Below are 72,089 nucleotides of genomic sequence, written 5' to 3'. Positions count from 1 at the left end.
TCAGTATGTCAAATCTGAGGGCCTGTTGTTCAACCTCTGGCAGTCTATGGGGGTGCCACAGGGTTCAATTCTCGGGCAAACTCTTTTCTCTGTATATATCAATGATGTTGCTCTTGCTGCTGTCAATTCTCTGATCCACCTCTACACAGACGACACCATTCTGTATACATCTGGCCCTTCTTTGGACACTGTGTAAACAAACCTCCAAAACGATCTTCAATACCATACAACACTCCTTCCCTGGCCTCCAACTGCTCTTAACCTTTTCACATGTGAGTTCCAAATATCTCTAATGGTCGCCCCAGCGTGAATTGTTTATGCACGTGATGTCAGAATGCACTCATTGTTCCAAAATGTGATTATTACGCAACAGGACAGTTAACACGCGCTGCCTGCTAATTATGTATAGGTGTCATGGCTGTTCAAAGGATCGGACCAAAATGCAGCTTGTTCGTAGTTCCACATATTTTATTTACCGTGAAACTAAATGCAATACACTAAATATTTGAATACACAAAAACAACAAACCGTGACGCAGAGAGAAAACACACTACTCAAAAGATAATCACCCACAAAAACAGGTGGGACAAACATCAACTTAAATATGACCTCCAATTAGAGACAACGACAACCGGCTGCCTCTAATTGGAGATCATGCCAAACAAAACCAACATAGAAATACAAAAACTAGAAACTGAACATAGAAATACAAAACATAGACAAACACCACCTGTCACGCCCTGACCTACACTACCATAGAAAATAACAACTTACTATGGTCAGGACGTGACAGTACCCCCCCAAAGTCCGCACCTACAAAAACAACAACCCCCCCAAAACAACAACCCCCCCAACAACAAAACCCAAAGGGAGGGTAGGGTGGGTGACAAAAGTTTATGGCGGCTCTAGTGTTACACCCAGAACCTTCCTCTCCCTCCGATCCTCCAGCAACGGAGGTGGCTCCGGCTCAGGACGTAACCCCCGTTCCGCCCGCAGATCCCTCCGCTTCTGTAACACCGGCCTGTGGATCATTATCAGAGGAATCGGACTGTAAATCATTACTGGAAGCTCTGTGCTGCAGACCACCACTGGAGGTTCTGGCCTACAGACCGCCGCCGAAGGATCCGGGCTGCAGACCACCGCCGAAGGGGGGCATCGCCGGAGGCTCCGGACTGAGGAGCATCACCGGAGGCTCCAAACTAGGGAGCGTCGCCGGAGGCTCCGGACTGGGGAGCGTCGCCGGAGGCTCCGGACTGAGGAGCGTCGCCGGAGGCTCCGGACTGGAGAGCGTTGCCAGAGGTTCCGGGCTGAGATCCGTCTCAATAGGTTCCGGACTGTAGGCCGTCTCAGTAGGTCCCGGACTGTAAGCCGTCTCAGTAGGTTCCGGACTGTAGGCCGTCTCAGTAGGTTCCGGACTGAAAAACGTCGCCGGAAGCTCTGGACGGGGAACTGTCGCCGGAAGCTCTGGACGGGGAATTGTCGCCGGAAGCTCTGGACGGGGAACTGTCGCCGGAAGCTCTGGACGGTGAACTGTCGCCGGAAGCTCTGGATGGGGAACTGTCGCCGGAAGCTCTGGACTGGGAATGTGCACTGGAATCCTGATGCGTGGTACTGGCATGGGTGGCGCCAGACTGGTAACCCCCACCTCAGGACGAGTGCAGGGAGCAGGAACAGGACACTCCAGACTGGGCATGCGCACTGGAGGTCTGATGCGTGGGACTGGCCTAGGTGGCGCCAGACTGGTAACCCCCACCTCAGGACGAGTGCAGGGAGCAGGAACAGGACACTCCAGACTGGGAATGCGCACTGGAGGTCTGATGCGTGGAACTGGCCTAGGTGGCGCCAGACTGGTAACACACACATCAGGGCGAGTGCGGGAAGAAGGCACAGGACGTACCGGACTATGGAGGCGAACTGGAGACCAGGCATGCTGAGCAGGCCAACTCCTTCCTGGCTGAATGACCATCTTCGCCCGACACCGGTGAGGAGCTTGCACCGACCGCACCGGGCTGTGAGTGCGTATGGGCGATATAGTGCGCATCACACCATAACCCATTGCTCGTTCCTCAGCACGCCCGCTCCGCAGTGCTCTCAATGCCAGTACCTCTCCGGAATCTTGCGTTGAGCTCCGCGCTTGACTCCTTGACTGGCTCCGGTTCACTCCACGGCTCTCTCCGATAAGCACGGGAAGTTAGATCAGCTTTTAGAAAAAGCTGTTGCGCAGCAACTCACTGCCTTCCTGAAGACAAACAATTTATACAAAACGCTTCAGTCTAGTTTTAGACCCCATCATAGCACTGAGACTGCACTTGTGAAGGTGGTAAATGACCTTTTAATGACGTCAGACCGAGGTTCTGCGTCTGTCCTCGTGCTCCTAGATCTTAGTGCTGCTTTTGATACCATCAATGACCACATTCTTTTGGAGAGATTGGAAACCCAAATTGGTCTACATGGACAAGTTCTGGCCTGGTTTAGGTCTTATCTGTCGGACAGATATCGGTTTGTCTCTGTGAATGGTTTGTCCTCTGACAAATCAACTGTAAATTTCGGTGTTCATCAAGGTTCCGTTTTAGGACCACTATTGTTTTCACTATATATTTTACCTCTTGGGGATGTCATTCGAAAACATAATGTTAAATTTCACTGCTATGCGGATGACACACAGCTGTACATTTCATTGAAACATGGTGAAGCCCCAAAATTGCCCTCGCTATAAGCCTGTGTCTCAGACATAAGGAAGTGGATGGCTGCAAACTTTCTACTCTTAAACTCGGACAAAACAGAGATGCTTGTTCTAGGTCCCAAGAAACAAAGAGATCTTCTGTTGAATCTGACAATTAATCTGGATGGTTGTACAGTCGTCTCAAATAAAACTGTGAAGGACCTCGACGTTACTCTGGACCCTGATCTCTCTTTTGAAGAACATATCAAGACTGTTTCAAGGACAGCTTTTTTCCATCTACGTAACATTGCAAAAATCAGAAACTTTCTGTCCAAAAATGACGCAGAAAAATTAATCCATGCCTTTGTTACTTCTAGGTTGGACTACTGCAATGCTCTACTTTCCGGCTACCCGGATAAAGCACTAAATAAACTTCAGTTAGTGTTAAATACGGCTGCTAGAATCCTGACTAGAACCAAAAAATTTGATCATATTACTCCAGTGCTAGCCTCCCTACACTGGCTTCCTGTTAAGGCAAGGGCTGATTTCAAGGTTTTACTGCTAACCTACAAAGCATTACATGGGCTTGCTCCTACCTATCTTTCCGATTTGGTCTTGCCGTACATACCTACACGTACGCTACGATCACAAGACGCGGGCCTCCTAATTGTTCCTAGAATTTCTAAGCAAACAGCTGGAGGCAGGGCTTTCTCCTATAGAGCTCCATTTTTATGGAATAGTCTGCCTACCCATGTGAGAGACGCAGACTCAGTCTCAACCTCTAAGTCTTTATTGAAGACATATCTCTTCAGTAGGTCCTATGATTAAGTGTAGTCTGGCCCAGGGGTGTGAAGGTGAATGGAAAGGCTGGAGCAACGAACCGCCCTTGCTGTCTCTGCCTGGCCGGTTTCCCCTCTTTCCACTGGGATTCTCTGCCTCTACCCCTATTACGGGGGCTGAGTCACTGGCTTACTGGTGTTCTTCCATGCCGTCCCTGGGAGGGGTGCGTCACTTGAGACGGGTTGAGTCACTGACGTGGTCTTCCTGTCTGGGTTGGCGCCCCCCCTTGGGCTGTGCCGTGGCAGAGATCTTTGTGGGCTATACTCAGCCTTGTCCCGGGATGGTATGTTGGTGGTTGGAGATATCCCTCCAGTGGTGTGGAGGCTGTGCTTTGGCAAAGTGGGTGGGGTTATATCCTACCTGTTTGGCCCTGTCCGGGGGTTTCATCGGATGGGGCCACAGTGTCTCCTGACCCCTCCTGTCTCAGCCTCCAGTATTTATGCTGCAGTAGTTTATGTGTCGCGGGGCTAGGGTCAGTCTGTCACATCTGGAGTATTTCTCTTGTCTTTTCCGGTGTCCTGTGTGAATTTAAATATGCTCTCTCTAATTCTCTCTTTCTTTCTCTTTCTTTCTTTCTCTCTCTCGGAGGACCTGAGCCTTAGGACCATGCCTCAGGACTACCTGGCTTGATGACTCCTTGCTGTCCCCAGTTCACCTGGCCGTGCTGCTGCTCCAGTTCCAACTGTTCTGCCTGCAGCTATGGAACCCTGACCTGTTCACCGGACGTGCTACCTGTCCCTGACCTGTTGTCCCAGACCTGCTGGAACCCTGACCTATTCACCGGACGTCCTACCTGTCCCAGACCTGCTGTTTTCAACTCTCTAGAGACAGCAGGAGCGGTAGAGATGCTCTCAAAGATCGGCTATGAAAAAGCCAACTGACACTTACTCTTGTGTTACTGACTTGTTGCACCCTCGACAACTACTATGATTATTATTATTTGACAATGCTGGTCATTTATGAACATTTGAACATCTAGGCCATGTGCTGTTATAATCTCCACCCGGCACAGCCAGAAGAGGACTGGCCACCCCTCATAGCCTGGTTCCTCTCTAGGTTTCTTCCTAGGTTTTGGCCTTTCTAGGGAGTTTTTCCTTGCCACTGTGCTTCTACACCTGCATTGCTTGCTGTTTGGGGTTTTAGGCTGGGTTTCTGTACAGCACTTTGAGATATCAGCTGATGTAAGAAGGGCTATATAAATACATTTGATTTGATGTTTGGAGGAAAAAGGGGGAGGCTTGCTAGCCGAAGAACACCATCCCAACTGTGAAGCATGGGGGTGGGTGGCAGCATCATGTTTTGAGGGTGGTTTGCTGCAGGAGGGACTGGTGCACTTCACAAAATAGATGGCATCATGAGGCAGGAAAATTATGTGGATATATTGAAGCAACATTTCAAGACATCAGTAAGGAAGTTAAGCTTGGTCGCAAATGGGTCTTCCAAATGGACAATGACCCCAAGCATACTTCCAAAGTTGTGGCAAAATGGCTTAAGGACAACAAAGTCAAGGTATTGGAGTGGCCATCACAAAGCCCTGACCTCAATCCTATAGAAAATGTGTGGGCAGAACTGAAAATGCGAGCAAGGAGGCCTACAAACCTGACTCAGTTAAACCAGCTCTGTCAGGAGGAATGGGCCAAAATTCACCCAACTTATTGTGGGAAGCTTGTGGAAGGCTACCCAAAACATTTGACTCAAGTTAAACAATTTAAAGGCAATGCTACCAAATACCAATTGAGTGTATGTAAACTTCTGACCCACTGGGAATATGATGAAAGAAATAAAAGCCTAAATAAATAATTTGCTCTACTATTATTCTGACATTTCCCATTCTTAAAATAAAGTGGTGATCCTAACTGACCTAAGACAGGGAATTCTTAAGGTGAAAAAAACTGAGTTTAAATGTGTTTGGCTACGATGTATGTAAACTTCAGACTTCAACTGTATGTACAGCATGTATGGAGCATAATGTATTTACAGTTTTGTTCATGTTTTCAATTACTGGTGACAAACAATGCATTCTGATTATTGCATATATTGCAATGGACAGCAATGATGTGTGTAAAATACTTGTTTTAAGGTTGTACTGATTACAATGAGCTAGCTATTTGCCAGCTATGGGTGGCGCCATGTTTGTTGACATTATACAATGCATTCTGGGTGTCACGTAAATGTCTGTCAGACCAAATATGTTATAATGAGGTGAAGGAATGGTTCACTCATCTTTCAGATAAACTTCCGGAAGTGGATGATCGTAGACAACACACCCCCTCCAACATGCATACTATAAACAGACCAATCTAATCTTGTCTCCTCTCATTATCTTTGGTTGACGCGAAAAAAAACAAGCATGGCGGCGCGCAGAAACTACCCATCCTCAGATTTCTTTCAATTTCTAGAAAGTGTTTTACTCAGTTATTTCGATGAATGGTGAGCTCACCCGTGATGTGATTAATTGTAAATAGTAATTCATTCATATTGTAGTTTCTGTCAGCCGAGAGTTATAAAAATATGACCTCTTGTGTTATGCCAATCTTTCCTTTTTCCGGTTTGGATGATTGTGTTATGCTGTAGCTACTTCTGTGAATGTCTGAACATTGCATCCAAAAATAAACTGCTCACATTCTGGACATAACTTTTTAAGTACTGTGTTTGTTCAAAATGTTTCTGAAAAAACAGTGTGGCCAACTCAAATGCTGATTGTTGCTTCATACCGATACTGGACATTCTAAGTAGGTGTTCTAATCACACCGGTTTGATCGTATGCTACAGGGACCACTGTAGAATGACCACACATGTGTTGGTACGTGTGAAAAGGTTAAATGCTAGTAAAACTAAATGCATGCTCTTCAACCGATCGCTGCCCGCACCTGCCTGCCCGACTAGCATCACTACTCTGGACGGTTCTGACTTCACAGAATATGTGGACAACTACAAATACCTAGGTGTCTGGTTAGACTGTAAACTCTTCTTCCAGACTCACATTAAGCATCTCCAATCCAAAATTAAATCTAGAATCGGCTTCCTATTTCGCAACAAAGCCTCCTTCACTCATGCTGCCAAACATACCCTCGTAAAATTGACTATCCTACCGATCCTTGACTTCGGTGATGTAATTTACAAAATAGCCTCTAACACTCTACTCAGCAAATTGGATGTAGTCTATCACAGTGCCATCCGTTTTGTCACTAAAGATCCATATACTACCCACCACTGCGACCTGTATGCTCTCGTTGCCTGGCCCTCACTACAGTGCCTTGCGAAAGTATTCGGCCCCCTTGAACTTTTCGACCTTTTGCCACATTTCAGGCTTCAAACATAAAGATATAAAACTGTAATTTTTTGTGAAGAATCAACAACAAGTGGGACACAATTATGAAGTGGAACGAAATTTATTGGATATTTCAAACTTTTTTAACAAATAAAAAACTGAAAAATTGGCCGTGCAAAATTATTCAGCCCCTTTACTTTCAGTGCAGCAAACTCTCTCCAGAAGTTCAGTGAGGATCTCTGAATGATCCAATGTTGACCTAAATGACTAATGATGATAAATAGAATCCACCTGTGTGTAATCAAGTCTCCTTATAAATGCACCTGTTCTGTGATAGTCTCAGAGGTCCGTTTAAAGCGCAGAGAGCATCATGAAGAACAAGGAACACACCAGGCAGGTCCGAGATACTGTTGTGGAGAAGTTTAACGCCGGATTTGGATACAAAAAGATTTCCCAAGCTTTAAACATCCCAAGGAGCACTGTGCAAGCGATAATATTGAAATGGAAGGCGTATCAGACCACTGCAAATCTACGAAGACCCGGCCGTCCCTCTAAACTTTCAGCTCATACAAGGGGAAGACTGATCAGAGATGCAACCAAGAGGCCCATGATCACTCTGGATGAACTGCAGAGATCTACAGCTGAGGTGGGAGACTCTGTCCATAGGACAACAATCAGTCGTATACTGCACAAATCTGGCCTTTATGGAAGAGTGGCAAGAAGAAAGCCATTTCTTAAAGATATCCATAAAAAGTGTTGTTTAAAGTTTGCCACTTGCCACCTGGGAGACACACCAAACATGTGGAAGAAGGTGCTCTGGTCAGATGAAACCAAAATCGAACTTTTTGGCAACAATGCAAAACGTTATGTTTGGCGTAAAAGCAACACAGCTCATCACCCTGAACACACCATCCCCACTGTCAAACATGGTGGTGGCAGCATCATGGTTTGGGCCTGCTTTTCTTCAGCAGGGGCAGGGAAGATGGTTAAAATTGATGGGAAGATGGATGGAACCAAATACAGGACCATTCTGGAAGAAAACCTGATGGAGTCTGCAAAAGACCTGAGACTGGGACGGAGTTTTGTCTTCCAACAAGACAATGATCCAAAACATAAAGCAAAATCTACAATGGAATGGTTCAAAAATAAACATATCCAGGTGTTAGAATGGCCAAGTCAAAGTCCAGACCTGAATCCAATCGAGAATCTGTGGAAAGAACTGAAAACTGCTGTTCACAAACGCTCTCCATCCAACCTCACTGAGCTCGAGCTGTTTTGCAAGGAGGAATGGGCAAAAATTTCAGTCTCTCGATGTGCAAAACTGATAGACATACCCCAAGCGACTTACAGCTGTAATCGCAGCAAAAGGTGGCGCTACAAAGTATTAACTTAAGGGGGCTGAATAATTTTGCACGCCCAATTTTTCAGTTTTTTATTTGTTAAAAAAGTTTGAAATATCCAATAAATTTCGTTCCACTTCATGATTGTGTCCCACTTGTTGTTGATTCTTCACAAAAAATTACAGTTTTATATCTTTATGTTTGAAGCCTGAAATGTGGCAAAAGGTCGAAAAGTTCAAGGGGGCCGAATACTTTCGCAAGGCACTGTACATATCCTTCGCCAAACCCACTGGCTCCAGGTCATCTATAAGTCTTTGCTAGATAAAGCCCCGCCTTATCTCAGCTCACTGGTCACCATAGCAACACCCACCCGTAGCACACGCTCCAGCAGGTATATTTCACTGGTCATCCCCAAAGCCAACACCTCCTTTGGCCGCCTTTCCTTCTAGTTCTCTGCTGCCAATGACTGGAATGAATTGCAAAAGTCACTGAAGCTGGAGACATATCTCACCCTACTATAAGCATCAGCTTTTAGAGCAGCTTACTGATCACTGTACCTGTACACAGCCAATCTGTAAATAGCACACCCAACTACCTCATCCCCATATTGTTATTTATCTATTTCTCAACTGGCCTACCTGGTTAAATAAAGGTGAAATAAATAAAAAAAATGTCCATATTGTTATATTTTTTTGCTCTTTTGCACCCCAGTATCTCTACTTGCACATAATCATCTGTACATCTATCACTCCAGTGTTAATGTTAAATTGTAATTATTTCGCCACTATGGCCTATTTATTGCCTTACCTCCCAAATCTTACAACATTTGCACACACTATATAGAGTTTTTTATTGTGTTATTGACTGTACGTTTGTTTATCCCATGTGTAACTCTGTGTTGTTGTTTTTGTCGCACTCCTTTACTTTATCTTGATCAGGTCGCAGTTGTAAATGAGAACTTGTTCTTAACTGGCCTACCTGGTTAAATAAAGGTGAAATAAATAAAAATAAATAACAAACACATTTAGCATCTCCTGTCTTCCACACATACTGTAGCCTACGAGCCACTGATGCTGACCTTTGGAACATTTTAAAAAGTCTAATATATGTAATATAGCCTACACCACAATAAATCCATGATTTATTTTAGACAGGTCTAAAGAAGCATGATATGAAGAAAATGTATTCTATTTCAGAAGAACAGAATGGCATACTCTGATTTGTCCATATGTTAGGTCCTGATCTGGTTATGCCATATGGCTGTGGGTTACACTAGTTCATTTAGCAGACAAGATTTGCTTAGAATTCCGTGGCATTATTTTATAATATGAAGAATACAAATGAACAAAACTGAATAAAATAGAAAGGATATTTTCTCCAAACAATTTGAGGCAGTGCACACAAGCTGCTATTCTGTGTTGAGTGGTTAACAATGTAATAGGTATTCCTATATGCTTAATTTAGAGTTATTAATGTAACTTTAGTTGTTCTACAAACGTTGGGCTATATGTTTAGACTTTTAATACATTGTAAGGCTGCATGATGAGAGACTAATGATGATTTGATAAAAGTAGCTTGAAGGGCATGAGCTCTGCTTTGTTTTTGCGCAGGCTGTACACACTACATCAGTCACTCATTCACAATTTGAGAAGCACTTGATAGTGCCTAGAATTTCATGCCGGCATCCCCTTTGTGTGGCCGTAATGAACCCTAAAGAAATCCAGGCCTTTTGCAGCCAGTGGCCGGTGTGCCCTTCTCCCTGAGTGCTGCGCGCTCCATCATGTGATTGGGTCTTTCTCACAGGCTACAAGTGAAAACAGACACATCGTGGACACAACTGCATGCATCCTTATACAATTCCGAGGTGCATATCGAAGATATCATCAGCCAACAAAATGAGTAGGCCGAACAAACAGCAAAAGCACTCGCCTATGTCAATCTACTATCCCCCACAGTACAAAGGTAGACATATTCTATTCTGTGCGAGTAATAAATATTCCAAACATAGTCTGGGACAGTTGTGGGATGCGATAGATCCCAAATTAATACAACCACTAGCATCGAAAAAACAGATAAGAACCTTTAGCTTAACATGTTGATAAACTATTAGGCTATTTCTTCACATTATAAGTGTAACCGATGTGAAATGGCTAGTTAGTTAGCGGTGGTGTGCGCTAATAGCATTTCAGTCAATGACGTCACTCACTCTGAGACTTGAAGTAGGGTTTCCCCTTGCGTTGCAAGGGCCGCGGCTTTTGTGGCGCGATGGGTAACAATGCTTCGTGGGTGTCAGTTGTTAATGTGTGCAAGGGTCCCTGGTTCGAGCCCAGGTTGGGGCGAAGAGAGGGACGGAACCTACACTGTTACATTGATGCTGTTGTACTATTTTCTACATTGTAGAATAATAGTGAACACATCAAAACTATGAAATAACACATATGGAATCATGTAGTAACCAAAAAAGTATTAAACAAATCAAAATAAATTCTATATTTGAGATTCTTCAAAGTAAGAAGTTTGCCTTGATTACAGCTTTGCACACTCTTGGCATTCTCTCAACCAGCTTCATCTGGAATGCTTTTTCAAGTCTTGAAGGAGTTCCCACATATGCTGAGCACTTGTTGGCTGAGCGGTTTACTTTTTACTGATGCTGTATGTGTGACATTTGTTTTGATTTAGAATGGACCATTATCATGGACCTGTATCAAAACAGGGGCAGTGGAAAAAATATGTAATCTATGCAAATAGCGAATGGAGGACGCTTTTCCCTGTGGTTTATTTTTCATGCCAGCCAGGTAGGCTATACTCATGTTGTGAATATAAGCAATGTGCTTAATATTAGGAAAGTTGAGAAAGAAATATTGTAGGCCTAGCCTATAGAAAGCTGACTCTCCTCTTTTTAGTAGAGGAGTATAAGAGGCCTCCCTCTGTTTTCTTGCACAATTCAATAGCCTACGCAAGCATCTCACGCAAGCATTTCGCTACACCAGCAATAACATCTGCTTAACGTGTATGTGACCAATAACATTTGACTTGAAATGTTGTGCAACATGAACTCACAGGCTCTCATGAAGTGTTTGATTCGATTTTTGAATACATTTGCATTGATGTCTGAGTGATTAGAAGTACAATAGAGTGCTGAGTAGCAGGCAGTTAGCAAAGTTTTGTAGGCTACTAATGACCATCAGCAACATCAGAGCTTAGAGAAGCCTAATTACCGTGACGCGAACAACCAATTAATATATTATAATTAGAGCCTGACCGATATTATTGGCTGCTATTACCATTTTACCGATATATCGATATCGTTCGATTTATTTCACTGTTATTCATGCTTATCTGAACACTTGAAGCAGATCTCGTGTCATTATTGTCACAATGTAAGAACAAACATTTTGAAGCATTGACAATTGCTCTTTTGGATATTGATTTATGAGAACTCAGTTTTGAAAAATGTTGTATATCGGCAGATGTATAGGTATTGGCAAGTTTTCTCCCCCCAAAATTGGAACCGGACCACACAACAAAAAACGATTGGTCAGCCTCTAGTAAACAGAGCACTCCAATTATAGGAAAAGATCACTGAACAATAGCTAAATCATTATTATGCTGTCTCATAACATTGACACAATTTATGATTATTACAGTTGGAGTCTGACAGAAAGGTTGATTAAAACTAAAAACACAGGGGTCTTGGCTGATTCATTTCCACAGAAAGAGCTATAAACATCTCTAAAACATTAGGGCTCCTCGGTAGATGGGTTTATAATGCTCACTGGAGACCAGGCAATGGTGTCAGTGTGGAGTTTTATTAGAAGTCGTGTTGACACATTAGCCGCTCTGCTGAATACAGAAATAAAATAAGTACAGAACTCATGAGTACAGAAATAGCTGTGTCTGTTCCAATGAACAGTTGTGACAGCTCATTGAAAGTTTTTGAAAGCTTAGCTCAACCTTTGTTTGTTATTGAGCAGGTGATGTGTTCTATGGTTGCTGAGGCAGCTGAACCCCATAGGGTTCTAGATGGGGAATAGAGTGCCATTTGGGACAGAACCACAGCCTTTGCTGGACAGTATAGAAGCATTCAAGTTGACACTGGTCTGTAATGATTGTATGGATACACAGTAGTGTCTGTGGTTTATGTGACTATGTCCATGCACATGTATATTTCACAGTGTGTACTGTTTGTCTAAGTTTGTACAATACCAACGTGACAGTCCATGCATTAATACAAGCCAGCCGTGGTGGTCTGCCTCATTATAAAAAGAGACAATTGTCATCTATGTAAACACATTTAAAGTGTACAATTACTTCACACATCCCACCTATCCTCGCCATATCTCTCCATATATCCCAGAGCAAGAAAGAGTGAGATGAATTGTTCAAATATAACAAATATATGCATCTATGGTAAAAGGTGACAGAGCTAGAGTGGAGTTTGTCAGACCATGACACATTCCGAAAATCGGTCTTCTCACAAAATCATCTGTAGCGTCCGAATGGTTTGGTCTACAAACTATTATAACCCCAGATGAAACTCACGAACACAATGGCGTTCTCTGTTTTGCTCTACGACCCCCACAAGCGTCTTGGGACTTGTCTGAAGTCGGTACAGCCGATCTGCCAACTTCTGTCTGTAGCATCCAAACAGTTTGCACTACACACACACACACACACACACACCCCCCTCTGTGTAACATGTCTGTTGTTCCATGTAATGAATCTGTCATTCAATGCATTTAAATGGGGTAACAGCAGTAAGGCCAAATAAAACTGTCAAATAATGTTCTTATATAGATTTTTTTATATTTCTTAATCAAATAGCAAAATTATCCTTGGTATGACCATCTTAAAACAATTCCATATAGCTTAGTAGACCCTCCCCCAGCTTGGACAGGGCTTAAGACTGTTTAGTGCTAAACATAAGGGGTTAAATATATGTTTAATGAAATTATGTTTCCTGATCTTTCTTATATCTCTCAGATATAGGACATCCACTTCAGAACAAACTTTATTTTTTTGGGGGGACTATCTGTTCCATGTAGTGAATCTGTTATTCAATGTGTTTGTATGAGCTAATAGCAGTCAGGCCAAAAATTCATTCATATAATTTTTTCAGTACTTCAAGGGGTCTTAAAATTCCAAATCAAATAGCAAAATGATCCTTGGTATGACAAAACTCCATACAGCTTAGTAGTACCCCCTCCAGTTTAGACTCTAATGGTTGAATGATTTTCAATTTGAGCGTCATTATTTCTATATAGCCTACACAAGTGGCTAGGTGTCGGCTATCACCAGTTAATGCGTGATCTGACTTAATCTATGCGTACATTAGAAGATTGGACTAATCTTAGTGAAACATTTGTCACAGAACATGTTTCATTTCCAGTATGTCTGATTCAGTGAAACAAAAATCTGACTGTTCATTTTTAGAGCAGATGAGAATTATAATTCCATATAAGTATAATTATACGGGTAGGTAATTGTTTTACATGGCCTGGCCAAAAGCCATGACCACTCAGCAGAAAGTGAAGTGCTACCCTCGAACCGTCTGTGGCCTACTTCCCTCAGCCAGGTTGCGACGTGATTGACAGGTGTGCCGTCAGACTACAGGAGGCTATTTTGTGAATTGACAGAACGTAGAGGGGGAGGAATTAGTGGTCTTTGACAGGTGTTAGGTAAAGTAGCCAATGTCCAAGGACAGGGTCGTTCAAGGGATTGTAGGTACAGCTCAGGTGTTGCGCCATTCACCCAACTTTAGAGATCATTTGACCCAGACTGACTGGGTCCCTCTATCCTTCCCTCCCTCTGCAGGCAAACTACGTTTAGTGTAATTCTTCAAATTACACCCCAATGGGAACAGAGAAAGGATTTAGGATTCTATTCAATCCGTAGCTTAATAGCGCAAATGACAATGTTCCCACGGTCTCGGACAGTGCATTCACGCGAAACATGTCAGCTCAATCGGAAATTGCCTTCATTTTTATGCGGCTCTTCCGCAATACGGATTGAATCCAGCCATTAGTGAGGTAGGTAATCTGGTCTCAGTGGAAACTAACTGGTAGAGGAGCTATGGCTGCGTTTACACAGGCAGCCCAATTGATATTTTTTCTCAAATTGGTCTATTGACCAATCAGATCAGATATTTTGCCAATTAGGCAAAGGATCAGAATTTGGTTGCCTGTGTAAAACGTAGCCGTGGATGGCTGCATAGACCATGCTGCCATACATTTATGCTCGTGTAGAGAAGCAAGGGAGAGAAATGCTATATTTGGGGACAGTAATTGTGTCCTGGTGGAAAAAAATAGTGACTTGCAACATCCAATTGGTGGAAGGTTTATAGAATGTGTATAAGTCAGGTTATTTCATTAGAACCCCAGGGTGGAAATTTCCCAATGCTACCTCAAAGACAGCGAAAGTCACTCCACTTTAACCAGTCAAACCTGATTATTAGTTCAATACAGTACTAGAACTGGAAAACTAAAAAAAAGAGGTTGAAATGGTTTATTAGTTAAGAAATATCAGCTTGTTACAAATGTGATGCAGCACTTTCCAATTGAATCATTCTAAACTCACAAAAGAAAATCGAAGCCAAATGTCTGAACCCCTTTTAAAACGCTCAACACAACCACATCTCCATAATAGTAAATTAGTCAAAACACAGCAACAAAAGAGTTGGTTAGCGTGTGTGTGCGAGTGTGTTACGCGTTACTAAACTGGCACTGGTTTCGTTTGATGACTCAATAGACATGTGCGTCCACTACTTCCTCTATTGGTAAATCAGCAGTGTATAAAAATATAAAAAAGGCATTAAAGATTTGTCAAGCAATCCAGCTTCAGTTTAAACTACACAAAAATGACATGGGAGTAACCCTCTTTCTTTGAATAAGGCTTCAAAATTGCAGATATTTAAATATGTGTGAGCTAAAATGACAGTTCAAAATGAAAAAAGATATTCAGAATCACTTTCCTAAAACAAGCCAACTCAAAGTTTTCCAGTACCGTCACCTATTCTGAACACACCAGTAAGTCCAAGGTAGTCTTGGTGACCAAAACAGGTGTTTCTCTGTAAACCCTCAGAAAACAATACAAAACTTTCGAAGAAAAACTCAATTGCACAAAAAATATTAAAATGTTGGCATTCTTAACACAAAAAAGAAAAAAAAGCAATCTAAATATATACAGCACGGAAAATAAAAGGCTTGATGTTGCTTTAGGCAACCCCCCAAAAATGATTCCCCTGTCCCTCCCGCTCACATACAGAAAATCACAAAACACAACTAAAAGCACTAAGCATGTTAGTTTGGGACGCCCCCCCCATAACAGCCCCTTAACCCCTGACCCTCAGGCGGAAGAGAGGAGAGGGCCTCGGCGCAGTCGCTCCACTCGTCCGTCTCAGGGTCGTACACCTCGAGCGTGTTCAGGAAGTCGTTTCCGTCGAAGCCGCCCACGGCGCAGATGACGTCACCCAGCGCGGCTACACCCGCATTGCTCCGTGCCACGGTCATGCTACCCAGCATTCTCCATGCGTTACGGACTGGGTCATACACCTCTACGCAGCGCAGTGCATGGGAGCCATCAAACCCACCAACCACTAAGAGCTTCCCTAGAGAGGGGAAGAAAAGGAGATGAGAGAGAGCAGAGAAAGGAGAGCAAAGGGTCAGCACAAATCAGAGTTTATCTGAGGAGTAATGATTTGGACATTTCTGCCGAATTCCAAGGTTGCAACCTGCATTCCCACCCTGTGAACTGATTACCCTATACATAGTAATCCTCTCGAGCGCGCCCCCGTTTAGAGCAGACCATAGAATTTGAATAGTTCATTTCTATGGAGTAGTCTCTTACCATCGTAGACGGCCACCCCAGCCCCCCTGCGAGCTACGTTCATGGGGGCGATAAGGGTCCAGGTGTTATTCTCAGGGTTGTAGCGCTCCACTGTGTTCAGGCAGTTCCACGACTCAGCACCTCCAATCACGTACATGAAGCCATCCAGCTCACATACCGCAGCCTGGTGCCTCTCTAGGAGAACACAGACAGACAGAGTTAACACTGCACATTACCCACTTTTCACATTCACAGAACTCAAAGCTGTTCTAGTTCTTCACGAATACAGTATATGCGATACAACGAAATCGGAAAGTACTCAAACCCCTTGACTTTATCCACATTTTGTTCATCAAGGCAAAGGGTGGTTACTTTGAAGAATCTAAAATAGTTTGATTTAACACTTTTGGTTACTACATGATAGTTTTGATGTCTTCACTATTATTCTACAATGCAGAAAATAGTACAAATGAAGAAAAACCCTTGAATGAGTAGGTCTCAACTTTTGACTGGTACTGAAAGCATTCGCCCCCCTTCCCTTTTTCCACATTTTGTTACATTACATCCTTATTCTAAAATTGATGAAATACATTATTTCCCTCAGCAATCTACACACAATACCCCATAATGACAAAGCAAAAACAGTTTTTTTTACAAATGTATTAAAAATAAAAAAAACATACTTTATTTACATAAGTATTCAAACTATTTGCTATGAGACTCGAAATTGTGCTCAGGTGCATACGGTTTCCATTGATCATCCTTAAGACGTTTCTACAACTTGATTGTAGTCCACATGTGGTTGATTGGACATGATTTGGAAACGAACACACCTGTCTATATAAGATCCCACAGTTGACAGTGCATGTCAGAGCAAAAACCAAGCCATGAGGTCGAAGGATTTGTCCGTAGAGCGCCGAGACAGGATTGTGTCGAGGCATAGATCTGGAGAAGGGTATCAAAACATTTCTGCAACATTGAAGGTCCCCAAGAACAGTGGCCTCCATCATTCTGAAATGGAAGAAGTTTGGAACTGGCAAGACTCTTCCTAGAGCTGGCCGCCCAGCCAAACCAAGCAAACAGGGGAGAAGGGCTTTGGTCAGGGAGGTGACCAAGAACCCGATGGTCACTGACAGAGTTCCTCTGTGGAGATGGGAGAACCTTCCAGAAGGACAACCATCTCTGCTGCACTTCACCATCAGGCTTTTATGGTTGAGTGGCCAAACGGAAGCCACTCCTCAGTAGAAGGAACATGGCTGTCCACTTGGAGTTTGCCAAAAGGCACCTATAAGAGAAACAAGATTCTCTGGTCTGATGAAACCAAGATTGAACTCTCTGGCCTGAATACCAAGCGTCACGTCTGAAGGAAACCTGGCACCATCCCTAAGGTTAAGCAAGGTGGTGGCAACATTATGCTGTGGGGATGTTTTTCAGGGGCAAGGACTGGGAGACTAGTCAGGATTAAGCGAAAGATGAACGGAGCAAAGGATAGAGATCCTTGATGAAAACCTTCTCCAGAGCGCTCAGGACCTCAGACTGGGGCCAAGGTTAACCTTCCAACAGGACCACGACCCTAAGCACACAGCCAAGACAACGTAGGTGTAACTTCTGGACAAGTCTCAATGTCCTTGAGTGGCCCAGCCAGAGCACAGACTTGAACCCGATCGAACATCTCTGGAGAGACCTGAAAATAGTTCTGCAGCGACGCTACCCATCCAACCTGACAGAGCTTGAGAGGATCTACAGAGAAGAATAGGTGAAACTCCCCAAATATAGGTATGTCAAGCATCATACCCAAGAAGACTTGAGGCTGTAATCGCTGCCAACGGTGCATCAACAAAGTACTGAGTAAAGGATCTGAATTCTTGTGATATTTCAGTTTCATTTTTTATAAATTAGCAAAAATGTCTAAACCTGTTTTTGTTTTGTCATTATGGGGTATTGTGTGTAGATAGATGGGGGGGGGGGGTGGTGAAACTATTTCATCCATTTCAGAATAAGGCTGTAACATAACAATGTGGAAAGATTCAAGTGGTCTGAACACCTGAATGCACTGTACATAAGCACCATTACTAAAGCATTCAGTCCTGTGACAGATCAAAGAACCCCTTTTTGGTATAATCTGGAACCCTTTTTGCTCAGTGTGTGTGTGATATTGGTACAGCATGTGTATAGTACAATCATATTTCAACAATGAAGCTAAAACTTTTAATTTTGCTTTATACTCCAGCATTTGGGATTTGATATCAAATGTTTTATACGAGGCGACAGTAAAGAATTTAGCCTTTTACTTGAGGGTATTTTCATACATATCTGTTTTACCGTTTAGAAATGAATACACTTTATGCATCTAGTCCGCCCATTTAAGGTGTCAAGTACTTTGACAAATGTACTTTGTGTATTCAACTTAGTATTTGGTCCCATTTACCTAGCATGCAATGACTAAGATTGTGACTCTTCAAACTTGTTAGGTTTATTTTGAGTTTGTTTTGGTTGTTTCAGATTATGTTGTGCCCAATGAATGGTAAATCATTTGTCATTTTTGAGTCACTTTTACTGTAAATAAGAACAGAATGTTTCTGAACACTTCTACATTAATGTGGAAAAACCCTCAAATAATCGTGTCATTCTGTACTGTCGCCTCATAAAACATTTGATCTCAAATCAAATGCTGGAGTATAAAGCCAAATTAAAATAACTACGTAGGGAAGTGTATGTGTGGTATTGGTACGTACTGATGTTGAGGGGGGCACAGTTGTTCCAGGTCTTGGTCACCGGGTCAAAAGCATCACAGTTCTTCAGTCCTTTCTGCCCACAGGGGTCTGACCCTCCCACCACAAACAGCTTATTGTTCAACGAGCAGACACCTGCGTTGCAGCGATTGGTCCGGAGCTCTGCCACCTGAGCCCACGTGTCAGTGTGCGGATCGTAGGTCTCCCCACAGCTCAGCTCATCTGAGTGACCGTTGGAGCCACCCATCACATACAGCTGACCCTAAGAAATCAGAGGAGACAGAGGCAGGTTTAAGTCAGAAAACTCTTGATCAGTCCGGGTCAGACAGGCACCTGTCATTCATATGAAATGCGGGTTCAAAGGACAGGGGTGTGTTGTACCATGAGCACGGCCATCTGGAAGCGAGCCCTGGCAGTCCGCATGGGAGCAGTGAAGGTCCAGCGGTCCTCTTTGGGGTCGTAACACTCCACAGTCCTCAGGCACTCCTCCCGGTTATACCCTCCTGGAGGGAACATAGAGGATACCAGGTCAGTAACAGGACAGGGTTGATTTGGACGATCTGAGGCTTGAGACCTGTCAGTGCCAGTCTCCAGATAGAGGCCCATTGGCTGGTTAACCCTACATACCTGCAGCGATGAGCCTGCCGTGCAGGGTGGCAGTGCCCAGGCCAGAGCGGGCGTAGTGCATGGAGGTCAGCGGGTGTTCCTCCAGCTCCTCAGACTGAGCCTCAAAGCTCAGGCTCTTCATCAGACATGGTGTGTCAGAGGGAGAACTCTGGGGAGAGTTGCGGCCATGCAGGAAGATCACGCACAACACCCCGTCCAGTACGGCCAGACACAGGTAGGTGTTGTCTGGGCGAGAGAGGGGAGGAGGAGGGCGGGAGGTGATGGTAATAACTACATTAAAAAAACTTAAAATGTTATTATCTTAAACATTAGGATATTCATACACATACTCCTTGACACCGAAGGCTTCAAACGTTCTTCGACACATTCACTTACTGGTGGACTTCTCGGAGGCGATGTACTTCCACTCTCTCCTGCAGGGTTTGGGTGTGTTGAAGGCCAAGCCGGAGGGTGAGGAGCTGCCGGAGGTGGAGGAGCTCGGCTGTCTCTGGGTGTTGCTGTTCTCACGAGGGGGCTTCTTCTGCAAGAGCAGAAAGCAGCTACAGAAGCCCAGCCAGAGGCAACAGCCACATCATCTCACCTCTGGCTAATACACCAGCTGGCTGCAGAGCGCACACACCACAATCTGGCCTGAAAATTGACTAAACCTGGGTTTAAACCTGCCTAGAAATACATCCAAGCACATTATTTTAGCAGTGCCAGTCCCCCTGAAATGTTTCAAACCAGCCTACAACCCATTTTAAACCATCTGAACAAGCTGATAGACAGCACAGACAATGGGAAGACTTTTACAAATGCAGAAGCAGCTACATACTGAGACAAAACACACAAAAAAGGTAGTAATCATTACCCAATCTCCAAAAGACTATGATCTGAGAACCAGTCTAATATGCAACATGAGCTATGCAAGCAGGTCTGTAGTATCCCAGGTTCCACAAACAAATTGTTTGCCTTGTTGCCAGGCTACATAAGGTGGGATAAAAGCCAGGTTGGGCCAAGCGACACTCGGGTAGGCCCAGGAAAGGTCCAGGTAGGGGTGGGTTGTGTACCTGAACAAACTGCATGTGGTCCTCCTCCGCACCAACCCCAAACATCCCATGTTCCTCAATGATGAGTGCGCCATCGAGCAGCTTGTGGTCGGCTGAGTAGTACAACGTTTGCACCTGCAAGACACACAGCGACATCACCCATGTGGCAGCCTGTCTCCATGGCAACACGAAAGGGAGGGAGGAAGGAGGACAGTGGGGGAGGAAGGCTGATCTGTTGTCACTGGTAGGAGCCAATGCTTCTTTATCAACATAAACACACAGAACGAACAGAGGTGGTTACAGGACATGTAGGAGTCCGCACAAAATCAGCAGTTTCTGCTTCTGTGCTGCCCTCTCTCCATAAGATCTAAAAAAGGAGGAGTCTGGGTTTGGTAAATATGCAACATTTGGAAACGTCTTCTGTCCTCATGACCTCACACCGGCTGCTTGGAAACCAGAAACCACGCTCCTGGCTGGCTGATGAAGTCGGTCATTATAATTGCATAGGAAAACATAACAAAAAAGGCACTGAGGTATGCTTTCATACAGCAGGTGAAGGCAAAGCTTTGACATACATTGACATTTCATACAAGTAGTCATAAAATAAACAAAAAAATAAAATGGATGTTTTCAAGCAAAGTTACAGTAAAAAAAACAATCTGTTCAAATAAGTGATTGGATTATGCTGTGGGCATGGAAATGTGTAGAATATGCTTGAGCAGAGAAGCACTTCAAAAGTTGTTTTAAATGGCCGTCATTCTGCTCTTTCCCACGTTAAAGGACAAAAGCTCTTAAAATGTACTGTGCAATCACTGATTTGGATTAAATATGGTTCCTATTAAATGGGGTTCCAAAATAAGGGGTTAGATTACTGAATTATGAGGGGTGTATCGAGTCTACAGTAGTGAATGCATACATTTCATCCAATTTCTTTTCTGTGCTGGCCCCCTGTGGGAATTGAACCCACAACCCTGGCGTTGCAAACACCATGCTCTACCAACTGAGCTGGCAGATGTACTGTTCAGTGGATATGGGTTTCTGTGAGTACTCTACTGCATGTCATTTTGTATATCCGGATGATCAATCCGGCTGTAGAGAGAGGGAGGTGCTTCTCTCCTCCCTCTTTTTCTCGTTCTCTGACTCATTACCCTGGTGGCTCAGTCTTGGCTCTTCAGTCGTCTCCTGCTGCTGTTAATAAACCTGGAGGACAGAGAAATCAACGGGGAGGAAGAGTCATTAGAACTGGAGCGCTCGCTGACACACGCACGCAAACGCACACTTAATGCGCACACACACCCCTGCTCAGAAAGAGAAGGGCATCAGTGAGACAGAACAGAGTCAAAGACCTGCTCACTCACTTTGGTGTTTTGCATTAAAACCAAAAGTCATAACACTGTGGGTGGAACCAACTGATCACTAAAACATAAATATCAAAGAGCGAACAGCCACATGGCTGTGTCTCTGCTCACCTCTAGTTTGCAGTATGGCCAGGTACACTGTACTGCATAACTTAACACTTAAAAAAAGAACGAAAAAACAAACAAACAGTCCTAACACAGTGTGTGAAATGACATCATGCCACGTTGAGTTGTGAACAGTGCCTTAAAATGTTAGAGGAAAGCGCAGAAAGGAGGGGAGGGAGGGATATGGGGCGGATGGGTGCAAGCTAGACTCCAACTATGGTACTGACCTCCCCCATCAGTCTATCCAGTTGGTCTCCATTCTCCCACAGTCTGCGCTGGACCCAGTTAAGCACCTTGGAGTAGAGCTTGCCATTGCTGGGCAGGCTCAAGCTGTCTTCCAGCATTACTTCTAACTGTAGAGACATAAGAGGAGACCAGTCAGAAGAGATGCTAGGCTCAACCGTGGCTAGGGTCAAATCATAAATCACAAGACACTGATTCCTTATTGAACCATCATAGCCTAGCTAGGGTTATGATGCGTTCTACCTTAACTGGAGACAAAGAAGACTATTCAATCAAAACCAGTAACTGGTGAATTCTGCAGCACAAAAGTAATAATGCAACTAACTGTATTTGAAGGCCATAAGTAACCAGTTGGGTCACACCCACATTTGCAGATGGTCATTTTCAGGCAGGATCAAATATGGAAGCCATCGATTTAGATATGAACATCAACCGAGAAATGTAACTGTTCAATGATTAGTACATATTGGGTGAGATCCAGAGCAGGAACAGGTAACAATTTCTACTGAGAATTTATCCATGTTTGTCCTCCAACGGTCAATAAAGCAATCTGATAGCCTCCTAGGGAGGGTAAAGACTAGTCTTGTATATTCCAGACCTTGGCGCATCATAAGCTAGGCAACGACAAGGCCCGGGGAGGATATCGGCTTCTGACATTTCAAAAAGGATTAATCTAATTATTTTCAAGGAGGGTCCTCTTCAGACAGTCAACACTCTTAACAAATCACACGTTTGGGTAGGTGGGGCTTAAAATGCAGGCGGGAATTGTGCACATGTATAGCTAGGGCAAGAAGCAGATACAGCAGTGCCTTTACCGGTGACGCGCTTCCAATTTCTGACTGTCCCAACTGACATTGGAGCTTCTACAGACATGTTAAGCTGGAGCATTGCCCGGAAGCAACCAGTATGTCTAGAGAGACTAGGTAAATAGTGGACATGTTTAAATGATCCCTATATGTCTAACCAATCATTGTAGTAAGTTTATTTATTGAATATAATTCAAAATATATTTTTTTGTAATTTACTTCCCTGAGCCTCCTTAGGCCAATGAAATGTTCAGTCCAACTGTGTGGGCATGGGGATAGAAATTTGAATATATTCCATCCTGGCCTATACCCCATCTGCTGTTTATTCAATGCACAAACACGATGCTTATCTACAGACAGACCATAGGACTCTGCGTCCGAGGCCAAGTAAACACATGAGTTACACATTTTGGAATGTTTTCGGTTGTTGAAAGTAAATAAAATAACGAGACTACCATGAAACTGTCATTCTTCAAATTCTCGTCAGTTATTTACATAAACAGATCGCAAACAAGGTTATAATGAAAGTCGAAATCATGGCATGTAAGTATCTTTTTACATGTGCTCAAGCTCTGGAAGGTGTTCCTGTGAGAGGAAAACAGATCATGGTGAAAGTAAGAGGTTGTTTGCTAAACAATCAGATGAGGTATAATCAAATTTTATTGGTCACATACATGTTTAGCAGTGGAAGAGTTGCAGTATTGCACACACAATTACACTAAGCTTCTGACTAACTTGTTTGGCGGAATCTGTTGTGATATGTGATGTTGGAGTGAAAATCTACCAGAGAATAGATCTCCAGGAGGTTGGTTGGTGACCACTGCCCCCACACACTACAAATGTGTCTTCAAATAGTCACATCGCCCCCAACCATTGAATTCCTACTTGGTTATAGACCATGGTTTATTCCACTACTCGCAAAAAATACTAAAATACCCCCAAAAAATATACTAATAATACTCTGACATGGCTGGTGTCGTGAGAAGTCAGGCTGCATAGTTTTGAACCATTTGGAGTTTATGGAGCTTGTGTTGATGCCTCAGAGTAGTTAATTACAGTAGTCTCGTTGGGAGGAGATCAATGCATGAAAGAGGATTTTAGCGCCAGGACGGGAGAGGGAGGACCTGACTCGAGATGTTATGGTGGTGGAAGAACATTGTCGGAAGTGGCGATCAATGCGTAGGGGGAAGAGAGAGACAAAAGGTGTTGTCAATGTTGAGGTTGCCAACTTTAAGTGTGGATTTGGTGCCTTGTACGCAGAAAAAAATGGAGAGAAATGTTTTTATTTAGTCAATTAGAAAGATTGGAAGAAAATAGCCAACATTTGGCTATCCAACTTACCAATATTGATAAGTTGGTTAACTTCTCTAGGGTAGGGGGCAGTATTTTGACGTCCGGATGAAAGGCGTTCCCGTAGTAAACTGCCTGCTACTCAGGCTCAGAAGGTAGGATATGCATATTATTAGTAGATTTGGATAGAAACCACTGAAGTTTCTAAAACTGTTTGAATGATGTCTGAGTATAACAGAACACATATGGCAGGCAAAAACCTGAGAAAAATCCAACCAGGAAGTGTGGAAATCTGAGGTTTGTAGTTTTTCAAGTGATTGCCTATACAGTGACTTAGGGTTCATTTTGCACTTCCTAAGGCTTCCACTAGATGTCAAGAGTCTTTAGAACCTTGTTTCATGCTTCTACTGTTACTGGGGCGAGAATAAGAGCTCACTCAACAAGTGGACTGCCTGATGCCAAATGAGTTGTTTACTGCGCTGTCACGCAGGCACGCCGTTCCTTCTTTTTCCTCTGTAATGAATACGCTATTGTCCGGTTGGAATATTATTGAATATTTATGATAGAAAGACCCTAAGGATTGATTGTAAACATCGTTTGACATGTTTCTACGAATGGCAATGGAACTTTGACTTTTCGTCTAGGGTTTTGCGCTCGCGCATTGTGCCTTTGGAATAGTGATCTGAACGCGTGAACAAAATGGATGTCTTTGGACAAAAATTGAGTTTATCGAACATTTCTTGTGGAAGTGGGAGTGCATTCCGACGAAGATCAGCAAAGGTAAGTGAAGATTTATAATACCATTTGAGTTTTGTTGACTCCAGAACTTGGCGGGTATCTGTATGGCTTGTTTTGATATCTGAGCGCTGTACTCAGATTATTGAACAATGTGCTTTCGCCGTAAAGCTTTTTTGAAATCTGACACAGCGGTTGCATTGAGAAGTGTATCTATAATTCTTTCAATAACTGTTGTAAATTTCAGCAACGTTTATGATGAGTATTTTTGTAAATTGATGTGCTCATTCACCGGAAGTTTTGGGAGGCAAAACATTTCTGAACATCACGCGCCAATGTAAAATGGGGTTTTTGGATACAAATATGAACTTTATCGAACAAAACATACATGTATTGTGTAACATTGAGTCCTGGGAGTGTCATCTGATGAAGATCAAAGGTTAGTGATTCATTTTAGCTGTATTTCTGGTTTTTGTGACGCCTCTCCTTGCTTGGAAAATGGCTGTGTGGTTTTTCTTGTCAAGGTGATGTCCTAACATAATCTAATGTTATGCTTTCGCCGTAAAGCCTTTTTGAAATCTGACAATGTGGTTGGATTAACGAGAAGTGCATCTTTAAAATGGGATATAATAGTTGTATGTTTGAGAAATTTGAATTATGAGATTTGTTGTTTTGAATTTGCCGCCCTGCTATTTCACTGGCTGTTGAATAGTGTGTCCCGCAGGTGGGACCTAACCCAGAGAGGTTAAGAACAAATTCTTATTTACAATGACAGTCCGGACGACGCTGGGCCAATTGTGCACTGCCCTATGGCACTCCCAATCACGGCCGGATGTGATACAGCCTTGATTTGAACCAGGGACTGTAGTGACGCCTCTTGCACTGAGATGCAGTGCCTTTGACCGCTACGTCCGTGTTAACTATTTAACTGAACTAGAATGCTTTAAAAGGCCACTTTTTTTTTTTATATCGGTGTCGTTGAATTAATTTTTTTACAAGGAAAATATCGGATATCAGTATCGGGCAAAAATGTCATATCGGCGCATCACTATTAATGACAACCTGAAAAATCATGTTTTTAACTGCACTGCCCCGTTAAGGTTGCAGTAGAACATTGCTCAGGGAAGGCTCACTTTGAGGCGGGGGAGTTTGAGGAAGTCCTCCTGCTCAGAGACCTCCAGCAGGTGTTCTTGGATGTAGATGTCGATCTTGGACAGCATGCGGCCATCTCCCATGCAGCTGGAAAAGTTACGAAAGGAGATGGCACTCTGGGATTCCATCTTCGACAGCAGGTAGTTGCCACAGATCTGACCAATCAGAGAGGAGAGAAGTTTAAACCTCTGAACAATGGGACTGCATTTAACCATAGGGTATTGCATATCAGTAGTTGAAAACAGAGTAAGATCCTACCTGCTTTACTCGTTCCATCTTTAGCCTTTTGGCTGCAGTGTAGACATCCTTAACCAACTCCTTGTCTGCTTTCAACCTGCAAGAGAGAACCATTAGTTAGTCAGACAAACACAGACAGGAGTTGTACGCATGCTTGACAGGTGATGACCATAGCCAAAAAGAATGCCTTGAGGGGTGAGCAGAGTTAGAGCGGTGAAGGGTCCAGGAAACATTTTTAAAAAACCCATGCAGTCTTTAATTGTACTTTTAAATCCCTTATTTATATAACTCCAATAAACACATGTTTTCATAATGTATTTCCCTGTGCCTCCTAGGGCCACTGAAACGCTCAGTCTGATCGTGTGGGCGATAGGAAACAAAATTGAATATGAAATTACACAGCTGGAATGGCTAATAGGATGGTCTAGAGCCCACCCCCTTACCCCTTTAAAAAACTAAAAAACAAAGGCACATGGTATTCAACCTGTCAGTTGGAGCTGATGTTGGACCCTGAAAGCGGCAAACTTTCACACGTAGGCTACTTTGTTAAAAACAAAAAGGCATACATTTTTTTTGGGGTCATTTTAGCAGACGCTCTTATCCAGAGCAACTTACAGTAGTGAATGCATACATTTCATACATTTTTTTCATACATAATGCATCTAAATTTGCTTTATCGTTGTTGTACCGCTTTCAATAAGGAAACAAGATTCAGGACCAGAACAGCCTGTTTGCATGGTGGACCATCTTGGCCTATACCTTGTTTGCCGTCTATTTATTGCAGAATACCACGAATATATACAGGGCCGACTATAGGCCTCGGAGTCTCAGAGGCCAAACACAGTAAGTAATACATTTACATTTTAGTCATTTAGCAGACGCTCTTATCCAGAGCGACTTACAGTAGTGAATGCATACATTTCATGCATTTTTTTTTTTGTACTGGCCCCCCGTGGGAATCGAACCCACAACTTAGTATTACTTGCTGTGTTAGGCTTCAGAGACAATGGCCCATGGTATAATCTTAAGTATAACCATAAAGTCCATTTAACCATTTTGAGAAAATATCCAGTATCAAAGTCTATAACATTTCAAATGTTAAAGTAAACACTGGAATTCTGTTGTTAAATGTAAATAAAGAAACCAGACTGTAATTAAGTTTCTTCATTTACGTAGTGGCGACAGTTGAAGAACATCACTTTAACAAAGCCTAGGACTCATTGCACAATGCATGTCTTAGAAGATATATACTCACTGGGCAGCGTAGGCGTAGTTTAGGGGTCAGAGGGTAGAGATTAGAGGTCATAGCACTTACTGGGCAGTGTAGGCGTAGTTAAGCAGGATCTCCACAGCCTCTGGGTCAAGGTCTTCGAAGGTGACGTGGGACACGCCGTGAGGTTCGATGTCGCTGTTAAAGATCTCAAACAGGTAGGGGCTACAGCAGGCCAGCACGGCACGGTGAGCCATCAACTCATGACCACACACCTACAGAGGAGATAGATCAGAGGTCAGGGCTCAAACTAGAGAGACCATTCTTCAGAGGTGCTATAATTTATACTGAACTAAAATAAAAACGTAACATGTAAAGCGTTGGTCCCAAGTTTTATGAGCCATAATAAAAGATCCCAGAAATTTTCCATATGCATAAAAAGCTTATTTCTCTCAAATGTTGTTTACGTTCCTATTAGTTAGCATTTCTCCTTCACCAAGATAATGAATCCACTGACAGGTGTCACAAATCATGAAGCTGATTAAACAGCATTATCATTACACAGGTGCACCTTGTGCTGGGGACAATAAAAGGCCACTAAAACACGCAGTTGTGTCACAATGCCACAGGTGTCTCAAATGTTGAGGGAGCATGCAATTGGCATGCTGACTGCAGGAATGTCCACCAGAGCTGTTGCCAGAGAACTGTTCAAGAAAATGTAGGGGGTAGATCAACTTTAATATTGCAGCTTCCAACAATGCAATTGTCTGCACCATTACCAATCCCCTATATATTTTTTATGTATACATGTGCTGTGCATTGGGAAAGTGTTCAGACCACTTGACTTTTTCCACATTTTGTTACATTACAGCCTTATTCGGAAATGGCTTAGTCCCCCCCCACCAATCTACACAATAAATAATGACAAAGCAAGAAACATTTTATTTTATGCAAATTTATCTAAGATTAAAAACTGGAGAGAAAAAAAAATACATAAGTATTCAGACACTTTACGCAGTACTATTGTTCGATCAGGTTCAAGTCCGGTCCACTCGAGGACATCGAGACTTGTCCTGAAGCCACTCCTGCGTTGTCTTGACTGTGTGCTTAGGGTTGTTGTCGTGATGGAAGGTGAATATTTGCCCCCAGACTGAGGTCCTGAGCGCTCAGGTGCTTGTTTACGCCAACGAGCTCTGTCCTTTGCGCCGTTCATCTTTCCCTCGATCCGGACTAGTCTCCCAGTCCCTGCCGCTGAAAAACATCCCCACAGCATTATGCTGCCACCACCATGCTTCACCTTAGGGATGGTGCCAGGTTTCCTCCCAACGTGACACTTGGCATTCACATCAAAGGGTTTAATCTTGGTTTCATCTGACCAGAGAATCTTGTTTCTCATGGTCTTTGAGTCTGTTAGGTGCCTTTAGGCAAACTTAAAGTGGCTGTCATGTGCCTTTTACTGAGGATGGCGCCGACAGAGGGCTGCCTCGCTTCCAGTCCTTAGGAAACTTTGCAGTATTTCACTGGACTTCATGCAAAATGAAAACCATATATCCTGAGGCTACATTTATTGTAGCTGGGGATTTTACCAAAACAAATTTGAGAACAAGGCTACCTAAATTCTAAATCAGCATATTGACTGTAGCATTTGTGCTGGTAAAACACTGGATCACTCTCCAGGACACCTACAGCACCCGATGTCACAGGAAGGCCAAAAAGATCATCAAGGACAACAACCAGACGAGCCACTGCCTGTTCACCCCGCTACCATCCAGAAGGCGAGGTCAGTACAGGTGCATTAAAGCTGGGACCAAGAGACTGAAAAACAGCTTCAATCTCAAGGCCATCAGACTGTTAAATAGCCAATCACTAACACAGAGGCTGCTGCCTACATAGACTTGAAATCACTGGCCACTTACTTTTTTTTTAATCACTAGTCACTTTAATAATGTTTACATATCTTGCATTACTCACCTCATACATATATACTGTATTTTATACCATCTTGCCTATGCTGCTCTGTCATTGCTCATCCATATATTTATATGTAACCTGGGACCTGTTGAATGGGAGGGCGAGGGCCATTCCCCCCAGAAATGTCCGGGAACTTGCTGGTGCCTCGGTGGAAGAGTGGGGTAACATCTCACAGCAAGAACGGGCAAATCTGGTGCAGTCCATGAGGAGATGCACTGCAGTACTTAATGCAGCTGGTGGCCACACCAGATACTGACTGTTCCTTTTGATTTTGACCCCCCCCTTGTTCAGGGACACATTAATCAATTTCTGTTAGTCACGTCTGTGGGATTTGTTCAGTTTGTCTCAGTTGTTGAATCTTATGTTCATACAAATATTTACACGTTAAGTTTGCTGAAAATAAACGCATGGGTCGAAGACAAGGTTTTCAAAGTAGCAAAAAAAATAAAACAGCAATTACAATTCCCTAAAAGGCTTTATGTTCATTGTATTCAAGAATAAAGCCAATAACTCATATGAATGTACCCTAGTAAAATGTCATTTTTTTTAAAAGCCAATTTTTCATAATCACAAGGTTATATATCCATGCTTAGATGGCAGAAATAACTACCCAGAAAAAAAGTGACATTTTATTTTGAATGACATGTGTCACGTGTACACTCAATTTGTTGAAGGTTTTACAAAAACTTCCTGCCTTACACTGAAAATATATCTTTCACTTCATCATTTGAGATTTGTTTTTGTCTGAGTCAACAAAAAGTTATTGAATTTTAATATAAAATACTGGTGTTACACTGTATGACAATATTTTGTTACCCTGAATGACATCACTACGGCCCACAAATATTGATGAAATGTGATTCCTTCAGCAATAACAATCCTATGAACCATTATTAGTAGCAGCAATAGTATTTTTCATTTAGCGATTTCTTTTGTTATACAACTGTAAAAAAAAAAAAAAAAAAACAGGATAAGATGTTTAAAATGTGCAGGCTATCTGAACTTAGATCGCTTCCATACTAGAGAGAGAAATGACCCATATGCCACACACATGGAGAACATTGGTTTTACTACGCAACATAGTTTAACTCACAACGTAAAATTTTATTCACGGAAGATTAAATTAATAGTTATGACACTGGCACAGAATAAGATTCGCATCCATTAAATGTTATTAGTAGTCTAATTGTAGGCTATACAATAACACTTACCGTAATTTCCGGACTATTAACCTGTTAGGGCTAGGGGGCAGCATTTGCACGTCTGGATAATTTTTTTTTACCCGATTTAATCTGGTTACTAATCCTACCCAGTAACTAGAATATGCATATACTTATTATATATGGATAGAAAACACTCTAAAGTTTCTAAAACTGTTTGAATGGTGTATGTGTATATAACAGAACTCATTTGGCAGGCAAAACCCTGAGACATTTTCTGACAGGAAGTGGATACCTGATGTGTTGTATTACCTTTAAACCTATCCCATTGAAAACACAGGGGCTGAGGAATATTTTGGCACTTCCTATTGCTTCCACTAGATGTCACCAGCCTTTACAAAGTGTTTTGAGTCTTCTGGAGGGAGATCTGACCGAACAAGAGCCATGGAACGATGATGTCCCATTAGACACCTGGCGCGCGAGTTCATGTTGGGTACCCTCGTTCCAATACGTTATAAAAGAGTATGCATTCGTCCACCTTGAATATTATTCATGTTCTGGTTAAAAAAGGCCCTAATGATTTATGCTATACAACGTTTGACATGTTTGAACGAACGTAAATATATTTTTTCCCCTCGTTCATGACGAGAAGTCCGGCTGGCTTACATCATGTGCTAACAAGACGGAGATTTTTGGACATAAATGATGAGCTTTTTTGAACAAAACTACATTCGTTATGGACCTGTGATACCTGGAAGTGACATCTGATGAAGAGAATCAAAGGTAATGGATTATTTACATAGTATTTTCGATTTTAGATCTCCCCAACATGACGTCTAGTCTGTATCGCAACGCGTATTTTTCTGGGCGCAGTGCTCAGATTATTGCAAAGTGTGATTTCCCAGTAAGGTTATTTTTAAATCTGGCAAGTTGATTGCGTTCAAGAGATGTAAATCTATAATTCTTTAAATGACAATATAATATTTTACCAATGTTTTCTAATTTTAATTATTTAATTTGTGACGCTGACTTGACTGCCGGTTATTGGAGGGAAACGATTTCCTCAACATCAATGCCATAGTAAAACGCTGTTTTTGGATATAAATATGAACTTGATAGAACTAAAAATGCATGCATTGTCTAACATAATGTCCTAGGAGTGTCATCTGATGGAGATTGTAAAAGGTTAGTGCATCATTTTAGCTGGTTTTATGGTTTTGGTGACCCTGTCTGTGACTTGACAAAACATTACACACAACTCTTGTAAATGTACTGTCCTAACATACTCTAAATTTATGCTTTCGCCGTAAAACCTTTTTGAAATCGTAAAACGTGGTTAGATTAAGGAGATGTTTGTCTTTCAAAGGGTGTAAAATAGTTGTATGTTTGAAAAATTTGAATTTTGACATTTATTTGGATTCAAATTTGCCGCTCTTGAAATGCACCTGCTGTTGATGGAGTGCACCACGGGTGGCACGCTAGCGTCCCACCTAGCCCATAGAGGTTAAGCGCACCTGAATATAAGCCACACCCACTGAATTAAAAAAAAAATATATATATATATATATATATTTATTATTTGGAACATAAATAAGCCGCACATGTCTATAAGCCGCAGGTGCCTACCGGTACATTGAAACAAAATGAACTTTACACAGGCTTTAACGAAACACGGCTTGTAACAAAAAATAAAAAATTAGCAGTAAGCTTTAGTTGTCTTTTTGCACTGAGTCAATTCCTCACGCAGCTGTTTCCAATGTCTTATCATCGACTCATTAAGACCAAGCTCCCGTGCAGCAGCTCTATTTCCTTTTCCAACAGCCAGATCAATCGCCTTCAACTTGAAAGCTGCATCATATGCATTTCTCCGTGTCTTTGCCATGATGAGGGTGACAAAATGACTACCGTAATCAGAATGATGGGAAGTTTGAGAGCGCTCGATTTAATCTAAACAGTAAACAAAAAAGTTGTTTGACCTTAACCTGTTCGGCAATTTCATTGGTCTAATGAAAGCTTCATGCCGGCAAAAAACTGAGCACGTCACAGAATGTGTTTTTTTGAAGAAAAAATTGAGGGAAAAATCCATATATTAGCCATTGTTTAAGCCACGGGGTTCAAAGTGTGGGAAAAAAGTTGCGACTTATAGTCCGGAATTTACAGTAATCAAAGTTTAAAAGTTAAATCAACTCCCTCTCCCTTTCTAAAACGTTTTGTTACTATTTCATTGCTAATGTTAATAATCACTTTACTATAATTTGAGCCTGCGGCAACACTTTACATTGCATTACATGATAGTTAATGTAATTATGCATTGTTACACTAACTGGTAAATTTCTATTCAATGCAGGTACACAAATGCAATGGCAAGATACCTACACCAAATAGCTACATAAAATGCCCATCAAACTACTTGAATTCAAACTTGAACAGTCTCGATTTTTCATAAAGTGCCCCAAATGTGAAGCAGCTATTAACTAATAAAATTCATAATCCATAATTGTGTGGGTAATATCATTAACTAATATAATCCATCAGTTATAACTTAACTGCAGTGCAATAAAACATTAACTAGTGTAATAGTTCAACTTACTGTTAAGTGTTATCCACCCAGCTTTATATCCTATTCTGTTGCTGACAGTAGCATGAAACCAAGAAAACAATACCTTGCTTTTCTTCTGGCTAGTCTTTCATCCCTAGCAACTGGATCTGCGTTAACCTTTTGTCTGTGCCGTGCAGTCCTCTCCAACGGCATCTACAGTATAAAGTTAATGTGCCTGGAAATACCTTAAAAGGCCATAAAATAGTTTAAAATTATAATATTCAGTATTCATATAACAAGTAAATATGAATTGCATGAATAAATGTTGTAAACAAGTGAAAACATGGGATAACAAGGCTAATGTCATTCAGCATAATGGGTGACATGGTGGTATAACATGAAACTTTTGCTGTGCCGTAGGACAAAAGCGTGATACTGAAGGATGGATTTCGTGTCCCGTGTGTATATATATATATTTACATATTTTTTCTTCACTTATCTTTTTACATTTTTTATTCTAAAAACTAAACCTCAAAGCACTCTCCTGCAACCCGCCTCACCAATTTAAAAAAAGAAAGTATTATTTACCTCAGCTGAATTCCACAACAGAAGCTAGCCAGAGGTTAGCCATTTTCACTGGCTAACGTTGAAGTTCAGCTAGCCACGGTTAGCTGTCCTCAGCTATCCATTAGCTCGAAAAGCTATCGCCAGTTTTTGTACAGCGCGACTCAGACCAGAGCATACCGGACCCATTCTCTCTCCTTTCCCCGATTTCTACCGCAGGCTCTGGACATTTACACCTGGATCTTGCAGCTAACTAGCTGCTACCTGAGTGACTATTGGCAACGTCGGTCACGGAATTAACACACATTATTACGGAGCTAGCCAGCTGAAGAGTTCCGTCAGCCACTCCTGGGCTATTCCTGAGCTAGCCAGCTGAAGTGTCTCCTGGGCTACAACTCACCTATCCTGACCCGTTTTACTGCCGATGCGGAGCCCCATCGGGTCTTCACGACTGGACCACCGACGTTATCTGCCCGAGGGAGTTATCCAACTGGCCCCTCCGTCGCGACGTAACCTGATTGCCCATCTGCGGCCGGCTAATCGTTAGCTGTCTTTTCGGCTGCGATCTGAATAGGTCTATCGGACACTTTCCTTGGGCCACTATAACTAACTATTTTGCCAACTTGGACAGGTCCCCCCTTCCACACGGAACCCCACTAACCCATAGACGGAAACGCACGAGGTGGCTAAAAACAGACCTCCCTCCCATCTTCCACCAGCTTGCTACCTATGGCCCGGGTAGCTGTCTGAATCTCACTGGACCCTTTGATCACTCGGCTAAGCATGCCTGTCCTTAATGTCAATATGCATTGTCCATTGCTGTTCTGGTTAGTGTTTATTGGCTTATTTCACTGTAGAGCCTCTAGCCCTGCTCATTATACCTTATCCAACCTCTCAGTTCCTCCACCCACACATGCTATGACATCTTCTGGTTTCAATGATGTTTCTAGAGACAATCTCTCTCATAATCACTAAATGCCTAGGTTTACCTCCTCTGTACTCACATCCCACCATACCTTTGTCTGTACATTATACCTTGAAGCTATTTTATCGCCCCCAGAAACCTGCTCCTTTTTCTCTCTATTCTGGACATCACAGACGACCAATTCTTATAGCTTTTAGCCGTACCCTCATACTTATTCTTCTCTGCTCCTCTGGGGATGTAGAGGTGAATCCAGGCCCTGCAGTGCCTGGCTCCACTCCTACTCCCCAGGCGCTCTCTTTTGATGACTTATGTAACCGTAATAACCTTGGTTTCATGCATGTTAACATTAGAAGCCTCCTCCCTAAGTTTGTTTTATTCACTGCTTTAGCACACTCTGCCAACCCGGATGTCCTAGCTGTGTCTGAATCTTGGCTTAGGAAGTCCACCAAAAACTCTGAAATCTTCATCCCTAACTACGACGTTTTCAGACAAGATAGAACGACCAAAGGGGGCGGTGTTGAAATCTACTGCAGAGATAGCCTGCAGAGTTCTGTCCTGCTATCCAGGTCTGTACCCAAACAATTTGAACTTCTACTTTTAAAAATCCACCTCTCCAAAAACAAGTCTCTCACCGTTGCCGCCTGCTATAGACCCCCCTCGGCCCCTAGCTGTGCTCTGGACACCATATGTGAACTGATTGCCCCCCATCTATCTTCAGAGCTCGTGCTACTAGGGGACCTAAACTGGGACATGCTTAACACCCCAGCCATCCTACAATCCAAGCTTGATGCCCTCAATCTCACACAAATTATTAATGAACCCACCAGGTACCACCCCAAAGCCGCAAACACTGGCACCCTCATAGATATCATCCTAACCAACGTGCCCTCTAAATACACCTCTGCTGTTTTCAACCAAGATCTCAGCGATCACTGCCTCATTGCCTGCACCCGTAATGGGTCAGCGGTCAAATGACCTCCACTCATCACTGTCAAACGCTCCCTGAAACATTTCAACGAGCAAGCCTTTCTAATCGACCTGGCCCTGGTATCCTGGAAGGATATTGACCTCATCCCGTCAGTAGAGGATGCCTGCTTATTTTTTTAAATGCCTTCCTCTCCATCTTAAATAAGCATGCCCCTTTAAAGAAATTTAGAACCAGGAACAGATATAGCCCTTGGTTCTCCCCAGACCTGACTGCCCTTAACCAACACAAAAATATCCTGTGGCGTTCTGCATTAGCATCGAACTGCCCCCGCGATATGCAACTTTTTAGGGAAGTTAGAAACCAATACACACAGGCAGTAAGAAACGCCAAGGCTAGCTTTTTCAAGCAGAAATTTGCTTCCTGCAACACAAATTGAAAAAAGTTCTGGGACATTGTAAAGTCCATGGAGAATAAGAACACCTCCTCCCAACTGCACTGAGGATAGGAAACTCTCACCACCGATAAGCCCACTATAATTGAGAATTTCAAGAAGCATTTTTCTACGGCTGGCCATGCTTTCCAACTAACTACCCCTACTGCATTCAACAGCACTGCACCCCCCACAGCTACTCGCCCAAGCCTCCCCCATTTCTCCTTCTCCCAAATCCATTCAGCTGATGTTCTGAAAGAGCTGCAAAATCTGGACCCCTACAAATCAGCTGGGCTTGACAATCTGGACCCTTTCTTTCTAAAATTATCTGCCGAAATAATTGCAACCCCTATTACTAGCCTGTTCAACCTCTCGTGTCGTCTGAGATTCCCATAGATTGGAAAGCAGCTGCTGTCATCCCCCTCTTCAAAGGAGGTGACACTCTTGACCCAAATTGCTACAGACCTATATCCATCCTACCCTGCCTTTCTAAGGTCTTCGAAAGCCAAGTCAACAAACAGATTACCGACCATTTCGAATCCCACCGCACCCTCTCCGCTATGCAATCTGGTTTCAGAGCTGGTCATGGGTGCACCTCAGCCACGCTCAAGGTCCTAAACGACATCGTAACCGCCATCGATAAGAAACAATACTGTGCTGCCGTATTCATTGACCTGGCCAAAGCTTTTGACTCTGTTAACCTGTTAGGGCTAGGGGGCAGTATTGACACGGCTGGATAAAAAACATACCCGATTTAATCTGGTTACCACTCCTACCCAGTAACTAGAATATGCATATACTTATTACATATGGATAGAAAACACCCTACATTTTCTAAAACTGTTTGAATGGTGTCTGTGAGTATAACAGAACTCAAATGGCAGGTCAAAACCTGAGAGATTCCTTTACAGGAAGTGGCCTGTCTGACCATTTGTTGAACTTCTTTTCCATCTCTATCATTTACTAAGGATCTCTGCTCTAACGTGACACTTCCCACGTCGTCCATAGGCGCTCAGAGCCCGGGAAAAAACAGAATGTCGTCATTCCAGCCCCAGGCTGAAACACATTATCGCCTTTCTCAAGTGGCCGATCAAGGGACACTGGCTTATGCGCGTGACCCCGACCGCCCCCGCCTTTGGGATTTTTTCCTCTGTTTGCCGAAAAGGAGATACCCTGTCGGAATATTATCGCTTTTCTACGAGAAAAATGTCGTAAAAATTGATTTTAAACAGCGGTTGACATGCTTCGAAGTACGGTAATGGAATACTTTGAATTTTATTGTCACGAATTGCGCCATGCGCGCGACACTTCTTTACTATTTCGGATAGTGTCTGGAACGCACAAACAAAACGCCGCTATTCGGATATAACGATGGATTATTTTGGACCAAACCAACATTTGTTATTATAGTAGCAGTCCTGGGTGTGTATTCTGACTAAGACAACAAAAGGTAATCAAACTTTTATAATAGTAAATATGATTATGGTGAGTGCTAAACTTGCCGGGTGTCTAAATAGCGAGCCCGTGATGCCTGGGCTATGTACTTAGAATATTGCAAAATGTGCTTTCACCAAAAAGCTATTTTAAAATCGGACATATCGAGTGCATAGAGGAGGTCTGTATCTATAATTCTTAAAATAATTGTTATGCTTTTTGTGAACGTTTATCGTGAGTAATTTAGTAAAATGTTAGCGAATTCCCCGGAAGTTTGCGGGGGTATGCTAGTTCTGAACGTCACATGCTAATGTAAAAAGCTGGTTTTTGATATAAATATGAACTTGATTGAACAAAACATGCATGTATTGTATAACATAATGTCCTAGGGTTGTCATCTGATGAAGATCATCAAAGGTGAGTGCTGCATTTAGCTGTCTTCTGGGTTTTGGTGACATATGCTGGCTTGAAAAATGGGTGTCTGATTATTTCTGGCTTGGTACTCTGCTGACATAATCTAATGTTTTGCTTTCGTTGTAAAGCCTTTTTGAAATCGGACAGTGTGGTTAGATTAACGAGAGTATTGTCTTTAAATGGCTGTAAAATAGTCATATGTTTGAGAAATTGAAGTAATAGGATTTTTAAGGTTTTGAAAATCGCGCCACAGGATAGCAGTGGCTGTTACGTAGGTGGGACGAATTCGTCCCGCCTAGCCTAGAGAGGTTAACAACCCTCCAGACGAGCTTCAATGCCATTCAACTCTCCTTCCGTGGTCTCCAACTGCTCCTAAACACAAGTAAAACTAAATGCATGCTCTTCAACCGATCGCTGCCTGCACCTGCCCGCCTGTCCAGCATCACTTCTCTGGACGGATCCAACTTAGGTATTTGTAGTTGTCCACAAATTCTAGGTGTCTGGTTAGACTGTAAACTCTCCTTCCAGACTCACATCAATCATCTCCAATCCAAAGTGAAATCTCGAATTGGCTTCCTATTTCGCAACAAAGCATCCTTCACTCATGCTGCCAAACATACCCTCGTAAAACTGACCATCCTACCAATCCTCGACTTCGGCGATGTCATTTACAAAATAGCCTCCAATACCCTACTCAACAAGCTGGATGCAGTCTATCACAGTGCCATCCGTTTTGTCACCAAAGCCCCATATACTACCCACCACTGCGACCTGTACGCTCTCGTTGGCTGGCCTTCGCTTCATAATCGTCGCCAAACACATTGGCTCCAGGTCATCTACAAGACCCTGCTAGGTAAAGTCCCCCCTTATCTCCGCTCACTGGTCACCATAGCAGCACCCACCTGTAGCCCGCGCTCCAGCAGGTATATCTCTCTGGTCACCCCCAAAGCCAACTCCTCCTTTGGTCGTCTCTCCTTCCAGTTCTCTGCTGCCAATGACTGGAACGAACTACAAAAATCTCTGAAACTGGAAACACTTATCTCCCTCACTAGCTTTAAGCACCAGCTGTCAGAGCAGCTCACAGATCACTGCACCTGTACATAGCCCATCTATAATTTAGCCCAAACTACTACCTCTTCCCCTACTGTATTTATTTATTTCATTTATTTTGCTCCTTTGCACCATATTATTTATATTTTAACTTTGAACTTTCTTCAAATTACAAATCTACCATTCCAGTGTTCTACTTGCTATACTTTATTTACTTTGCCACCATGGCATTTTTTTGCCTTTACCTCCCTTATCTCACATCATTTGCTCACATTGTATATAGTCTTTTTTTTTTCTTTTCTACTGCATCATTGATTGTATGTTGTTTTACTCCATGTGTAACTGTGTTTTTGTATGTTGTCGAACTGCTTTGCTTTATCTTGGCCAGGTCGCAATTGTAAATGAGAACTTGTTCTCAACTTGCCTACCTGGTTAAATAAAGGTGAAATAAAAATAAATAAATAAAATGTCATACATGAACTGCCTGATAAATGTTTCTTTGCCACATATATAAAGCAATGACCTTGACCTATAAAGCTAATACTTACTTTTAATGTTTTATAAAAATCTATATTAAGTAAGAAAAGTACGTTCTGTGTTGTACTGAAGGATATGCGTTTTTGTTACAAAAGGTTACTAGAGGGTGAAAAGGTGAAATCAAATATTTCAAATAGATTACATTAGATATTGCTGTACTGTCAGAACTAGAAGCACAAGCATTTCGCTATGCTCGCAATAACATATTCTAACCATGTGTATGTGACCAATAAAATGTGATTTTTCAACTGGCCACTACCATAAAGGCCTGATTGGTTGAGTGCTGCAGAGATGGTTGTCTTTCTAGAAGGTTCTCCCATCTCCACAGAGGAACACTAGAGCTCTGTCAGAGTGACCATCAGGTTCTTGGTCACCGCCCTGACGAAGGCCCTTCTCCCCAGATCGCTCAGTTTGGCCGGGCGGCCAGTTCTACAAAGATTCTTAGTGGTTCCAAACTTCTTCCATTTAAGAATGATGGCGGCCACTGTTCTTGGGGACCTTCAACGCTGCAGACATTTTTTTGTACCCTTCATCGGAGCTCTACGGACAATTCCTTCGACCTCATGGCTTGGTTGTTGCTCTGATATGCAGTGTCAACTGTGGGACCTTATATAGAAAAGGTGTGCCTTTCCCACTCATGTCCAATCAATTGAATTTACTACAGGTGGACTCCAAATCAAGTTGTAGAAACATCAAGGATGATCAATGGAAACAGGATGCACCTGAGCTCAATTGAGTCTCATAGCAAAGGGTCTGAATACTTAAGTAAATAAGGCATCTATTTTAAATGTTTATACTTTTGCAAACATTTCTAAAAACCTGTTTTCGCATTGTCATTACAGGGTATTGTGTGTAGATTGAGGAAAATAATGTATTTTATCCATTTTAGAATAAGGCTGTAATGTAACAAAATGTGGAAAAGAGGAAGGGGTCTGAATAGTTTCAGTACCAATCAAAAGTTGACACCTACTCATTCAAGGGTTTTTTCTTTATTTGTACTATTTCCTACATTATAGAATAATAGTGAAGACATCAAAACTATGAAATAACACACATGGAATCATGTAGTAAGCCTAGAAGTGTTAAATCAAAATATATTTTAGATTCTTCTAAGTAACCACCCTTTGCCTTGATGACAGCTTTAAACACTCTTGGCATTCTCTCAACCAGCTTCACCTGGGATGCTTTTCCAACAGTCTTGAAGGAGTTCCAAAATATACTGAGCACTTGTTGGCTGCTTTTCCTTCACTCTGCAGTCTAACTCATCCCAAACCATCTCAAATTGGGTTGAGGCCAGGTGATTGTGGAGGCCAGGTCATCTGATGCAGCACTCCATCATTCTCCTTCTTGGTCAAATAGCCCTTACACAGCCTGGAGGTGTGTTTTGGGTCATCCTATTTAAAAACAAATTACAGTCCCACTAAGCACAAACCAGATGGGATGCCGTATCGCTGCAGAATGCGGAGGTAGCCATGCTGGTTAAGTGTGCCTTGAATTCTAAGTAACATCACTGACAGTGTCACCAAAAAAGCAGAACCACACCTCCTCCCCCATGCTTCACCGTGGGAACCACACATACAGATATCATCCATTCACCAACTTTGCATCTCAAAGACAGCGTTAGAACCAAAAATCTCAAATTTGGACCCATCAGAACATGTGTTCTTGTTATTTTTAGTCCCATCCTTCAGCTCCATCCATCTCTGAACACCATCCAGTTTTGATTTCTATTTGCCATATATTTTTCAACTGTGCTCTTTCGCAAAAGTTCTGAACCTTTCTATTCTCATAGTTCATGACTCAGTAATGGTGTGATTGGTGTCATTTCTCAAAAGATGGACGGGGAGGAGGAGTCCAGAGAGCGAAAGAGAATAAAAAAAACCTCCACGTACCTGCAGTCTCACGTCACAAAACTGTCCACTCTTTCTCAGGGCGTTCATCTTGGTCACGGTGGAATCCAAGAGACTCTCATCGTCAAAGAGCAGATAACCGTTGGGAATCATCTCACTGTTTAATGTTGGGGGCTGAGCCTGACCATCGAGGGATGGAGGGGAGAACATGAAAAAGAAAAAAAGTATCTAAATCTCTATCCCCATATGACTACACTTCAACCATCAGTCCCACACACAGTAGAGTGGCATGATGCTGGCATCGTTCATAAAAGCTGGTTTGATTATGGACTTGGATTAGGCACATGTGCATTGTGTGTGTAATCCGCCCCTTGCATTAATAATAATAAATAATAATAATAATAATAATCTTACCTAATACAGGATTACGTAACTCCAGGGACTGCTACTGGTGTCAGTAGAGAACAGGGACCGATGGAAGAGAAGACAGGCAAAGTAGACAGAGACCACAAGGGAACCCAAGTCTTATTAACCAGTGGAGGAGGAAGGGGGCTGTCAGAAGTAATGCCAGTTGACCAAAGGGGTGTGACCCGGGAGTAGGGGGGAAGCCGCACCGATGCAAACTATCAGGCTTGAAGCGACTATAATCAAGTCCTCGGGATCCCGTTGGCTATAGAGTCAAACTTTTTCTGTGTTGGTCGTGCATTATAACCTGGAGGAGAGAGGAGAAAGTTTGTCACAACTAAATTACACCAAACTACAGTGAGATCAATAGATAGGATATAAGCACATGCTCAGAACGAGGTCTGAATTTAACCCACGTGTTTAAGCTAAGCTACTTCATGGCATCTCCAGCAGGCAAGCAGAGTGACTGCTGCAGTCAAGTAGCACACTGACAGTCCAGTCACTAAAATAGTCTCTCAGTAGCATTAACCCCCACCCTCCCCTTTTCCACTCCTTCAGTGTCCCTCTCTAAAGTCTTAAGAACAGGTACTCTGATCCCTGCCCCCTCCACACCTGCCACCACGTGCCACCCAGCCCAGACACTACCACTGAATCCGTCTCAAACTTGTCCTCTCCAAAGCACATCCACTAGGACTATCACTCTGTCTTAAGACTGTTAGCACACCCAGGAATCCATGAGCTCCCGTCTCAGGACCCTCCCTTGTCCCATCAAAATCCACCAGTAAGGCCACACCCACAAGACCACATCCCAAACCATTAACTACCTCCATCGTAGTATGCATTTGCATTACACCAACTATGCTATTGGGTGGAATGGAGACATACTGCTGACGGACTACCGAGCCCTTTGTGATCACTGCTATGCTTATGCCATGCTATCCCCACCTATGTGTGCATTTATTCACCACTGTCTTAGTGAGGAGTGTTACTGTACCATACACCCAGCAATATACCAGAAACCTTCACAGCTCTAACACATAGGAGAGGAGCCAGCCAGTCTCACGCTACCCCATCTAGCACCCTCCCTCACTCACTCAGCTTCACAGGATTCTCACGCAATGTCACTGAGGTGGCAGGGAGGAAGAACGGGGTGGCGGTCCTAGTTGATAAAACCATTGGGATTCCTTTGTGATTTAGCACTTCTTCCCACATGGGGAAAGCAAAGCAGCATGATGAAATCCCATACATAAATAATAGTGAAGGCAGAAGAATATATATAATTTTTGATAGCTACATATCCGGATATTATTTCTGCTGATATATCATATAGTTTTGACAATAACGCAATATTATTTTTGCACTAGTTGGTGTACCTGCACCAAAACTGCAGTATTTTTCCTTCATGGCTTATTCTCCATGACTGATCAAAACAAATTATCATGCTCCCTCTTGGTAAGCAATATGTTTGGAACATCAAATCGCAATAAAAACGTTTTACAAAAAATCACAGTATCGAATCACAATACATATTGTATCGGCACCCAAGTATCGTGATATCGTATTGTGAGGTCCCAGGCAATTTCCATCCTTAATACATACTAAGAGAAGGAAGAAACAGTCACCATTCCAGGAAATCTGCCATTATGTGGGGGATGTGCGAGATTCTCACAAGGCAACATGGAACTACCCTTGCTATTTTACTAGTGTACATACAATGTTATAGCCAACCTAACTGCTGTCACTGGTGCTGACAGCTAAATTGCTGTGAAAAAGTATTTGCCCCATTTCTGATTCTCTATTTGTGCATATTTTTGACACTGAATACCAGATCGTCAACCAAAACCTAATATTAGATAAAGGGAACCTGAGTGAACGAATACAAATTGGATACTTATTTAATAAAATGTGGGTTTTTGACTATGAACTGCTCCTAACACAACAGGTCTGGACTTTTGACTAGGCCATTCCAAAACTTCATCTGTTGCTTTTCAGCCATTCTGATGTAGACTTGCTTGTGTGTTTTGGATCATTGTCTTGCTGCATGACCCAGCTGTGCTTCAGTTTACAGACTTGATGACCTGACATTCTCCTGCAAACACAGCCAGGGATCTAAATACATTTTTCATTGGTATAACTGGTGCTCTCAACTTAAAGTTAGGCGCACCACATGAAATTTAGGAGCACCAGAAAATACATTTTTTTTTGTTGTTGTTGTTGATTGAGATACAGCCTGTATGAATTCTAGCTACTTTTGAAGCACATATGAAACGTCAGCACTTCAGTTTATTATAAAAGCTAAGATGTTGAACGAATAAGTCATTGAAATTACATTCAAAAAATTGTACACCGTCTCTACAAATGTACATTTGTGATAACGACATGCAAGCGATCCGTCATTCATTCATTGCTCTCCTGAAGAAGCTATCCTTTTTCTTTCTGTGCCCCAAAATGTTTGGATATACTGGTTACCAGGTTGTTAGCTAGCTAGCCAATGTGGTAACATGACTGAACCAAGAAATAATAATACATTTGTAAAGCGCTTTTTGATATACAAAAGAAAAACTCAGTGCATATTTTTTTTGTTGCATAGATGAAGCAATCTTTTATAAAATGTGTGCTCTGTTTCTTAAAAAAGTTCCCAAGGCAGAATGTGCCTGTGGAATCCGACCTTGTGGCTATGGAATCTAGTGGAAACCAGACGGGAGGAGAGGAAGACAAAGAAGTGAATGAGTTTTTAGTGGCAAGGGAGACTAAGTGAATGAATCATCTTTTCGGTGACAATCAGCTCAGAAAATAGCACATTTTGCAAGGAAAGCCTATAATTAAAGCTGGAAGCTACCGTCTTGCATTTTAAAGTGTAACTTCTAGCCTGTATGGGCATTGATTTGTGAACAGTAATGAACAGTTTCTACATGCCGTGTTGGTTGCATTATTCAAGTTCAACTTTCTATGCGCAGTCACGCAGGAAACATGACAGAAATACCAAATGAACGTAACAAATTCTAGTATCAAACCACTTCTCCTTTGACAAAGTACATAGGTTTCTGTATACGGTGCAACACTAATCTTTTTTACTAATTTAGTTACAACACTCCTCTCACTTACTCACACCCCCCGATTGCAATGGTACAGTACAAATAAATTAGTGCTCTGATCACAATGGTCTATTTGGTTTTTCAAACAGTCATGAGTTAAATTAACTTAGGCTGCAGTGACTACTGATACCAAAATGTGTCCCATGCTTAGGCTACTCATCACATTAGAAATTGTATTTTATCATTAGCCTGCAAATGCTTTATTATAAAGGCAAATTTTTTCTGCACCCCCTTCTCATAAGATCTTCCCGTGGCTATGCATGGAAGTATGGAATAGAATGAATAAATGTATCAAAATAACAATCGTTATTTTAACCTGTTATGGCTAGGGGGCAGTATTTTCACGGCTGGATAAAAAGCGTACCCGATTTAATCTGGTTACTACTCCTGCCCAGTAACTAGAATATGCATATAATTATTGGCTTTGGATAGAAAACACCCTAAAGTTTCTAAAACTGTTTGAATGGTGTCTGTGAGTATAACAGAACTCATATGGCAGGCAAAAACCGGAGAAGATTTCATGCAGGAAGTGGCCTGTCTGACAAGGTGTCGTTCTTGTCTCTGTTTATTGAAGAGTGAGGATCTTAGCTGTCCCGTGACACTTCCTACGGCTGCCATAGGCTCTCAGAAGGCGGTAAAATGCGGAATCGTGGCTTTGCAGGCTCTGGCTGAAAAAAAGTAGCGCGTTTGGGTAGTGGCTGGTTACAGTACTGTGAGACTCAGGCTCGTGCCCGCGTCGACCGAAAGCTTTGTTTTCTTTTCTCTGTTTAGCTAAATGGACATTCCCGGTCGGAATATTATCGCTTTTTTTATGAGAAAAATTGCATAAAAATGGATTTTAAACAGCGGTTGACATGCTTCGAAGTACGGTAATGGAATATTTAGATTTTTTTTGTCACGAATTGCGCCATGCGTGCGACCCTGATTTACCATTTCGGATAGTGTCTGGGACGCACGAACAAAACGCCGCTATTCGGATATAACGATGGATTATTTTGGACCAAACCAACATTTGTTATTGAAGTAGCAGTCCTGGGAGTGCATTCTGACGAAGACAACAAAAGGTAATCAAACTTTTATAATAGTAAATCTGATATTGGTGAGTGCTAAACTTGCCGGGTGTCTAAATAGCTTGCCCATGATGGCTGGGATATGTACTTAGAATATTGCAAAATGTGCTTTCACCAAAAAGCTATTTTAAAAATCGGACATATCGAGTGCATAGAGGAGTTCTGTATCTATAATTCTTAAAATAATTGTTATGCTTTTTGTGAACGTTTATCGCGAGTAATTTAGTCAATTGTTAGCAAATTCCCCGGAAGTTTGCGGGGGGTATGCTAGTTCTGAACGTCACATGCTAATGTAAAAAGCTGTTTTTGATATAAATATGAACTTGATTGAACAAAACATGCATGTATTGTATAACATAATGTCCTAGGCGTGTCATCTGATGAAGATCATCAAAGGTTAGTGCTGCATTTAGCTGTCTTCTGGGTTTATGTGACATATTCTAGCTTGAAAAATGGGTGTCTGATTATTTCTGGCTTGGTACTCTGCTGACATAATCTAATGTTTTGCTTTCGCTGTAAAGCCTTTTTGAAATCGGACAGTGTGGTTAGATAAAGGAGAGTCTTGTCTTTAAAATGCTGTGAAATAGTCATATGTTTGAAAAATTGAAGGTTTTGTATTTTTGAGGAATTTGTAATTCGCGCCACGCCTATCATTGGATATTGGAGCAGGTGTTCCGCTAGCGGAACGTCTAGATGTAAGATTAATATGTTGGTCACCATTGTATAAAAGTGGTAATTCCCTCAAAGCCGTGGTTTGGCCAAAGCTTCTCTGGCATTAAAATCACTAATGGATGCACCATTGATTCCCCACTATGAAAGGAGACTGAAAACAAGCTATAAAAACCCTTTGGATCTCCCCGGTGGAGTGGGTAGCCACATGCCAGCCATGGCCATTTGAGACAATAGCTCTTAAACGATTACACTCAGGAGGATAGAGAAGTGGGCCTTTATGTGAAACAGAATCCCTGAATTAAAAGCCTTATTCTACTCTGCCTGGATATAGACAGATAAGATAGATATGGATGCAGCCTGCATCATGTTGTGGGGTTGCTTTGTTGCAGGAGGGACTGGTGCACTTCACAAAATAGATGGCATCATGAGGCAGGAAAATTGTGGATATATTGAAGCAGCATCTCAAGACATCAGTCAGGAAGTTAACCTGTTGGGGATAGGGGGCAGTATTTGCACGGCCGGATAAAAAAACGTACCCGATTTAATCTGGTTATTACTCCTGCCCAGTAACTAGAATATGCATATAATTGTTTGATTTGGATAGAAAATACCCTAAAGTTTCTAAAACTGTTTGAATGGTGTCTGAGTATAACAGAACTCATTTGGCAGGCCAAAATCTGAGAAGATTCCAAACAGGAAGCGCCCTCTGACCGTTTCTTGGCCTTCTTTGTGATCTCTATCCAAAACAAAGGATCTCTGCTGTAACGTGACATTTTCTACGGCTCCCATAGGCTCTCAGAAGGCGCCAGAACGTTGAATGATGACTCTCCAGTCTCTGGCTGAAAAACAGTAGCGCATTTGGTAAGTGGTCGATCTGAGAACAATGAGACGGGCGCACGCATGCACGTGAAGAGTCCATTTTACTTTGTCTTCGAACGGAAACAACGACTCCCGGTCTGAATATTATTGCTTTTTTACGAGAAAAATGGCATAAAAATTTATTTTAAACAGCGTTTGACATGCTTCGAAGTACGGTAATGGAATATTTTCAATTTTTTTGTCACGAAACGCGCGTCACCCTTCTTTACCCTTCGGATAGTGTCTTGAACACACGAACAAAACGCCGCTATTTGGATACAACTATGGATTATTTGGAACCAAACCAACATTTGTTATTGAAGTAGAAGTCCTTGGAATGCATTCTGACGAAGAACAGCAAAGGTAATCCAATTTTTCTTACAGTAAATCTGAGTTTGGTGAGTACCAAACTAGGTTGGTGTCAAAATAGCTAGCCCGTGATGGCCGGGCTATCTACTCAGAATATTGCAAAATGTGCTTTCACCGAAAAGCTATTTTAAAATCGGACACCGCGATTGCATAAAGGAGTTCTGGATCTATAATTCTTAAAATAATTATGTTTTTTGTGAACGTTTATCGTGAGTAATTCAGTAAATTCACCAGAAGTGTTCGGTGGGAATGCTAGTCACATGCTAATGTAAAAAGCTGGTTTTTGATATAAATATGAACTTGATTGAACAAAACATGCATGTATTGTATAACCTGTTGGGGCTAGGGGGCAGTATTTTCACGGCTGGATAAAAAAAACGTACCCGATTTAATCTGGTTACTAATCCTACCCAGTAACTAGAATATGCATATACTTATTATATACGGACAGAAAACACCCTAAAGCTTCTAAAACTGTTTGAATGGTGTCCGAGTATAACAGAACTCATTTGGCAGGCAAAACCCTGAGACAGATTCTGACAGGAAGTGGATACCTGATGTGTTGAATTACCTTTAAGCCTATGCCATTGAAACACACAGGGGCTTATTAATGTTTTGGCACTTCCTATTGCTTCCACTAGATGTCACCAGCCTTTACAAAGTGTTTTGAGTCTTCTACTGTGAGATCTGACCGAACAAGAGCCTTGGAACGGTGATGGCCGATTAGACTCTGGCGCGCGAGGTCATGTTGGGTACCCTCGTTCCAATACGTTTTAAAAGAGAATGCATTCGTCCACCTTGAATATTATTCATGTTCTGGTTAAAAAAGGCACTAATGATTTATGCTATACAACGTTTGACATGTTTGAACGAACGTAAATATATTTTTTCCCCTCGTTCATGAAGTGAAGTCCGGCGGGCTTAGATCATGTGCTAACAACACGGAGCTTTTTGGACATAAATGATGAGCTTTTTTGAACAAAACTACATTCGTTATGGACCTGGGATTCCTGGAAGTGACATCTGATGAAGAGAATCAAAGGTAATGGATTATTTACATAGTATTTTCGATCTCTCCAATATGGCGGTTAGTCTGTATCGCAAAGCGTATTTTTCTGGGCGCAGTGCTCAGATTATTGCAAAGTGTGATTTCCCAGTAAGGTTATTTTTAAATCTGGCAAGTCGATTGCGTTCAAGAGATGTAAATCTATAATTCTTTAAATGACAATATAATATTTTACCAATGTTTTCTAATATTAATTATTTAATTTGTTGTGCTGACTTGACTGCCGGTTATTGGAGGGAAACGATTTCCTGAACATCAACGCCATAGTAAAACGCTGTTTTTGGGTATAAATATGAACTTGATAGAACTAAAAATGCATGTATTGTCTAACATGTCCTAGGAGTGTCATCTGATGGAGATTGTCAAAGGTTAGTGCATCATTTTAGCTGGTTTTATGGTTTTGGTGACGCCTGTCTTTGAATTGACAAAACATTACACACAGCTATTGTCAATGTACTCTCCTAACATAATCTAACTTTATGCTTTCGCCGTAAAACCTTTTTGAAATCGGACAAGTGGTTAGATTAAGGAGATGTTTATCTTTCAAAGGGTGTAAGATAGTTGTACGTTGGAGAAATTTGAATTTTGACATTTATTTGGTTTCAAATTTGCCGCTCTTGAAATGCACCTGCTGTTGATAGGGTGCACCACGGGTGGCACGCTAGCGTCCCACATAGCCCCAAGAGAATAACATAATGTCCTAGGAGTGTCATCTGATGAAGATCAAAGGTTAGTGCTGCATTTAGCTGTGGTTTTGGTTTTTGTGACATTATATGCTAGCTTGAAAAAATGGGTGTCTGATTATTTCTGGCTGGGTACTCTGCTGACATAATCTAATGTTTTGCTTTCGTTGTAAAGCCTTTTTGAAATCGGACAGTGTGGTTAGATTAACGAGAGTCTTATCTTTAAAATGGTGTAAAATAGTCATGTTTGAGAAATTGAAGTAATAGCATTTCTAAGGTATTTGAATATCGCGCCACGGGATTCCACTGGCTGTTGACTAGGGTGGGACGCAAACGTCCCACCTAGCCCAGAGAGGTTAAAGCTTGGTCGCAAATGGGTCTTCCAAATGGACAATGACCACAAGCATACTTCCATTTTTGTGGCAAAATGGCTTAAGGACACCCAAGTCAAGGTATTGGAGTGGCCATCACAAAGCCCTGACCTCCATCCTATAGAAAATTTGTGGGCAGAACTGAAATAAGCATGTGCGAGCGAGGAAGCCTACAAACCTGACTCAGTTACACCAGCTCTGTCAGGAGGATTGGGCCAAAATTCACCCAACGTATTGTGGGAAGTTTGTGGAAGGCTAACCAAAACGTTTGACCCAAGTTAAACAATTTAAAAGCAATGCTACCAAATACTAATTGAGTGTATGTAAACTTCTGACCCACTGGGAATGTGATTAAAGAAATAAAAGCTGAAATAAGTCTCTACTATTATTCTGACATTTCCCATTCTTAAAATAAAGTGGTGATCCTAACTGACATAAGACAGGGAATTTTTACTAGGATTAAATGTCAGGAATGGTGAAAAAACTGAGTTTAGCTACGATGTATGTAAACTTCAGACAACTGTATGTATGGAGCATAATGTATTTACAGTTTTGTTCATGTTTTCAATTACTGGTGACAAACAATGCATTCCGACTATTGCATATATTGCAAAGAACACCTATGATGTGTGTAAAATACTTTTTTGAAGGTTGTACTGACTACAATGAGCTAGCTATTTGCCATACGAGTGCCATTTGCTATTTGAGTTTAAATGTATTTGGCTAAGGTGTATGTAAACTTCCGACTTCAACCGTACCTATGGGGATAATAGGGGACAAAGTTAAAGCAAATTTACCACAGGCATTACGCGCCAAATGTATTATTACTTGGGTGCTGCCAGCTGTGGGCAGGATTGAAATAAAAGGAAAACTAGCGTACACTTCATTCCATGACATACACATGCTTTTTCTTTCCTAAACTCAATTTAGAACGAGACAGACTTTAAATTACCCTATTTACACTAGAATAAATGCTCGACTCAAATGCCATATAGGCAGTTTAACGAGAGGTGGTCTTTCGGTTCAGTTACACTATAAAATAGGGGTTGCATGTTTCTTGGCAGTGTGGTGGCAGAAGGATTAGAGAACTAAATGATAAGAACCTGGCTCGATTAGATCCATGACCTTAACGTGCCTGGACTGTGTTTACGTGGAACAGTCAGATGATGACTGTACCGAGACATATCTGCCATTGCTACCCTAGCGGTCTGTACAGAGTGTCTGTGTGTGCACAGTGTCTCACTACAGACCCAGACAGCACTATGCAACAGAAAGAGACCGACCAACAGTCCGACAGACAAACTGCTCTTTGTGTGCTGCTGGAAATAATGACGACCATGTCTTCCTCCAGTCCAAGACGGTTCAGACAGAAGAAACAATATAAATCGCTGACATTCTTAAAACCGCCACGAAGGCCATGTGTGAAAGAGACTTTTGTAAAGCTTTTTCCGTTTTGGGCATCTTGTGCTCAGCTGGTTTGGAAACTGTATGAGTGTGGATGTGTAGTTTGTATGTAGGGGCGGGGGTCAGCAACAGGCCAAAAAACATGCCCCTAAAGTATTTTAGATTTTTGTTATTGGTCCAAAAATGCTAACGTCGCCAGGAATTCTGCCCCCAAAACATTTGAGCATTTAGGAAATCTGATCCCAAGCATTCCAACAAATAAAAAAAAGAACTGATCTTGTCTCAATATAAATCAAGGAATTAAGTGTTATTGCATTTGAAAGTAACTCTTTTTGGGCTTAGCAGCGGTCAATTTGTACCCAACCATCCGCCCGACAAAAATCGGTCCGCGGCTGAAATCTAGTTGCCTACCCCTGGTGTAGGGCAATGTAGCATTTTAGTTTAGCAAACACTTTAGGCATTGCTTTTCCACCGTTTAATCAAATACCAACTAATTAAATTAGGTGCCACTTGCCAAATTAAACCGTTAACCTTGGTGTATCATGATAGCGCAATGGCAGCCAAGACATCACCCGTTAGTTCTTTGAAAGCTCTTTAGTTAATATCCCTGGCAGACTTCAAAACCACCCAACTGTCATCTGAAGATAAATGTGTCTGTCTGGGATCTCAATTACGCTAACATTATGCCCTAACCCATCTGGACAAGAGGAATACCCATGTAAGAATACTGTTCATCGACTACAGCTCAGCATTTAACACCATAGTACCCTCCAAACTCGTCATTAAGCTCGAGAGCCTGGGTCCTGGACTTCCTGACGGGCCGCCCTCAGGTGGTGAGGATAGGTAACAACATCTCCACTCCGCTGATCCTCAACACTGGGGCCCCACAAGGGTGCGTTCTCAGCCCTCTCCTGTTCACCCATGACTGCGTGGCCATGCACACCTTCCAACTCAATCAACAAGTTTACAGACGACACTACAGTGGTAGGCTTGATTACCAACAACGACGAAACCGCCTACAGGGAGGAGGTAAGGGCCCTTGGAGTGTGGTGTCAAGAAATAACCTCACAGTCAATGTCAACAAAACAAAGGAGATTATCGTGGACTTCAGGAAACAGCAGAGGGAGCAGTCCCCTATCCACATCGGCGGGACAGTAGTGGAGAAGGTGGAAAGTTAAGTTCCTCGGCGTACACGTCACGGACAAACTGAAATGGTCCACCCACACAGACAGCGCGGTGAAGGCGGCGGAGCAGCGCCTCTTCAACCTCAGGAGGCTAAATAAATTTGGCTTGTCACCAAAAACACACAAACCTTTACAGATGCACAATCGAGAGCATCCTGTTGGGCTGTATCACCGCCTGGTAAGGCAACGGCTCCGCCCACAACCGTAAGGCTCTCCAGAGGGTAGTGAGGTCTGCACAACGTATCACCGGGGCAAACTACCTGCCCTCCAGGACACCTACACCACCCGATGTCACAGGAAGGCCAAAAAGAACGTCAAGGACAACAACCACCCGAGCCACTGCCTGTTCACCCCGCTATCATCCAGAAGGCGAGGTCAGTACAGGTGCATCAAAGCTGGGACTGAGAGACTGAAAAACAGCTTCTATCTCAAGGCCATCAGACTGTTAAACAGCCATCACTAACATTGAGTGGCTGCTGCCAACATACTGACTCATCTCAAGCCACTTTAATAATGAAAATCTGATGTAATAAATGTATCACTAGCCACTTTAAAACAATGCCACTTTATATAATGTTTACATACCCTACATTACTCATCTCATTTGTATATACTGTACTCTATACTGCATCTTGCCTATGCCGGTCGGCCATCGCTCATTCATATATTTTTATGTACATATTCATTCCTTTACACTTGTGTGTATAAGATAGTTGTGAAATTGTTAGGTTAGATTACTTGTTAGATATTACTGCATGGTCGGAACTAGAAGCACAAGCATTTCGCTACACTCGCATTAACATCTGCTAACCATGTGTATGTGACAAATAGCAGTCTGTCCTGTGGGTAATATCAAATGTTATCTTCTACCACACACAAACATACATACATATTCCTGCGTTGTCTTGGTTGTGAGCTTAGCGTCGTTGTCCTGTTGGAAGGCGAACCGTTGCCCCAGTCTGATGTCTTGAGCAAGTTTTCATCAAGGATCTCTTTGTACTTTGCACCGTTTATCTTACCCTCAATCCTGATTCTTCTCCCAATCCCCACAGCTGAAAAGCATCCCCACAGTGTAACGCCGCTACCGCCATGCTTCACCGTAGGGATGGTTCCAGGTTTCCCCCAGACGTGTTGCTTAAGCGTTCAGGCCAAAGAGTTCAATCTTGGTTTCATCAGACCGTAGCATCTTGTTTCTCATGGTCCGAGACTCCTTTAGACAAACTTCAAGCCGCCTGTCATGTGCATCTTACTGAGGAGTGGCTTCCGTCTGGCCACTACCATAAAGGCCTGATCGGTGGAGTGCTGCGGTTTTCCCATCTCCACAGAGGAACTCTGGAGCTCTGTCAGAGTGACCATCGGGTTATTGGCCTGACCAATGCCCATCCCTGATTGCTCAGTTTGGCCGGGCAGCCAGCTTTGGGAAGAAAGAATCTTGGTGTTTCCAAACTTCTTCCATTTAAGAATGATGAAGGCCACTGTTCTTGGGGACCTTCAATGTTGCAGAAATTGTTGGTACCCTTCCCCAGATCTGTGCCGCGACACGGACAATTCTTTCAACCTCATGGCTTGGTTTTTGCTCTGACATGGTCTGTCAATTGTGGGACCTTATATAGACAGGTGTATATCTTTACAAATCATGTCCAATCAATTGAATTTACCACAGGTGGACTGCAATCAAGGATGATTAATGGAAACAGGATGCATCTGAGCACACAAACATGCAAAGCATATTTCTCCAACAAGTCTTTTAAACACGTCACAACAGAAAACAACTTGAATAATTATTATGAAGCGTGTATGGGATCAATGACACCAGCCAGGAGCATCCAGTGCAGTTCTGTTCAGTAGCCAGACCCCACAGAGGCATGACAAGACGAAAGAACATGCAGATCAGATTCCTCTCTGCCTGCCTTCCTAATACAATGAATGATTCCCTCTCACTATTGTTGATCACATGCCTTACACAAGTCTTACACAACAGCATGGTGACTGGAGAGAGGGAGAGTAAGGACAAACTGTACAGGCAAGGAGGGGAGAGAAAGGGGAAGTACAAAGGGAACTATGAAAAATGTATTTAATTGCTGTGGAACAGAACGTCACATGAAAAACGCTACACTATTGAAATCTGGAAAGTGTTTGTGAATCTGGGTGTCCCCCCTGCCTACTCCGTGTGTGTGTGTGTGTGTGTGTGTGTGTGAGGATGGCGGATGTGCTATAGCTTGCATGCAGTTATGAAGTGAGAGTTGGCCAGGCGGGTTATAAAATTGAATGTGTGCCCAACAGCGTGTGTGTGTGTCCGTGCATAAGTATGTAAGCAAGAGTTGAATCAAGGACCTGTTAGTAGGCCAGTGTGTGTGTTGGGGGTTAGAGCAGCGGCCATAGCCCCTGTATGTACTGTACATACAGAGAGGGGGGGAAAGTATTTGATCCCCTGCTGATTTTGCACGTTTGCCCACTGACAAAGAAATTATCAGTCTATAATTTTAATGGTACGCAAACGTACAAAATCCGCAGGGGATCAAATACTTTTTCCCCCACTGTATGTGGGTTCTCTCTCTCTCTACATATCTCTGAGACACTCTTCCTGATTCTGACAAGCATTTTGACTGACGCTATCAAGGCTGCCCTACAAAAGCCAATGAAAAGGTTTATGAGGAGATGCACATTTAAAGTCTTTATAAACCACAGTGAGTTAGAGACCAGTTAGTCTGTCTATATTTCAGGGATCGATTTAGGGCTGTTTCCGACAACAACAAAAGTGGTCGACAGAGTCGGTTTGCGTATTTTTTCCCCCCACATATTTTCCACGCGTTTCAATAAAATCAACTATATGGAGGCTAGAGCTTGGCTGATGGTTTAAGCACTGCGATAAAAAAATGAAGACAAATTACTAAAGAGGGAGTCAGATTGATATAGCCTAACCAGAAAAAAAAAAAAGGTTCAGACGCTTCTCCTCCCGCTGTTCTTCACATTGTGCCTTTGCGCTCCTTAAATTGCCAGTAAGAGGCTACACCAGCAGTCGGCAACCTTTTCCATTTAGAGTGCCAAGTTATAATACCATTTCTACTGATCTGCGTGGCATTTTTTTTTTTAAATGCACATTCATTTAATTCATAATAAAGTCTTTGATAAATATCAAACTCAATGTCATGTGGTTATTAACCTGTTAGGGCTAGGGGGCAGTATTGACACGGCCGGATAAAAAACGTACCCGATTTAATCTGGTTACTACTCCTGCCCAGTAACTAGAATATGCATATAATTATTGGCTTTGGATAGAAAACACCCTAAAGTTTCTAAAACTGTTTGAATGGTGTCTGAGTATAACAGAACTCATATGGCAGGCCAAAACCTGAGAAGATCCCATGCAGGAAGTGGCCTGTCTGAGAAGTTGTGTTTCATCTTGGCTCTTTTTATTGAAGACTGAGGATCTTTGCTCTAACGTGACACTTCCTACGGCTCCCATAGGCTCTCAGAGCCCGGGAAAAAGCTGAACGATATCGAGGCAGCCTCTGGCTGAAACACATTATCACTTTTGGCAAGTGGCCGATCAGAGTACTGTGGGCTTAGGCGCGTGCCCGAGTCGACCCCATGCTTTATTTTCTTTCTTCTGTTTACCTAAACGCAGATTCCCGGTCGGAATATTATCGCTTTTTTATGAGAAAAATGGCATAAAAATTGATTTTAAACAGCGGTTGACATGCTTCGAAGTACAGTAATGGAATATTTAGAAATGTTTTGTCACGAATTGCGCCATGCTCGTCACCCTTTCGGATAGTGTCTTGAACGCACGAACAAAACGCCGCTGTTTGGATATAACTATGGATTATTTTGAACCAAACCAACATTTGTTATTGAAGTAGAAGTCCTGGGAGTGCATTCTGACGAAGACAGCAAAGGTAATAACATTTTTCTTATAGTAAATCTGACTTTGGTGAGTGCTAAACTTGCTGGTTGTCTAAATAGCTAGCCCTGTGATGCCGGGCTATCTACTGAGAATATTGCAAAATGTGCTTTCACCAAAAAGCTATTTTAAAATCGGACATATCGAGTGCATAGAGGAGGTCTGTATCTATAATTCTTAAAATAATTGTTATGCTTTTTGTGAACGTTTATCGTGAGTAATTTAGTAAAATGTTAGCGAATTCCCCGGAAGTTTGCGGGGGGTATGCTAGTTCTGAACGTCACATGCTAATGTCAAAAGCTGTTTTTTGATATAAATATGAACTTGATTGAACAAAACATGCATGTATTGTATAACATAATGTCCTAGGGTTGTCATCTGATGAAGATCATCAAAGGTGAGTGCTGCATTTAGCTGTCTTCTGGGTTTTGGTGACATTATATGCTGGCTTGAAAAATGGGTGTCTGATTATTTCTGGCTTGGTACTCTGCTGACATAATCTAATGTTTTGCTTTCGTTGTAAAGCCTTTTTGAAATCGGACAGTGTGGTTAGATTAACGAGAGTCGTGTCTTTAAAATGGCTGTAAAATAGTAATATGTTTGAGAAATTGAAGTAATAGGATTTTTAAGGTTTTGAAAATCGCGCCACAGGCTGGCAGTGGCTGTTACGTAGGTGGGACGCAAGCGTCCCACCTAGCCCATAGAGGTTAAAAAAAAAGACTGGTCAAATAAGCTTGTTGACCAATCAGGACCTGACTATGACTGCACGTCACATAATTTAACTCGTTCATTAAATTTTACGTAGTTATTACACAATCACGCGTATTTCATGTCACAACGATTCACCGATACGTATGCTATGATGCTGTTAAAGTTGTCTCGCGCACCTACAATGCTGGTCATAAAAAAAAAAAAAGAAAAGCTAGCTAGCTCATGGATGCAAACAACGTTCTTCCCCAAAAACATAGCAAAACAACATCCGTTTCACTAGCTAACTATATAGCTAGGTGTCATCTAAAATAACCCTAATTTATAAAACAGCTTTTATTTGATTAAGACAATCAGAAAAAGTATCAGATCCCCAAATGGGCACATTTATAGGCCAGGTAGCCTAGGCCTACTTCAGTTGGGTTTTGTCAAAAACGCAGAACATGTTTTAATAAACAGACGTACTTCTCCCCATCTTCACAACGACTTTGACAATATGACTCAGCCATCCAATGTCACTCCAAGGAGTTCAGCTTCTTCAACTAATGCACAACTCCAGTAGAGGTTTAGGTCTAAGAGAATGATTATTTGTATTATTTTAACAGAATGCTTTCAACAATTTTGTTTTGTTTAGTCGTTTCAGTTGGCCATTGTGAAAGATTAAAATGAGTGATATGCTAACTACATTGCAGGAACCGAAATGGAACTATGAAGATGTGATTTGTAAACATATTGACAGATTCTGCATTGCGAAATCATGCTTAGCAACATAGCTACTTTGCTAACTACCTCGGCTCTACAATGAGTCATCAAAATATAACGACTTCCTGTATTTAACACCCCTTCAAATGACTGGATTTGGCTATTTCAGCCACACCTGTTGTTGACAGCTGTATAATAAAAATCGAGCACACAGACATGCAATCTCCATAAACAAACATTGAAAGTCACTCAGTAAGGCCAAAGTGGCACAGTCATTGGATGCCACCTACGCAACAAGTTAGTCAAATGTATGCCCTACCAGACCCCCGGTCAACTACAAGTGTTGTTATTGCAACACCAGCTCAGCCGCAAAGGAAGTAAGCCACACAAGCTCACAGAATAAGACGGCCAAGTGCTGAAGAGCATATCCTGGGTTGCGACACTCACTACTGAGTTCCAAACTGCCTCTAGAAACATCAGCACAAGAACTGTTCATGAAATGAGTTTCCATGGCAGAGCAGCCACGCACAAGCCTAAAAATCGCAGTGTCAAGCGTCGGCTGGAGTGATGTAAAGCTCGCCGCTATTGGACACAGGATCAGTGGAAACGCGTTCATTGGAGCTAAGAATTACGCTTCACTAACTTGCAATCCGACGGACGAATCTGGGTATAGCGGATACCAGGAGACCATTACCTGCCCCAATGTTGTCTCGGTACGCAACTCCGGTTGTGTATATAGACTTATTTTCCTGCTGAAAGGTGGATTTGTCTCCCAGTGTCTGTTGGAAAGCAGACTGAACCAGGTTTTCTAGGAATTTCCCTGTGCTTAGCTCTATTACTTTTATTTTTCTTAAAACAACTCCCTAGTCCTTGCTGATGACAAGCATACCCATAATGTGATGCAGCCATCACCATGCTTGAGAATATGAAGGGGTACTCAGTGACGCGTTGTTGGATTTGCCCCAAACATAATACTTTTTTGTATTCCAGACAAAAATATCATTTTCATTTTTTCCCCTTAGATCGCTGTGCCACTCTGGAAGCCCCAACAGAGCTCGTTTTAAAAGAATAGTGGGCAAATATTGTACAATCCGGGTTTCAAAAGCTCTTAGAGACTTAACCAGAAAGACTAAGATTTAAATTGCTGCCAAAAGATTATTTCAACAGGTATTGACTCAGGGGGTTGAATACTTATCCAAATCAAAATATATTATTGCATTATTTTCCAAGAATTAAAAAAGGTTCTACATTTGGAAAAAGTAAAGGGGTGTGAATACTTTATAGCAAAATATAACTCAAATTGTATTTAGAATTGAAACGTAATTTCTTACGTTGTTCTTTTCTACAACCATCTTGTACTTCGTCATGTATTTGTACATTTTATGTGGACTCCATAAACAGTAGCTAACGGGGACCTTAATAAATTAAACTGTAAAGGGATAATGTGTTTGTTAGGAAGTTATTTATTTTTCCCATGATTCAATTAATATTTCACCAAATATGTATTTTTCTCATCCTATTTTAGTCCAGAAGAGAAAGGATCTAGGCATTGAAAATAAAGACCTACATGTGCACCCCAGACCTCCAAAGAGTTATTTTGGGGGAGTGAGGAACATCTGACCAGGGGGTGCCAAGAATAAGCCAGGCCTAAAAACCTGACCTATGACAGAGACAGGACAACTAGCTAATGCCACATTGTACAACATAAATGTCACTCACTCAGATGACAAGACTAATGTTACCACAGAAAATATCTCAATGGTTGGAAATACTAAGATTGAGTTGGTGGGTTTGATGATCCTTTGTTGTGCATCTCTACAGATTTGAAGAAAAACGGCAATGGTTCAGTTTTCGCCAGCATGCTAGGCTAACTAACGCTATAACAGCCCATTGGATGCGAGGCCTAGCATTGGGGTGAGTAGCTACCGGAAGTGTTGTTGAAACCAATGGGTTGCTTCACCATTAGCATTAAAAAAAAGTGTCACATACACCAGATATGTGCATTGAAATGTGCAGTTTTACAGGGCCGGACATTGTAGTATGGTGCCTCTGAAGTAAATTTGGTGCCTTGCTAAAGGACAGAGATGTTTCACCTTGTTGGTTCTGGTATTCAAACCAGAAACCTTTTGGTTACTGGCAGAACACTAACTGCTATGCTACATGCTGCCCCCTAGCATGATGACAAAAACAGAAGTTTAATTAAAAACTGAAATACTACTAATCTTCTCAATTCACCTTTCATCATTTCGGGATGATTAGGAGTGCAACGACATATTCCATTCCTGGATTGAGTTACATTTGCCAAAAGTTCAGACCAGTAAACTGTACCTTTCATTTAATATTAATAATGTAGAAAGCCGTGTTAAATTGTAGCAACCTATCAATCTCAAAAAGGAAAAAGACAAATTGTAGACCTACCCGTGTTTCCATGCTGCCGACCCAGTTGGTGGGCAGTGTCAACGAGTGTAACCACCGCCCATCTCAGATGATGGGTCCAACACCCAATCTGAAGCAGTTCTATTGGCTGGCTCAACTTATCTGTCGCTGAGACTGGTCTCTGGGCGTGCACATAGCGTACAGTGGAGCATGCTTGCATCAGATTGTGCAAGCGAGAGACATCAGACCACGGCGCTGTGACTAGCTTGTCAGTCTACCTCAGTCCCATAACACAAGCATGTAGGTCAGCGGAGCCAAAACCTCATTAGCTGGCATGACTTCACACTACCAACTATGCACACACAAAAACAAACACGAAGGACTTGGCAATTACTGTGTACTACGAAAGAGGCCGCATCAGGAAAACACCACAAAATTATATTTTTGTTTGGTAGCCTGCCTGCTAAACCTGCCAGGGTCTGGTTTCCCGATAGCGATGGAACTTAGCGTTTTAACGATGCCTCTTTCCTACAACGGCCGAATATGTAATATACGTTTCACAAAAAACGCTACACAGAGAGAAAGTTCGCTAAGTGCATCGTTGGGAGTTTGAGCCGAAAATGATTGGATCGAAAGAAAAGCAGCGCTGCTCTCGGATCAGTTTTCCCCATTAAAATCTTAACGTTATAATTATTTCACAATACTGATGACGGATCAGCTCGTAGAGAGATATCACATATGGATGCAACATTGTGGACATTTTGTTACATATCAAAATATATTGAGGCAACATTTACAGCGAGTAGACTACAATTAGCAAAATCTAACTCAATTAAATGAATATGAAATATACTTAAATATTATTTAATTATATAGGCCTATGTAGCCTATTCATATTTGAATGCAGTCATCTCAGTTTTCATTTGTAGTATATGCATATCCTTTGCTTATTTGTAACAGTTGCAAATACATTGGCAACTTTGTATTTGTTGTCAGCTTCCTTGTGTTTGTGAAGTTATCAGCAGTCAAAGACGGATCTTGATTCTACGTTTAGCGGACATCTGCATATAAAGGGTTTAAGGAAAAATCTAACGGCGCATTTAGCTGTTCTACATGTGGTCTGAGGCAGTGGGTAAATAACAAGCGTTTTCAATTGCAACTTTAACAACGGTTTCGGGAAAGAACTCGGACATTTAATGATGTTCCTACATAGGTTCGAACAATAAATTTAGCCTTGAGATGGCTCAGCTGACCATTTTTTTTTCTTTGCCAGCCAGTGATGAGGACATGCCTAGTTAGCAGATCCGATCCACTTGCTTAGAGCTGCAATAGGGTCAGACAGGCTTCCTGTTTAGATTAAGACTGCGGAACTGGCACGATATGGCTCTGAAAAACGTACCTCAATCTAGGGATAAGAAATACATTTTACTACGAATTGTCCCATTAACCCAACTGTTACACCAATAAGATTGAATAACTACTAGTTTAAGTAAACTGCTGTTTTTGTCCTCGTGCTAGCTAACAGTAGCATTATGGAACAACGGATTCAAAAATGGCTGCTGTGGCTTCTGCTACCTAGCATGAGGACGAAAAGGGTAGTTTTGTGGAAAAATCAGTCCTTCAATCTTCTCGGTGTAGCAGTTGGGATAATGGCACAATTCAGAGTAGACTGCATTTCTCATCCCTGAACACAGACATCATCTACGACCCTAGTATTGCTGTATGCAAGGGTTCGGATCTGCTGGCTAAGGACATGCCTTGACAAAAGCACATTCACAAATCAAGCCATTTCTCATTAAAACACGAATAACTTTCTAGATACTAATTATAGACTAGGTAAAAGCTGCCAACAGTTGAAACAATTGGTATCCATCGACATTTCTGATTTAAAAATAATAAATACTCGCGCTAACCACTGTCACTGCAGCCAACGACAAATTAAAGATATTCATTCTGCGGTTGGCCACTCACTACAAAGCGGGAATATGCAATTTAACAAACATCAATGATTCAATGTAAAACATGTAGGCTACAGTGCGGTAAAACCAGTCTAGATTTAGAAAAACTACCCGACAGGTCAGCATATAAAAAACACACAGGCAAGCAAGCAACCTCGTGTTAAATGTAACGTTACACATTTTCCAGTAGGCTTGCCTTGGCCTACGACATACCGTTACAGTACAACATCTACCAACAATGACAATACGCTAAATTCGAAGGAAATAAAACCTTACCTGGGGCTTTTGACAGCGAGTGGTGGTAGACATATTTAATGTAAATTCAGAGTTTTGTGGGTACGGTTCAGTTTCGGACAGGTCGCACTCTTTTCTCTACAATGCGACTGAAGAGCAAACAAGGCGCGACAACGGGGGCGACTCGAGCACGTTCACAAAAGCCAGGGCGAAGTGCCAACAAAGGTGGTGGAAAACTGACGATAGTTCACTCAGGCCGTTTACCATTTGTGGAAAAAATAAAAGATTAGTTCTGGTGTGTCTCCCATAAAACCCAACGCAATAGCAGATGGGTCTGTTGTACTTAGTTCATTGAATCAGAACCGCTAGTAGGGTGTCTCTGGGGCCACCCCCACATACATGTACCACACGTAGCAATACCCAAGATGGAACAAGGAGCCAGATATTCCACCAGATGTATAATTGTGAAGCATCCGGTTGGCGTTTCCACACTACCAAATATGACGATGAGAGGAAGCCCAGCGGCCGGCAGTGGGATGTATTCGTTTAACCTTTTTTTTATTTCACCTTTATTTAACTAGGCAAGTCAGTTAAAAACAAATTCGTATTTACAATCAAACCCTGATGACGCTGGTCCAATTGTGCGCCTCCCTATGCTCTTTGTTTTCATTGATTAAACATTTGATATCATATTTGATATTCTGTTCCACCCAAAAAATCTGCTACAAACAGAGTGAACTAGCTTGTAAGATCTCAGTAGCTTGTGCTTGGCTCTGCCCCCCTCGTTGCTTGTTCTGCTCACTATGACTCCTTTGTTTTCCGATTGGAAATGACAGGCTGTGGTCTATCTTGGGTTAGTTATAAAAGTCTTTGGTTAATGTAGCCTGGCCTGCCTAAAGACAATTACAACTGCAAGATGGGGCAATCAGTTGGGTAAGAGATGGGTTGCGTTCCAGACACAGGAGGTTGGTGGCATCTTCATTTGGGGAGGAAAGACATATGGTAATGGCTGGAGCGGAATGTGTGGAATGATATCAAATACATCAAACAAAAGGATTCCATTTCGAAAATTGAAAACGACTTTCTGCATTTTAAATGCAAAATGCAGCTGTAATAAAAATCAAAAATCAATATCAAATCATTTCTGGGTAGCAACGATGTACCTTACTATAGTAGTTGTGGTCATAAATAAATAATCATGTTTTTTTAAGCAAAAAAAACGATTTGTCAAGTAAGAATGTCTCTAGGACTGTATGTAAGTGATCTGAGTGGGGAGGGGAAGGGCACCAAAGTGGTACATTAATCACAGTGTGGAAAAATCCACCAGAGCAGAAGGGCCTAATGAGGGGGAAATGTAGCCTAACCTGAAAACGAGCTTTTATTGGCAGAGAGGTTTGAAACTGATCTATTATGCATCATACCAAATGTATTTCTGGATTTTGAAAGTTATATATCTTGAAAACTTGATTGCTCACATGCAAAACATTTTAGAACTATATAAAAACATGCAATAATGAATCACATACCAAAATATAGTTTTTGGGTTGAATTTTCTTTAATGCCGAGTGGCATCATGTCCAATTCACAACTAGGCATTGAACCCGAACCTTTGAATCTCGGTGTGTACTTTTTAACCACAAGGCCAAGGCAGTTATTTAAAAATATATAGGGCATTATAATTTCTGCATACTTTCTATCAAGTTTTAGACATTCAATAAGGGATGCACCAATTTGAATATTGAGGGCCAATACCAATATCCTATTTCATTTTTCATTTTATGGCTTTTCTAGCACAGATCAAAACTGCAATCATGTTTCTTCGTAGGCTAATAAGAAAAGATGTGAAATTATTTGATAACATTTTTTTATATGCATTCAAAAGGATTTGGAAAGTTCACGAAAACATTAGGGAAGATCATCAGGTAGGATATCTGCCTACGTAGAAACGTGGTTGCAGTTTCTATCTGTGCTAGAAAAGCCCTGAAATGAAAAAGGCAACATGAGAATGGCGCCGGAGGAGGTGCCTGCCGTTTTACGGTCTCCTAACCAATTGTGCTATTGTGTGTGTGTGTGTGTGTGTGTGTGTGTGTGTGTGTGTGTGTGTGTGTGTGTGTGTGTGTGTGTGTGTGTGTGTGTGTGTGTGTGTGTGTGTGTGTGTGTGTGTGTGTGTGTCTTTTTGTGTTATTTGTAACTTATTTTGTTCATAATGTTTCTGCCACTTTCTCTTATGACCGAAAAGAGCGTCTAGATATCAGGACAGCGATTACTCACCTCGTACTGGACGAAGATTTTTTCTTTAATGAGTCAAACGCGAAGGATTTATTTCAGACACTCGACAAGGCCCAAATCTCTGTCCTTCGCATGAGAAAGAGATGGAGATATCGAGGACATAAGTTGGGGTGCCTTGTAAGGATCCGACGGCAAGTGGGTAATTTGCCTCTACCATCAGTCCTATTAGCTAATGTACAATCATTGAATAACAAAATAGACAAGCTACGATCATGAAAATCCTACCAACGGGACATTAAAACTAATAGTTTATGGTTCACTGAGTCGTGGCTGAACGACAACACGGAAAACATACAGCTGGCGGGGTTTACGCTGCATCAGCAAGATAGAACAGCTGCCTCCGGTAAGACAAGGTGTGGCAGTCTGTGTATATTTGCAAACAACAGCTGGTGCATGAAATCTAATATTAAGGAAGTCTCGTGGTTTTTCTCTGAGGTAGAGTATCTCATGATAAGCTGTAGACCACACTATTTACCGAGAGAGTTTTCATCTATATTTTTCATAGCTGTCTATTTACCACCACAAACCAATGCTGGCACTAAGACCACACTCAATGAACTGTATAAGGCCATAAGCAAACAGGAAAACATTTAATAAAGAAGTGGTCAGATGACACAGATGCTAATGTACAGGACTGTTTTGCTAGCACAGACTGGAATATGTTCCAGGATTCTTCCAATGGCATTGAGGAGTACACCACATCAGTTACTAGGATCATCAATTCATCAGTGCATCGATGACATAGTCACCACAATGACGGTACGTACATACCCCAACCAGAAGATATGGATTACAGGCAACGTCCACACTGAGCTACAGGGCAGAGCTGCTGCTTTCAAGGACAGTGACTCTAACCCGGACGCTTATAAGAAATCCCTCTATGGCCTCTGATGAAACATCAAACAGGCAAGCGTCAATACAGGACTAAGATTGAAATGTGCCCTCAAAGCTCATCACTAAACTAAGGACCCTGCGACAAAACACCTCCATCTGCAACTGGATCCTGGAATTCCTGAGGCCGAGTAGGTAACAACACATCTGACACTCTGATCCTCAACACGTGGGCCCCTTAGGGGGGCGTGCTCAGTCCCCTCCTATACTCCCTGTTCACCCATGACTACATGGCAAGGCATGACTCCAACACCATCATTAAGTTTGCTGACGACACAACAGTGGTAGGCCTGATCACCGACAACGATGAGACAGCATATAAGGAGGAGGTCAGAGACCTGGCCGTGTGGTGCCAGAATAACAACCTCTCCCTCAACATGATCAAGACAAAGAAGATGATTGTGGACTACAGGAAAAGGAAGACCGAGCACGCCCCCATTCTCATCAATGGGGCTGTAGTGGAGCAGGTTGAGAGCTTCCAGTTCCTTGGTGTCCACATCACCAACAAACTATCATGGTCCAAACACACCAAGACAGTCGTGAAGAGGGCACAACAAAGCCTATTCCCCCTCACAAGACAGAAAAGATTTGGCATGGATCCTTAGATCCTCAGAAAGTTCTACAGCTGCACCATCGAGAGCATCCTGACTGGTTGCATCACTGCCTGGTATGGCAACTGCACGGCCTCCGATCGCAAGGCACTACAGAGGGTAATGCAAACGGCCCAGTACATCACTGGGGCCAAGCTTCCTGCCATCCAGGACCTCTATACCAGGCGGTGTCAGAGGAAGGCCCTAGCACTTGTCAATGACTCCAGCCACCCAAGTCATAGACTGTTTTCTCTCATACCGCAAGGCAAGCGGTACCAGATCGCCAAGTCTAGGTCCAAAAGGCTTCTTAACAGATTCTACCCCCAAGCCATAAGACTCCTGAACAGCTAATCAAATGGCTACCCAAAGTATTTGCTTTGTTCCCCCACCCCCTCTTTTACGCTGCTAGTAGCATTATCTACGCATAGTCAAATGAACTCTATTACCCCAATTATCTTGACTAACCTGTGCCCCTGCGCATTGACTTTGTACCAGTACCCCCTGTATATAGTCTCGCTACTGTTATTTTACTGCTGCTCTTTAATTATTTTTTATTTTACACTTATCTTTTTTTACTTAACACTTATTTTCTTAAAATTGCATTGTTGGTTAAGGGCTTGTAAGTAAGTATTTCACTGTAAGGTCTACAACTGTTGTTATAACAACACAGGGCAATACCCAGATGCAGACACCGGATGCAGATGGTCCGAGTCTCTGATATTTATTGAAAAGCAAGATTTTTTAATTATGGTGTATCACTTATACAATGGGTTAAAGTTATGTACAGCAACCCCAGATGTAAAATAGTAAATAATGGTTACTTCTCAGAAAGTATTGTGCTTTTAAGAGGAGTTAAACAAGGCTGTCCATTGTCTCCATATCAATTTTTTATGGCCATTGAAATGCTAGCTATTAAAATTAGATCCAACAAGAACATAAAGGGGTTAGAAATCCAGTTGATAAAAACAAAAGTGACAATGTATGCCGATGATTCTTGTCCTCAATCTGGATCCCTGCACAGTCTCATTGAAGATCTTGATCACTTTTCTTGCCTCTTTAGATTATAACCTAATTGTGACAAGTGTACCATATTACGTATTGGATCGTTAAAAAAATACAGTGTTTACACTACCTTGAAGTTTACCAATAAAATGGGCGGATGGTGAAGTAGACATACTTGGTATTCACATCTCAAAAAATATAAATTAACTTGCCTAGAAGGCCAGCATCCCGGAGTCGCCTCTTCACTGTTGATGCTGAGTCTGGTGTTTTGCAGGTACTACTTGCCAGTTTTGAATGCGGCAAAAGTCATACTGGATTGACAGAATGGCCAGTGTATTCAACCTTTTCTGGGCCATGGTGTTGCATGTGAATATTTATCATTTTTAAGCTTGGAAAAGAGACCCTTAAATGCAGACTAAGACCACACACCCTCTCCACTTGCAGTTAGCCACTGATTCCTTCTTAACCACTCATTGCTGAATTTGCAATTTCCAAATTGTTGTGTAATGTTTATGTCCAATGGCCGATGACCACCAATACGTTTAATCTATAATTTCTGCTCATATGACAAGGATTGAGAAGGATTTTCCAGTAGATTGTCGACTTGATTCATGATGACTGCTTGTTAGCTTGCTAGCTAAGATGTTGAAAGTATGATGTTGACATGATCAGTCCAATCACAGCTACGGTAGATATAACGTGATCTGATATAATTTATCTGTGGCCAATGAACTTGAGCCTTCTTGGATGGGCACTTCTAATGTAAATCTATTTTTGAGTTCTCCCCTGTAGATTTTGCGGTCACACAGTGACAGAACACTGAGTCGCACTGAGTCATTACCAACTGCTATGCTCTGTATTTTCCGCTGGCTGCCCCATAGAAAGCATTGAGCTAGGCTGAAACGCTTCAAGGTATGCGTATTATTAACTCAGTGATTATTTTTTTTACATTGTTTGCAGACTGATATGTGACAAATATTAATGCCAAAGTAACATGCAAAACAGTCGCAAAAATGATAATGCTAAACAGGTGGAGCTCAAAATGAATGATGGGTCACCACTGCTCATTATATTAATAAAGTCAGATTTAATCAACAAATGCTATAGTGAGTTTAAAAAAAGGTTAAGGGTACACTGTCACGTCTGCTCTCGCTCCCCCTCTCCGGTGCTCGAGGGCACAAGTTCACTCATCATTACGCACACCTGCCACTATCGTTACGCTCACCTCCGCTTGATTGTGGGACTCACCTGGACTCCATCACGTCATTTATCTCCAATATATCTGTCACTTGCTCAATTTCATTCCCGGGTCAGCATTGATGTTATGTTTCTCCTGTCCAGACGAGGTTCTTGTTTTGTTTCATGTCTATTTATTATTAAATCCACACTCTGTTCTTGCTTCTCGTCTCCCAGTGTCTGTTGTTACAGAACCGCTACAACACGACTGTGTACATATCTGTCTGAGTTGGCAAAATCACTACATATCCAATCGAGTCAAGCGGGAAGAGGCTGCCCATTGTCACAGTTCCAAGACCAGTCAGAAATGTCCAGCTAACTCCGCCAATGACGCCTGTGGATCTCAACTGAACTTGGATCCTGAACTTGGACCCCCCCCTGCCAAAAAAGGATTACTGTGTGCATAGTGTGCATGTTTGATTAAACAATTCAGACTGAAACAAATAGAGCAGATTACTTATATTTATGGAGAGAAAATCAATATACAGTTGAAGTCGTAAGTTTACATACACCTTAGTACATTTAAACTCAGTTTTTCACAATTCCTGACATTTAATTCTAGTAAAAATTCCCTGTCTTCGGTCAGTTAGGATCACCACTTTATTTTAAGAATGTGAAATGTCAGAATAATAGTAGAGTGACTGATTTATTTCAGCTTTTATTTCTTTCATCACATTCCCAGTGGGTCAGAAGTTTACATATACAAAATTAGTATTTGGTAGCATTGCCTTAAACAATTTAAACTTGGGTCAAACGTTTCGGGTATCCTTCCACAAGCTTCTCACAACAAGTTGGGTGAATTTTGGCCCATTCCTCCTGACAGAGCTGGTGCAACTGAGTCAGGTTTGTAGGCCTCTTTGCTCGCACACGCTTTATCAGTTCTGCCCACAAAAGTTCTATGGGATTGAGGTCAGGGCTTTGTGATGGCCAATCCAAAATCTTGAATTTGTTGTCCTTAAGCCATTTTGCCACAACTTCGGAAGTATGCTTGGGGTCATTGTCTATTTGGAAGACCCATTTGTGACCAAGCTTTAACTTCCTGACTGATGTCTTGAGATGTTGCTTCAATATATCAACATAATTTCCCTTCCTCCTTCCTCTATTTTGTGAAGTGCACCAGTCCCTCCTGCAGCAAAGCACCCTGTAACGGCCGTCAAAGGGAGTAGACCAAGGAGCAGCGGGTTGAGAACTCATTTTAACGTTTATTTTAATAAACTTGAACACGTAACAAAAACAAGAAAACGAATGACAGCTAAACAGTTTTGCAGGCTAACCCTAGCAGTGCAAAAACAACTTCCCACCAAGGACAGGTGAAAACAGGGCTACCTAAGTATGACTCCCAATCAGCAACAACAATGTACAACTGTTGCTGATTGAGAGCCATACCAGGCCAACACAAAGAAATACAGAACATAGACAGAGCATAGAAATACAAAACATAGAACACAACCAAAAACCCCGGAATACTCTAAACAAACACCCCTCTACATAAACACATATCCCAACAAACCCCGAACCACATAAAACAAACACCCCGCTACCACGTCCTGACCAAACTACAATAACAAATAACCCCTTTACTGGTCAGGACGTGACACACCACCAACAACATGATGCTGTCACCCCCGAGATTCACGGTTGGGATGGTGTTCTTCGGCTTGCAAGCCTCCCCCTTTTCCTCCAAACATAACAATGGTCATTATGGCCAAACAGTTCTATTTTTGTTTCATCAGACCAGAAGACATTTCTCCAAAAAGTACCATCTTTGTCCCCATGTGCAGTTGCAAACCACAGTCTGGCTTTTTTATGGCGGTTTTGGAGCAGTGGCTTCTTCCTTGCTGAGCCGCCTTTCAGGTTATGTCGATATAGGACTCGATTTACTGTGGATATACACTGCTCAAAAAAATAAAGGTAACACATAAACAACACAATGTAACTCCAAGTCAATCACACTTCTGTGAAATCAAACTGTCCACTTTGGAAGCAACACTAATTGACAATAAATTTCACATGCTGTTGTGCAAATGGAATAGACAACAGGTGGAAATTATAGGCAATTAGCAAGACACCCCCAATAAAGGAGTGGTTCTGCAGGTGGTGACCACAGACCACTTCTCAGTTCCTATGCTTCCTGGCTGATGTTTTGGTCACTTTAGAATGCTGGCAGTGCTTTCACTCTAGTGGTAGCATGAGACGGAGTCTACAACCCACACGAGTGGCTCAGGTAGTGCTGCTCATCCAGGATGGCACATCAATGCGAGCTGTGGCAAGAAGGTTTGCTGTGTCTGTCAGCGTAGTGTCCAGAGCATGGAGGCGCTACCAGGAGACAGGCCAGTACATCAGGAGACGTGGAGGAGGCCGTAGGAGGGCAACAACCCAGCAGCAGGACCGCTACCTCCGCCTTTGTGCAAGGAGGAGCAGGAGGAGCACTGCCAGAGCCCTGCAAAATGACCTCCAGCAGGCCACAAATGTGCATGTGTCTGCTCAAACGGTCAGAAACAGACTCCATGAGGATGGTATGAGGGCCCGACGTCCACAGGTGGGGGTTGTGCTTACAGCCCAACACCGTGCAGGACGTTTGGCATTTGCCAGAGAACACCATGAGTGGCAAATTCGCCACTGGCGCCCTGTGCTCTTCACAGATGAAAGCAGATTCACACTGAGCACATGTGACAGACGTGACAGAGTCTGGAGACGCCGTAGAGAACGTTCTGCTGCCTGCAACATCCTCCAGCATGACCGGTTTGGCGGTGGGTCAGTCATGGTGTGGGGTGGCATTTCTTTGGGGGGCCGCACAGCCCTCCATGTGCTCGCCAGAGGTAGCCTGACTGCCATTAGGTACCGAGATGAGATCCTCAGACCCCTTGTGAGACCATATGCTGGTGCGGTTGGCCCTGGGTTCCTCCTTATGCAAGACAATGCTACACCTCATGTGGCTGGAGTGTGTCAGCAGTTCCTGCAAGAGGAAGGCATTGATGCTATGGACTGGCCCGCCCGTTCCCCAGACCTGAATCCAATTGAGTACACCTGGGACATCATGTCTCGCTCCATCCACCAATGCAACGTTGCACCGCAGACTGTCCAGAAGTTGGTGGATGCTTTAGTCCAGGTCTGGGAGGAGATCCCTCAGGAGACCATCCGCCACCTCATCAGGAGCATGCCCAGGCGTTGTAGGGAGTGCATACAGGCACGTGGAGGCCACACACACTACTGAGCCTCATTTTGACATTTTTTTTAAGGACATTACATCAAATTTGGATCAGCCTGTAGTGTGGTTTTCCACTTTAATTTTGAGTGTGACTCCAAATCCAGACCTCCATGGGTTGATAAATTGGATTTCCATTGATTATTTTTGTGTGATTTTGTTGTCAGCACATTCAACTATGTAAAGAAAAAAGTATTTAATAAGATTATTTCATTCATTCAGATCTAGGATGTGTTATTTTAGTGTTCCCTTTATTTTTTTGAGCAGTGTAGATACTTTTGTATCTGTTTCCTCCAGCATCTTCACAAGGTCCTTTGCTGTTGTTCTGGGATTGATTTGCACTTTCACACCAAGTACATTCATCTCTAGGAGACAGAACGTGTCTCCTTTCTGAGTGGTATGACGGCTGCGTAGTCCCATGGTGTTTATACTTGTGTACTATTGTTTATACAGATGAACGTGGTACCTTCAGGCGTTTGGAAATTGCTCCTAAGGATGAACCAGACTTGTGGAGGTCTACAATTCTTTTTCTGAGGTCTTGGCTGATTTCTTTTG

At 42.3% G+C, this 72,089-nt stretch overlaps 1 protein-coding gene and 1 long non-coding RNA gene across 4 annotated transcripts in view; one reads left to right on the top strand and one right to left on the bottom strand.

Moving 5' to 3' along the window:
• LOC106584004 (uncharacterized) overlaps positions 1 to 336 on the top strand; it is a 6,825-nt gene extending 6,489 nt beyond the window's left edge. The window contains exon 3 of the long non-coding RNA XR_001323670.2: positions 1 to 336. This exon is cut by the window's left edge and continues 3,385 nt beyond it. This is a non-coding gene — a long non-coding RNA (uncharacterized lncRNA).
• A 14,267-nt stretch (positions 337 to 14,603) lies between these two features.
• Positions 14,604 to 68,547, bottom strand: LOC106584002 (influenza virus NS1A-binding protein homolog A). Of its 3 annotated transcripts, none has more exons than XM_045706473.1 (14): positions 68,342 to 68,547; positions 41,677 to 41,974; positions 41,305 to 41,442; positions 27,566 to 27,735; positions 26,272 to 26,347; positions 25,995 to 26,168; positions 22,015 to 22,140; positions 20,346 to 20,459; positions 19,672 to 19,816; positions 19,297 to 19,521; positions 19,051 to 19,172; positions 18,673 to 18,931; positions 15,959 to 16,132; positions 14,604 to 15,719 (listed from the first exon to the last, which is right to left on the bottom strand). In XM_045706473.1, the coding sequence occupies exons 3-14, from the start codon at positions 41,413 to 41,415 to the stop codon at positions 15,412 to 15,414; spliced, it is 2,004 nt and encodes a 667-aa protein (XP_045562429.1). In that variant the 5' UTR covers positions 41,416 to 41,442; positions 41,677 to 41,974; positions 68,342 to 68,547; the 3' UTR covers positions 14,604 to 15,411. The 3 variants fall into 3 exon arrangements, with proteins under 3 accessions (XP_045562429.1, XP_014024206.1, XP_014024207.1); XM_014168731.2 differs by lacking the exon at positions 68,342 to 68,547 and adding an exon at positions 62,364 to 62,750; XM_014168732.2 differs by lacking the exon at positions 68,342 to 68,547 and adding an exon at positions 60,172 to 60,456.
• Between the last annotated feature and the right edge of the window lie 3,542 nt (positions 68,548 to 72,089).

Source organism: Salmo salar, chromosome ssa23 (assembly GCF_905237065.1).
Source record: "Salmo salar chromosome ssa23, Ssal_v3.1, whole genome shotgun sequence".
Taxonomy (NCBI): Eukaryota; Metazoa; Chordata; class Actinopteri; order Salmoniformes; family Salmonidae; genus Salmo; species Salmo salar.
The sequence above is the reverse complement of the archived record's forward strand: the minus strand, read 5'-3'. Positions and strand labels throughout refer to the sequence as shown.

What these genes read in the sequence shown, in the direction of transcription:
- LOC106584002 (XM_045706473.1), bottom strand. Translation starts at nt 41,415, where the DNA reads ATGATTCCCAACGGTTATCTGCTCTTTGACGATGAGAGTCTCTTGGAT. An exon ending in TCCAGATGGCCGTGCTCATG is followed by an intron (nt 18,932 to 19,050) that starts GTACAACACACC and finishes CTGATTTCTTAG; the next exon opens with GGTCAGCTGTATGTGATGGG. An exon ending in CTGTGCCCCCCTCAACATCA is followed by an intron (nt 16,133 to 18,672) that starts GTACGTACCAAT and finishes GTGTTCTCCTAG; the next exon opens with AGAGGCACCAGGCTGCGGTA.